Consider the following 67,694-nt stretch of genomic DNA (forward strand, 5'->3'; position numbering starts at 1 on the left):
GATTGAAGGGACTTTGTTTGTCGTTGCTTTTCAAAATGGTTTTGGGGTCAAATGTAGAAGCAATTTGCTTTACTTTTGGAAGAATATTTTTTACCTTAAATGAAAATTTTAACCCATATATTTTATGTAATATATATTTAGTATATTTAAATTTGTATATATTCAAATTAAACACAACAATTAAAATTTATATTTAATGTATCAAAATATTAATAATGAATTACAATAACTTATTTTTTACATTCTTACTAAAGTATCATAAAATTAACGAATTTGAATATTATTTAAATACATATTTTTACTTCACAAGATTTGATTCAGAATAATGGTTGGAGTTCTTGTCCAGCATTTAAAGAAGTTTATTACATCATGCATTGAAATTTTGAAAAAAGCATAAACAATAATCATAATGCAGAATGCATAGTGCAAAATAAGAGAGTAGTTGAGAATAATAGCACAAATGTATTAACATGGGGAAATGGCAAGCCATTAGGCATGGTGGTGGGAAACAATGACAACATTTCCAATTAGTAGAGAAATGAATGCTACTACCAATTCTCCTTAGCAATCTTTGCCTTCTCAAGTATAAATTTACCTTCCTTGTACTTCTGCGACGCCTTGTAAGCTCGCTCGTATTTCCAACCTAACAACTCACCGCAATCACCACAGTAAATATCCGCAACTGTGTGGAGACCCGTTATTAGATGCCTGTCTGCTTTTGCTCCTACTCTTATATTCATTGCATGCGAAAACAAAAATGCTCGCCCACTTCTTCCCTAACAACAAAACCAATGTGACCAAATTTTCCAATATTAATGAAGAAAACTCTTAAAAAACCTGAATTTAATTTCTCTATGTTTATTTCAAGCAATTTAGTTCCTCTATTTTTAGATTTAAAAATGTATGTCCAATTATTGACAAGTTTAAAATTCTTCCATGTTATTTACCCTCATTACAATATCATTTTTAGTTACATATTTCTTTCATTTTAAATGTCACATCAAAAATTTATTAAATTTTTTAATATTATTAACAGTTGAATTTAAATTTTGAAACTTAAAAAAATATTTTAAATAAAAATACAAGATTAAATTTCAAATATACTAACACTATTCCAGCCTATTTCCGATGACATAATTTCTGCTGAGTTTTTAGGATTCAATATTCATATCCCACACTCAATTCAACCAAAACCAAATCCAAATAACATAGTCTCTCAGTTATGCAGAAAATGTACAAGGGAAACAACCAGTCTGCTAAAATTTCGAAAGACACATTCAGAACCTTGTAGTGCTGTACCTGAAAAGACTTGGAAATGATATCGTCGTGGAGAGAAACATGATTTCCACAATTATAGCAGCTGTACAATCGTGGACCCAAGGATTCAGCCATTGATCAACAATTTGGAGGCTTCAACACCCAGGAATTTAGACCTAAACAAGCTAACAAAAACAAATCCCGGTTTACTTGATCAAAATTTGAAAAGATAGGAACTCTTCACCTAAAAGTCTAAAACAGTGCAATTAAAGTATTTTTAAGAAATTAATTTAGGCATTTGCGTGCAATGTTAAACCAAAGTGGACTGCAAGGAGAGAGAAGATACTATTAATTCCGATTAAAGAAATGGATCTGACAAAGACAGGATGGGTATTAATAACTATTTCAAGAAAAATAAATAAAAATGGATGAGGATCTGAGGTGTAAAATGAAAAGATGGTCCTTCTTTATTTATTCCTTCTTGAGTTTAAAATCTGAGAAATGTTCAAATTCTTTTCTTCAGGGTGTGAAAGAAAACTAGAATTTTCAATAGTTACTCAAGATTCTTGAGAAATTATTTCTTATAATTAATTGCATTTGATCTGGATAACAAAATTTCATTCGTAATTAACACTAACCTGACCTTTACGAGCGAGAGTGGGGCTTCATGGAAGAAAATGAGAACGGAGGATTTTGATTTTCCTGAAAATATTCTCGAGTCAAAGATAATTACACTCTGGAGTCTGTAGTGTCTTGTTGAAGAAAAGCGTCGCCGTAGGTGACACGCGCGCCCAACGTAAAGCGTGATGTGCGCAACTAACGTTAGTTCCGGTTCGGTTTGATTTGGATTTTTAATTTGTTTGAATCCTTTATCCTAATTTGCTTAGGTTTGATTTGGTTGTTGATTTTTCATATTTATTTATTTTTAAAATTTTAGATTTATTTTGATAGAATAAATTTTGTTTTAAATTTTTTTAATATTATATAGTAAATATTCGAAAATATTTTTCATAAATATTTTTAAAAATAAATCTTTAAGAAATTTTAAATTATTTTTGCTATTTTAAATGTAAAATATTTATTTTATATAATAAAAAATAACATTAATTACATATTAAATACAAAATAGAATTCAATTTGGTTTTGGGTAACTACAGTTTTTAAATTTGGATTCCATAAATTGTCCAAACACTTTGGTTTGAGTAGATTTTTGGTATTTTTTATTTCTCAGCCGTAACTAAAGGAAATGTTTTACTATGTTTTTTTTAATAATCTCATTATAGATTCTGATCATGTTTACTTTTTTTGACATGATGCCTAGAACTACCCATAGCCCCTCCCCTATAAATAGGAGGATTATACGTTTCGACACACTTAAACTCACATATCATATATTGGCAACAACGCCCATGCCTATCAAGCTAAGACTATTGTAGAGGTCCAATTTCGTCCGGCCCAACAAAACTGAACAAACCAAAAGACCAAAAAAACAAATAAACAAAAATAAAAACAAGCCCATTTATTAAAAGTCCAGTCCATTTACAAACCCAAATACTACCCAAATACAAAACCTAAATACCCAATTACCTAAGCCTAAGCCCAAGCCCAAATCCCCTAAACCTAAAACAGAAAACCCTAATTCCTCTAAGCTTCTAGCCGTCGCCGCTCCTCTGCCTTTGCCATGCCAACAGGCACGTCGCTCAAGGTCTACCTTCCTTTCACCTAAATGGCAAGGCGTGGCTCCCCAGTGCCTTTGACCTTGCCACGAATACCTACAAAAAAGAAAAAAAAAAGCAGAGAACAGAGGACAGAACAGAGAAGTAGCGAAAGGAAAAAAACAAAGAAAGGAAAAACAATATTTTGTAATAGATTTGGTTATAAAAGCTAAATAAAAACTCTTTGTAATTTTTACAGAAGAAATCAAATACAAAAAAAAAAAAACAACAGTGCCTCTTTTTTTTTTTTTAAAGGTAGTATATTTATTTTGCCTTTTTTATTTTTGGAAAAAACATAAAATAAAATAAAAAAGTTTAGATTTTTACCTGCGACATTTAATCTCACCGTCGACGTGGGTGACCTCCCCTGATTCGAAAGGTCTCCGAACACCTTAGGGTTCGTCGAAGGCCTCATCGAATGAGAAAGAAATCAAAACGTTTCACCGTTTCTTTTCTATGTTTGTTTTTTTCGGGGGCTTTGATCCCGAATTCGGGTTCTACACAAAAATGGGTGTTAAAAAGGGACTTTTTTGGTGATCTCTGGCCACTGGAGGCGGTGGTCTCTGTCGTCAATGATCGGTGGCCATGACGGAGACCCACTGTCCTCGGGTCGGATGGATAAGAAGGTTTTAAAGGAAAAAAAAGGAAAGAACAAATTTTTTTAAAGTGAAACCAAGTGATTTTTTTTAGGATTTTTTAATTTATATAGGCCCTAAAATGACGTCATTTTGGGCTTGGCTTCATACATCCAAAACAACGTCGTTGTGGCATAACCCGAAGATCCAACCCAAATAGCCCCAGGATCCACGTGTGTTTTGAAGGGTTGGGAAAATTACTTCCTAGACCCTTCTGCTTTTTTCTTTTTAATTTCATCTTACACTCCTTTTTCTATTTATTTTATTTTTACCCTTTTAGTTTATTTTCTTACGTTTTGGTCCCCACCTATTGTTGACCCACTGAGGGTAACACGTGTATTGGGGTTGGGGAAAATAGCACCCTAGGTCCCTATACTTTTTTTATTTGGTTTTAATTTAATCCTTTATTTGTTTTTTTTTGTTTTCTTGCAATTTGAACTTCAAAAATTTTTTAGGGTTTCAATTTAGTCCTTTATTTTTGGATTCGGTCCCTTTGCTTTTTGTTATTTAAATTCTAGCATGTTTAAATTTTTTTATTTTTTACCCTTTAAATTATGAAATTTATATTTTACCCTCAAATTTCCGATTATTTCTGTTAGTATTTTATTTTAAAATGTTGATACTATTAATCTTGTTAAGTGCTTATTGTTGCTAATTAATGTTATTTTTGCTAAAATTTTCTCAAAATTAATAATATATGAACATAATCACGTCATTAAAATGCCTTTTCGTATTATTTCATCACCATTATTCTTAGTGAATAGTATTATTAATTGGATAAAATTTTCTTATGTTTTTTATTATCATAATGTGGTTGGCTTATCCTACTATTTATGTTATTATTTTATCATAATTTTGCATTTGTCATCATATTCTAAATGTTGCTACATACATCCGTTTGATATAATATGTTCGAATAGACTCACACATCACTTTAGTGTAATATTGGTTTTCGCACAACACGTAAAACTTACGGTGTATGATTTATTCTTTAAACCAAAATAATTGAACGTCATTATCTAAATAAAAAAATATGGTTTAAATTTAAGCAATGAGTATTTTTCTTTTCAATGATTCGAAATATCGTGCCCCCAACTTATGAGATGTGACTTCTCGATCGACTCGAAATAAGAAACCTTCCTCTATAAAGTTCAATATAGATATGACACTTTCAATGCCATCAAATCACATAATGTGAAAAAGGGATCGTGTTTTAAATTCTCTTTTAATTCTTAATTTTGGATGCTAAGACATCAAGTAATCAACTAGGTACAAATTTTGGGCGTTATAAGGGTGCTAATCCTTCCTCATATGTAACCGACTCCCAAACCGATTTCTTGGATTTTGTAGGCCGAAAATTATCTTTTTAGTAAATCTGACCTTTATTGAATGATTAAGTTTCGAGGTGATCCAATCACACTCAATAAAAATGATTGGTGGCGACTCTATTTTTATTTTAAAATAAAAGTCGAGCTATAAAAAAGGGGTTTCGATAGTTTGGCGACTCCACTTGGGAATGATAAGAGAGTCAAGCCGCGAGTTGATTACTTTTCGATCCTTTTGTTGGAAATTGAGAATTCAGTTTAATTTAATTTGCAGTCCTTTCTTGCACTTCATCATTCATTCATGTTCTTGCTTCGGTTGTAAAAAATGTTTACGAATATTCTTGTTAGTAATCTCGTGTCATAGGGATCTAAACATATGATCCTATTTTTTGTTAAGTCGAGGTTTAAGAATTAGTCTTTGTATGTTTTCACACATATTGCATAATAATTGTTCTATTCCGGCCTTCTTAAGTGGGAGTGGGAAGCTATTTCCTTCGAGAGGTCTTCACCTCCGTATAGGATAGTGGATCGCTTTCGGGATACATCTGTACTTATGTTTTCGTGAGGTCTTCACCTCTATAGTAGATATAGTAAAATGTATTCCCCTGAGCTGAACTCGGTCCGTATGAGCCTTTAATGGGTGAATATTAAGGAATCTGTTGGTTCGGGTACCCTTACATTAGAACCAAACTGCATTTAAGAGTCTGTCTGATAGTTACTAAACTAACTATAATTACGACAAAGACAATCGTACCTATCGAACAATAGTATAGCTATGGTGAGTAGGGAATATCATATCCACGAGGACTAAAAGTACTAGTAATTGCTGTTTTTCTATTATTTAGCCAACAAATTGATGAGATTGTTTTTAATTTAAAATAAACTAAACTAATTTACTAAGAACGCAATAGAGAATGAACTAGGAAAATAATTGAAGATAACCAATGAAATAGACAATACCTAGGAAATAATCCACCTAGACTTCACCTATTATTCTGAATTTGAATTAAACGATTTATTCACTTGTGTCTTGATCCGTAGAAATCCCTAAATTATGTTAATATCTCTTTCGAGAGTAAGAACAACTGACTTTAGGTTGATTAATTGAAATATCTTTCTAATTAAAACCTCTATCATCACATTAACTCGATATATGGATTCCTCTATTAGATTTGACTCTAATTCGGTAGATTTATGTTGTCCTATTTCTAGGATTGCATGCATCTCCACTCAATTATGCTAGGTCTACTTTAAATAGGGACTTTTGCTCCACTGAAATAAGCACATTAAACATGAATTAATATCCTGAAAATATTAAAACACGAAATAAGCATACATAATTGAGAACAAGAATCAAGTATTTATCATGTAAATCAGAAATCAAATCATAAGATTCATTATAGGTTTCATCTTCCCTAGGTATCTATGGAATTTAGATTATAATCTGGAATGAAAACATCTCAAAATTAGGATAACAACAAGAGATAAAGAAACTCAATAAAACTTTGACGAAAATTAAATGGAGATCTTCAATCGTAAAGGAGATGCGCTTCCGAGTTGATTTCGATGGCGTTCTTCGAGTCTTTGCTTAAATCTTCTATGCACGCCCCTTTATATCTTCTTCTAATTGATATTTATAGACTTTTAGAATGCCCAGAAAACCTAAAAATTGGGTTTTTCCACGTATTTAGGAAGCAAGGTACAATATCGACATAAGTTGGCACATGGGCGTGTGGCCAGCCTATGTGGATCATAGAAACAACTTTATTTTCCCGATTTTGGCTCGTTTTTTGCTCTTTTCGCTTCCAAATGCTCTTTTAAGTATAGAAACATGAATTTAAAGGATTAGGAGGATCAATTTCACTAATTTACATAATAAATAATCCAAAAATGCATCAAGAATATGTTACTTTTATGGCTTATCAAATATCCCCAGACTTATAGATCCATCAAGCAAAATCCTTAACTCACAATTAAAATTAATCTTTCTCAACTTATAATCCTTATCAATAATTTTTCGACATAATTCACAAATAATCATACATTGATAATTCAACTAAAAGAGCACTAAAGATTCAAATAATCCAAGTCGAACATTTTTAAAGCATGAAAACATAGGTATTTCCCCTTATCTAAGTAATTACCTTTAATTCAAAATCAACAAGAATCGACATCCTCACTAAAGGTTCACTTAAATCACTCGAAGTGTTTAAGGTTCAAGAATAAGCACTCAATAGTCAAACATGAAAAATCATTACCATAGGCTTGCATGAAAATCAAATCTCCACCACTATAAAATGTCTTTAAGAGGTTGTAATGGGGCTTAGGTTAAGGGTGTGGAGAAAGGTTGAAACGGTTGGTTAAAATTGAGATCAAATTGATAAATTACCAATTTATAAAATTAAACAAATGCTGAATTAAAAGCAAGTGAATAAATTAAGAACTATTCAAGAATAAGAAAATGAGTTTCTTCTCAAAATATTAATTTAACTGTTCAAGCTCAATCATAGAACTAAATAATAATCAATATTTTTTCAATATTTTTTTTGATTTTTTTTACAATAATAGATAATTCAGCAAAGCAAACAAAAGAGCACAGTTAGGCAACTAACCGAATTAAATCTTGATAAAACGGGAAAAATCCTCAATGAACAATAAAAAAAGAGTTATGGGTTAAAATTAATGGGTAAATTAAGAAACGATGTGTTAGGCTCAACAATGTTCACTAAGGGTTAATTAACAAGGTAGGTTTTTTATGGGATAAATGAGTTAAAACCTAAGTGCCTTTATCATCTGAGTATATCAAACCAAATGTGTGGTCTCGACATGCATAATCGAAGCAAGTTCTAGAATAACAAATCAAATTGACACACTCACAACCAATAATAAAATGAGCAAGAAAAATGTATGCTCTAAAGGCTCAAAATCTCACAACAAATTATGGTTTTTGATGTCAAACTTGTAAATTTAAAACTTCAAGGTAATACCTTAATTCAGGGAAACAACCTAAAATTTTTAATTCTGAAAATAAATTTATCATGCTTGATTCTCTCATGTCTTAAAGTTTAAAACAACCAATGCACAAATATCTATGAATTTAATCTAAAACACATCAATAAAAATCACAAATCGATAAATATTCATTCTAATAGAAGTATGAGAAAATTACTTAAACACAAGACATAATTCGTGGATTTTCTAAAATTATATAAATAACCTCCCTACACTTAAGATATACATTGTCCTCAATGTACAAACATATATAATTACAGTATAAACAGAATATTATAAGAGAGGGAAAAAACTAAAACTGCCCTGAATATTGGATGAAATCCCCAGAATACTGAAAAGCGGAATTGTAGTCAAATCTAAATGTAACGCATGATTCTAAGAAAACTAATAAGAAAATAAACACAAATAATAAAGAAGACTAAGGAATTATAACTCGATTAGAAGCAACCATAAAAAATATTTCAAAAGATAATAATTAAAAAAGTTTAAGAAAATAAAAAAATAAAGCAACTAAAACAAAATTAAAAAGAAAGATAAATAAAATAAAAATTAAAAATAAAAGGATAAAAATAATAAACTCAATGGTAATAAAAAATACTAAAAATAATAGAAATCTAAGAAAATTAAAAGAAATTTAAAATCTAAGTATAAGAATAATAAATAAATAAATTTTTAAAAAAATTAGTAAAATAATAATAAATAATATAATAAAGAATAAATAAATAAAATAAAAGAGGTAGCTTGGTTGGGGAAGAAGAAAAAGACAAATTGAGAAAGGAATTATAGGGTTTGGGCCACACGGCCGTATGGAGTATTTTTCCCATGTGCAATTAAAAATTAACCCAATTTTCACACAGCCATGGACACGCCCGTGTGTCCAGGTTGTGTGTGATCTCCTTTACTTCTCCTACGTCCGTGTGGACTCTCACCTGCCCGTATGGCCCGGTCGTGTCTCTCACACGACCGTGTGCCTTACCCGTGTAACTCTCTGACGTGATTTAAAATTGAAAAAAATTAGCTCACGGTTTCACACGGCCTAAGACACACCCATATCCCAAGCCGTGTGTGTTTTCCTTCGCTTTTCCCACGCCCATGTGAGATCCTATACGCTCGTGTGGCCAGGCCGTGTCTCTCACACGGCTGTGTGCCTTGCTCGTGTAACTCTCTGACTTGATTTAAAATTGAAAAAAATTAGCTCCAGGTTTCACACTGCCTAGGACACGCCCGTGTGTGTTTTCCTTCGCTTCTCTCACGCCCATGTGAGATCTCATACGCTGGTGTGGCCAGGCCGTGTGGGTCACACGGCCATGTCGCCAGGCCATGTAACTCATTGTCGATTACCCCATTTCACACAAGGCCTACGACATGCCCATGTGTCCAGGCCGTGTGTTCCACATGCCCGTATGTCCAGGCCGCATGGGTCAAGAACACACTTTTTTTTAGATTTTAAATTAGCATGTAATGGAATTAAAAACATTAGCAAAAGTTAAACATTTGGCTTGCCTCCCGAGAAGCGCTTATTTAGAGTCTAAGTTTGACTTACCTTGTATTCGCACGGCACGGTGGTTCGCAGAGCCGAAGCTCCTCTTTATCATTTCTAAAATCGTCACCACTATAAAATTTGAGTCGATGTCTATTTGCCTTAAATGTGCGATATGCCAGATGTGTTACCTCTATCATACTGTACAGGAAAACGGTTTGTACCACGAATAGACCTGACCATCTTGATTTCAGTTTCCCGGGAAATAGTTTGAGCTTTGAATTGTATAAAAGGACACAATCCCCAACTACAAATTGTTTGGGCTGCTTCAAACGAGCATCATGGCGTCGCTTTGTCGCTTTTTTATATAATATTGAATTCTCGTAAGCATTAGCTCGCCACTCGTCTAACTCGTTTAGCTGCATCAATCTTTTCTCACCTGCAAGTTTAAGGTCGTAATTTAGAAATTTTACTGCCCAAAATGCTTTATGTTCGAGTTCAAGTGGTAAATGACAACTCTTTCCATATACTAGTATGTAAGGAGATGTTCCTATAGGTGTCTTATACGTAATCCTATAAGCCCATAAAGCGTCATCTGCTTTTATCGCCCAATCCTTTTTATTTGACTCCACAGTTTTTCCTAGACTGTGTTTGAGTTCTCGATTCGCAACTTCAACTTGGTCACTAGTTTGAGGGTGATAAGTGGTAGCTGTTCTATGATGCACCCCATACTTTTTAAGGACCTTATCAAATTGAGCATTACAAAAATGTGTACCCCTATCACTAATAATCGCTCTAGGTGTTCCAAATCGAGAAAAGAGCTTCTTAAGAAATCGAACTACCACTCTAGCATCATTAGTTGGTAAAGCTTGAGCTTCTACCCATTTTGACATATAATCAACTGCTACTAGAATGTATTTATTACCGAAAGAGCTAGGGAATGGACCCATGAAATCAATGCCTCAGACGTCAAAAATTTCACATAAAAGCATATAAGTTTGAGGCATTTCATCATGTTTAGAGATATTACCTATTCTTTGGCATCTATCACAAGAAGCAACATACCTGTTAGCGTTCTTGAACAGTGTGGGCCAATAAAAACTCGATTCAAGCATTTTATGTGCTGTCCTAATTCCACTATAATGTCCTCTTGACAGTCCTAAGTGGCAGTGTTTCAATATATTATTCGCTTCTGATTTTGTAACACACCTTCGAATTACTTGATTTGCACATACACGAAAAAGAAAAGGGTCCTCCCAAAAATAATTTTTCACATCGGCAAAGAATTGCTTCTTTTGGTGATGTGTCAACCCTTTTGGTAAGATGTTAACGTCCAGGTAATTTGCGATATCCGCAAACCAAGGAACTTCAGAATCGATTATAACCATGAGTTGTTCCTTAGGAAATGAGTCATTTATCTCATTCTCATTAAGCTCATTAAGATAAGGATTCTCTAGTCATGAAAGATGATCTACTGTAAGATTTTCAGCTCCTTTCTTATCTTGGATTTTGAAATTGAATTCCTGCAATAATAAAATTCACCTTATAAGTCAAGGTTTTGCATCCGATTTAGTTAAAAGATAGCACAAAGTAGAATGGTCAATGTAAACAACAACTTTAGACAACATTAAATATAGTCTAAATTTATTGAATTCAAAAACCACAGCTAACAATTCTTTTTCTATAGTAGTGTAATTTTCTTGTGCATCTTTCAAAGTCTTGCTTGCATAATAGATTGGCTGGAAATGCTTGTCTCTTCGCTGTCTAAGAATTGCACCAACTGTAAAATCACTCGCATCACACATCAGTTCAAAGGGTAAATTCCAATCAGGTGCAACCACAATCGGGGCATTAATTAAGTTTTCCTTAAGAGTATTAAATGCTTCTAAGCATTCCTGATTAAAATTGAATGTCACATCATTTTCTAGCAAATTAGTTAAAAGCTTAGCTATTTTAGAGAAATCTTTGATAAACCTTCTATAAAATCCAACATGTCTTAAAAAGCTTCGAATAGCCTTAACTGAACTGGGGGTAATTTTTTGATAGTTTCAATTTTCGCTCTATCAACCTCAATCCATTAACTAGAAATTTTATGGCCCAACAAAATCCCTTCCCGAACCATGAAGTGACTTTTTTCCCAATTAAGCACAATGTTCGTTTCTTTACATCTCATTAAAACTTGTTTTAAATTTTTAAGACAAAGGTGGAAAGAATTACCGAATACTGAGAAGTCATCCGTAAATACCACCATAATGTTTTCTACAAGTTCATCAAAGATTGCTAGCATGCAACACTGGAAAGTAGCAGAAGCATTACACAATTCAAATGGCATTCTTCGATAAGAAAACGTACCATATAGACATGTAAATGTCATTTTTTTCTTGGTCCTCGGGAGCTATCGGGATTTGGAAGTAGCCAAAAAGTCCATCTAGGAAGCAATAATACATGTGACTAGATAATCTCTCCAACATTTTATCTATGAATGGTAGAGGAAAATGATCTTTCCTTATGGCATCATTCAACTTCCTATAGTCAATACAAACTCTCCATCCCGTGACTGTTCTCGTTGGAATCAACTCGTTTTTCTAGTTGGCTACAACAGTCATGCATCCTTTTTTAGGAACAACTTGCACATGGCTCACCCAAGTATTATCAAAATTAGGATAAATAACTCCAGCATCTAGAAGTTTAATTACCTCAGCTTTAACAACTTCCTTCATGTTAGGATTTAACCTTCTTTGAGCTTGCACACATGGTTTATACTCATCTTCCATTAAAATTTTATGGGTGCAAAAAGAATGACTGATCCTTTGATGTTGGAAATCTTCCAAGCTATGGCTATTTTGTGTTCCTTTAATACTTGCAATAGCTCATCTTTCTCATTTGGCTTCAAATCTGAAGCAATAATCATTAGCAAAGTAGAATTGTCTTCAAGAAATGCATACTCTAAGTGATTTGGTAATTGCTTCAGTTCCAATTTGGGAGTTTCTTCAATAGAGGGTTTTAATTTTAATTCATTGTTTACCTTAAAGCCCTAATAATTCTTTTGTCTCAGTGAAGACTCATTAGAATTTAAATCAAATGTTGTCTCACTTATCATAGCAGTATCGTCATCTACCTCCTCTCCATGAACAAGACATAGTTCTGACGTGTCCTTATGAATAATTTCCTGTAATGAGTCTTGAATAACATGGTCAATAGAGTCAATAAAATAATAGGAATCATCTTGTTTTCTAGAGAATCGCATGGCATCATAGATTTTAAAAGTAATCTCTTCATCACCTATTTTAAGCACAAGTTTACCATCACCAACATCAATGACAGCCTTAATAGTGGCTAAAAAGGGGAGACCTAAAATTAAAGGTACCTTACTACCTTCATCCACGTCAAGCACAACAAAATCAATGGGGAATATGAATTTATATACATTTACAAGTACATCTTCAATAATACTTCTAGGATATTTAACAGATCTATCAGTTAATTGAATACTCATCCTAGTGGGTTTAGGTTCCCTAAGATCAAGTTGCTTGAACATTTTATAAGGCATCAAATTAATACTAACACTCAAATCAACTAATGCTTTCTCAATATTTAAACTACTAATAAAATAGGGAATAATAAAACTTCATAGATCTTTCAGCTTAGTTAGCAATTTATTTTGGAAGATAGCTGAACATTCCTCGTTGAGTTCCACAGTGGATAGTTCTTCAAACTTTCTTTTATTTGTTAATACCTCTTTTAAGAATTTTGCAAATGTGGGCATCTACGAAAAAGCTTCAACTAAAGGTAAATTGATATGTAATTGTTTAAAAAGTTCAAGAAATTTACTAAATTGTTCATCCATGCGGTCTTTCTTCAACTTGGCTAGATACAGGATCGGTGGTTTATATTATTTAACCACTGGTGTCTGAATTTCTTCGGGTTTTACCCCTCATCATTTGCCTTATCAGTTTCCTATTGTAGATTCTTTTTGGGTTCAGCTAACACTTTCCTATTCCTCAATGTAACTACTTTCACGTACTCTATTGGGTTAGGTTTGGTGTTACTGGGTGAACTACCTTGTTGCTTTTTTGAAACCAATTTAGCAAGCTGTTCAACCTGATTTCGAGCCTAAGAATTGATGCTTTCTGATTTTTCAAAGTTGTCTCGATGTTTTGAAAATGAGTCTCCGATGCCGAAATAAATTTTGCTAACATCTCTACAAGGTTTGGCTTCTTCTCTGGCTGATAAGGTTGTTGTAAGCTCGGAAGGGGTTGTGATATTTGGTTTCCTTGATCACCCCATGTGAAGTTTGGGTGGTTTCTCCAACCTGCATTATAGTTTTTACTATAAGGGTTATTTTGAGTTCTAGAATTATTACCTGTATAATTGATATGCTCATTCTCCGTGCTAGGACCGAAATGTAAATATTCTGGATTATTTATTTCACCTCCATTTGCATCGCATTGCGCTACCTGATTTACCTGCATAGAAAGATATAAATCATCAAATTTTCTATTTAATATTTCTACCTAGTTTGATAATATAGTGATCGCATCTAAATTAAAAACACCGGCTGTTTTCATCAGCTCCGTCCTCATGACTTGCCACTAATGATTATTCAGTGATATTTCTTCAATAAATTCATAAGTCGCTTCAGGTGTTTTATTGTTCAGAGTTCCACTGACTGCTGCGTTGATTAGTTGCCTAGTTGAGGGATTCAAACCACTGTAAAAGGTTTGAACTTGTAGCCATAAAGGTATCCCATGGTGAGAGAACCTTCTAAATAAATCCTTAAACCTCTCCCATGCATCATATAATGTCTCTAAATTGACCTACACAAAGGAAGAGATATAGTTCCTCAACTTTGTTGTCTTAGCCAGAGTGAAGTACTTCAGTAGGAAGTTCTCGGTCATTTTATCTTATGTAGTGATGGAACCTCGTGGTAAAGAGTACAACCACTGCTCAGCTTTATTCTTCAATGAGAAAGGGAATAATAGTAGGCGAATGGCATCTTCAGTGACGCCAACAATTTTGAAAGTATCGCAAATTTCCAAAAAGCTGGCCAAATGAGTATATGAGTCTTTGTCTTGCAAACTATCGAACAGAACAAACGTTGAATCATCTGAATAATGTTTGGTATTAGTTCGAAATTATTTGCAGTAATAATAGGTCTTAAAATACTCGATTCAGCCCTAGTTACAGTGGGTTTGGCATAATCGTACATAGTACGAGGAACAAGAGCAGGATCTACGGGATTCGCTGCCACTATAGGAGGAAGCTGATTATTCTGATTATCACCCATCTCCTTAGTAATAAAGGAACCTACCAGAAGAAAAATTAAAGAAAAATTAGAATGTAAAAATTAAACTAAAAGCAAAAATAAAATGCAATAAAATAAATGGCTAAACTAAAAAAAATTGAGTGTTCATAATATTTTAGTCCCCGGCAACGGCACCAAAAACTTTATTGTCACTAAACTAACTATAATTATGAAAAAGGCAAGCGCACCTATCGAACAATAATATAACTATGGTGAGTAGGGAATATCGTATCCATGAGGACTAAAAGTACTAGTAATTACTATTTTTCTATTATTTAGCCGACAAATTGATGAGATTGTTTTTAATCTAAAATTAACTAAACTGATTTACTAAGAACGCAACAGAGAATGAATTAGGAAAATAATTGAAGATAACCAATAAGATAGACAATACCCAGGAAAGAATCCACCTAGACTTCACCTATTATTTTGAATCTGAATTAAACGATTTATTCACTTGTGTCTTGATCTGTAGAAATCCCTAAATTATGTTAATATCTCTTTCGAGAGTAAGAACAACTGACTCTAGGTTGATTAATTGAAATCTCTTTCTAATTAAAACCCCTATTGTCGCATTAACTCTATATATGGATTCCCCTATTAGATTTAACTTTAATTCGATAGATTTATATCGTCCTATTTCTAGGATTGCATGCAACTCCACTCAATTATGTTAGATCTACTCTTGAACAGAGACTTTTGCTCCACTAAAATAACTACAATAAACATGAATTAATATTCTAAAAATATTAAAACATGAAATAAGCATACATAATTGAGAACAAGAATCAAGTATTTATCATGTAAATCAGAAATCAAATAATAGATTCATCATAGGTTTCATCTTCCCTAATTATTTACGGAATTTAGTTCATAATCTGGAATGAAAACATCTCAAAATTATGATAACAACAAGATATAAAGAAACTCAATAAAACTTCGATGGAAATTAAATGGAGATCTTCAATCTTGAATAAGATGTGCTTCCGAGTTGATTCCGATGGTGTTCTTCGAGTCTTTTCTTCGATCTTCTATGCGTGCCCCCTTAGATCTTTTTCTAATTGATATTTATAGACTTTAGAATGATCAGAAAGCCTAAAAATTGGGTTTTTTCGCGTATTTGGGAAGCAATGTGCGATATTGACACGAGCTGGCACATGGGCGTGTGGGTCACACAGACGTGTGGCCAGCCCGTGTGGAAATGCCTAGGCTGTGTGGATCTTGGAAACAACTTTATTATCTCGAGTTTCACTCGTTTTTCGCTCATTTCGCTCCCAAATGCTCTCCTAAGTATAGAAACGTGAATTTAAAGGATACATTGTTTCACTCCCAAATACTGATACCACACAGATAATTATTCTTAAATTTATTTGTTATTTGGGTATTCTTTTATTCTTATAACAGGTATCTAGATGTCAATGATACAAACGATGCTACTACTGACTCAGAGTCTCTTTTTGTCCAAGATATGTGTCTAGAAGAACCTTAGGATTTTGAAAATGATCGAGATTGTAACTTGTCTCTTGATTTGTTAAGGATGGTAGAGCAATACGAGAAACAAATCTTACCTCACAAAAAGTCAGTGGGAATTGTGAGCTTAGGCGATGAACAAGAAAAGAAAGAGGTGAAAATCAGAACTTGCATCACTGTAGAGACAATGCGAGACCTTATTGAATTGCTCCAATTATTTAAAGATGCCCTTACATAGTCGTATCAAGAAATGTCTGGTCTAAGTATTGATATCGTGGTAGACAGGCTTCCCATAAAGGAAGAATTCAAGCTGGTTCAGCAGAAACTTCGAAGCATGAGGCCCGATGTACTATTGAAAATAAAAGAAGAGGTCAATAAACAATTTGACGCTAGTTTCCTACAAGTGGTCAAATATTCGGAGTGGGTAGCCAACATAGTCCCTATCCCTAAGAAAGATGGGACAGTACAAATGTGTGTAGACTATAGGGATTTAAACAAAGTTAGCCCGAAGAATAATTTCCCATTACCTCAAATCGATACCCTAGTGGGCAACACGGCAAGTCATTTACTGTTCGATACCCTAGTGGGCAACACGGCAAGTCATTCACTGTTCTCCTTCATGGATGGTTTCTCCGGATACAACCAGATAAAGATGCATTCTGAAGATATAGAGAATACCACTTTTGTAACAATGTAGGGAACATTTTGTTATAAAGTGATGTCATTCGGACTGAAAAATGTGGGAGCAACGTATCAAAGAGCCATGGTAACTTTGATTCATGGTATGATGCACAAAGAAATTAAGGTTTTTTTCCGATGATATGATCGCTAAATCCCGAACAGAGAGCGAGCATGTGAAAATCTTGAAGAAACTGTTCTTGAGGTTGAGAAAATTCCAGCTGAAGTTGAATCCAGCAAAATGCAGTTTCGAGGCCACATCTGGTAAATTGCTGGGATCTGTAGTCGGCGAGAAAGCGGTTGAGATTGACCTAGATAAAGTCAAGTCCATGCAGAAGTTACCACCATCGCGTACCCAAAAAGAAGTTTGGGGTTTCTTAGGGAGATTAAATCACGTTTCCTGATTTATTTCACAACTAACCGAGAAATGTGACCTCATATTCCGTCTCCTTAAGAAACATGACCCAGGTGTATGGGATGAGGAATGCCAGAAGACTTTCGACAAGGTCAAACGTTACTTATCCAACGCCCCAATGTTGATGCCGCTTAGCCTAGATAAACCACTATTATTGTACTTGGAATTATTTAGAAATTCTATGGGATGAATACTTCGTCAACATGATGAGTCAAGGAGAAAAGAAAGAGAGATCTATTAACTTAGCAATAAGTTCACTGAATGTGAGGATATTTGTCAATTGAGAAGTTGTGTTGTGCCTTAATCTGGACAACTAGAAGGCTGAGACAATACATGTTGTACCATATGACTTGGATAATCTCGAAAATGGACCCTCTAAAGTACATGATGGAATCAACCGCGTTGAATGGAAGAATGGTTGTATGGCAAATATTGTTCTCCGAATTTGATATACTCTATGTAAACTAGAAGGCACTAAAAGGAAGTGTAATAGCGAATTTCCTAGCTAGCAGAGCTCTAGACGATTTCGAGCCTTTAAATTTCAATTTCCCGAATGAAGGTCTAATGTATGTTGCGACCACTAAAAAAGGTACTCTAAGAGAATATCCCTGGAAATTGAATTTTGATACCGTCTCAAATGCTATGGGTAACGGAATTGTGGTAGTCTTGGTATCCCCAGACAAAGATCATTACCTTTTCACCAATAAACTTGATTTTGATTACACAAATAATATGGCGGAATACGAAGTGTGCATCATGAGATTGAAAAAGTAAAGTAACCAAGGAATTGAAAAAGTGGGTTACTTAAAAAAGAAAAGAACCAGAGAAGTCGAGATTCAGAGGGACCAGACAGAATTGGTCTACTTTTAAGGTTTTTGCTCTATTACCTTTACATGACAATGAGCAAAGAAGGGCAACTGTAGAGTCCCAATTTCGTCCAGCCCAACAAAAACAAACAAACACAAAGACAAAAAAAAAACAAGTCCATTTATTAAAAGTCAAGTCCATTTACAAGCTCAAATACAAAACCTAAATACCCAATTACCTAAGCCCAAGCCCAAATTCCCTAAACCTAAAACAGAAAACCCTAATTCCTCTAAGCCTCCAGCCGCCACTGCCGCTCCTCTGCCTTTTCACGTCAGCAAGCGCACCGCCCGAGGCCTGCCCTCCTTTCACTGAAATGGCAAGGCGTGGCTCCCCAGCGCCTTTGACCTTGTCACAAATACAACAAAAAAGAAAAAAAAACAAAAGTAGAGAATAGAGGATAATGGGCAAAACAAAGAAACAGGGAAAAGAAAAAAACAAAGAAAGAAAAAACAATATTTTGTAATTGATTTGGCTATAAAAGCCAAACAAAAACTCTTTGTAATTTTTACAAAAGAAATAAAATACAAAAAAAGAAGAAGAAAAATACAGAGCTTTTTAAAGAAAAACAAAGGTAGTATATTTATTTTTCCTTTTTATTTTTTGAAAAAAACATAAAATAAAACAAAAAGTTTAGATTTTTACCTACGACGTTTCATCTCATTGCCGAACCCCTTAGGGTTCGTCGAGGGCCTCATTGAACGAAAAAGAAATTGAAAGGTTTCATTATTTTTTTAAGTTTGTTTTTTAGGGGGTTTTGACCCTAGATTCGGGTTCTACACAAAAAGGGGTGTTAAAAGGGGACTTTGTGATCTCTGAGCACTAGAGGTGGTGGTATCCATCGCCGATGATCGATGGCCACGGCGGAGACCCACTATCCTTAGGGCAAGATAAAAAAGAGGGTTGCAGAGAAAAAAGAGAAATATTTTTTTAAAACTGAAACCAAATGATTTTTTTAGGATTTTTTAATTTATATAGGCCCCTAAAACGACATCGTTTTAGGCTTGGCTTCATACATCCAAAACAACGTTGTTTTGGCACGACCCGAAGATCCAACCCAAATAACCCTATGATCCGCGTGTTTTTTGAAGGGTTGGGAAAATTGTTTCCTAGACCTTTCCGCTTTTTTCCTTTTTCTTAATTTTATCCTATACTCATTTTTTATTTATTTTATTTTTACCTTTTTATTTTATTTTCTTAAATTTTGGTCCCCTGACCTACTGTTGACTCACTAAGGGTGACACGTGTATTGGGGTTGGGGAAAATAGCACCCTAGGTCCCTTTACTTTTCTATTTTGTTTTAATTTAATCTTTTATTTGTTTTTTTTTGTTTCCTTGCAATTCAAACTTCACCACTTTTTAGGGTTCCAATTTAGTCCTTTATTTTTGGATACGGTCCCTTTGCTTTCTGTTATTTAAATTCCAGCATGTTTAATTTTTTTATTTTTCCCTTTAAATTATGGAATTTACATTTTACCCTCAAATTTCTTGATTATTTCATTTTAGTCTTTTATTTTAAAATGTTGATACCATTAAAATTATTAATTGCTTATTGTTGTTAATTAATATTATTTTTGCTAAAATTTGCTCAAAACTTAATAATGAACATAATCACGTCATTAACATGCCTTTTCGTATTATTTCATCACCATTATTCTTAGTGAATAGTATTATTAATTGGATAAAAGTTTCTTATGCTTTTTTTTATCATAATGTGGTTATCTTATCCTACTATTTATGTTATTATTTTATCATAATTGTGCATTTGTCATCATATTGTAAATGTTGCTACATACATCCGTTTGATATAATATGTTTGAATAGATTCACACATCACTTTAGTGTAATATTGGTTTTCACACAACACATAAATAATTAAAATCGAGGTGATGTTCTTAATTTATGGATTTGGGAAGTTGTGCCCCTAACTTACAGGGTATGATTTATTCTTTAAACTAAAATAATCGAGAAGTTGTGCCCCTAACTTACAGGGTATGATTTATTCTTTGAACTGAAATAATCGAACCTCCTTATCTAACGTAAAAAATAGGGTTTAAATTTAAGCAATGAGTAATCTTCTTTTCAATGATTCGAAATATCGTGCCCCCAACTTATGAGACATGACTTCTCGATCAACCCGAAATAAGAAAGCTTCATCCATAAAGTTCAATATAGATATGACACTTTCAATGCCATCAAATTGCATCATGTAAAAAGGGATTGTGTTTTAAATTCTCTTCAAATTCTCAATTTTGGATGCTAAGACATCAAGTAATCAACTAGGTACCAATTTTGGGCACCATGAGGGTGCTAACCCTTCCTTATACGTAACCAACTCCCAAACCTATTTCCTGGATTTTGTAGGCCGAAAATTATCGTTTTAGTAAATCTAACATTTTATTGAAATGATTAAGTTTCGAGGTGATCCAATCACACCTAACAAAAAGGATTGGTGGTGACTCCATTTTCATTTTAAAACAAAAGTTGAGCTATAAAAAAAAGGGGTTTCGACAACTATATCGACATTGCTATGGGTTTTTTTTTAAGTTTTCTATTTAGTATAATACACGAGTTGTTCATGTGTTTTATAAAATCATTATTATTTAAATAACAATATATTAATTAAAATTATTGATGAGACTATTTAGAATATATAAACAACTTAAAAAATAGGCTTAACCCATAAATTGATATCTAAATTGTCATTTTTCCCATATTGGAACCTAAACTATTTTTTTTCACGAAATTGGTACCTCCATTAGTCTAACCATCAAGTTTATTAAAAAAAAGGTTTTGCCCATAAATTAGCACCTAGAGGTGATCATGGGCTAGGCCGGCCGGGCTCAGACAAAATTTTAAGCCTGTTTTCTAGGCCCGGGCCTGGCCCAACCTAAAATATGGGCCTAAAATTTGTCCAAGCCCGGCCTGAAAGAAAATTGCTAAGCCCGAGCCCAGCCCGACCCGACCCATATTAAATTTTACAGCACCAAAATAGCATCAAAAACCTACAAAATATAATCAACTAACTAAAATATCTATACATTAACCAATCAACATATTTAATTTTGTAACAAACTATAAATTGTAAGCTAAATTGAATTTTCAACAATTAGAAAGGAAGGTAACCTAAAAAGCAATCAAAGAAACATCATCTTCATTGTCATCATCATTCTTGCAACCAATTTTTAACATGAAATAAGAATAAACAATTAGATAATCAAATTGATAAAAAAATAATATAAAATTACAACAATAAAACAAAAATAATAATTACCTGTTGAAAATCCCTTAGCTCGCATCCAATAACCCAAGCAACAACGGCTTGAACCATTTTTGGCTTAAGTGAACCCCTCAAAGGTGTGATAACTTTCTTACCTATGCTAAAAGCCGATTCAGAAGCTACAGTCAATATTGGAATTGCCCAAAGATCACAAGCCAATAATGAAAGCTCATTGTATCGAATTGAACTTTTGCTCCAATAATCTAAAATTTCTATTTGACTATTCGACTCAAGCTCCGGTTCTTCCAAATAATTGTCCAACATTGACTTTTCACTCCTAGTGCTAGATTCATTTAAATACCGTTTATAATCATCACTCTCATCAAAATCCCCCCAAAATCAGCACTATTAACATTGTGTCCATCCAAACTAGAATCAACAGGATTTTTATCCGAAACATTAGAACTCCCAGCCAAAGAGGAAGACGTGGATTTGGATTTCTTAACATACTCGTCAAACAAGAGTCTAAGATTGCTAAGAATGATTTCAACAAAATCTAAAGCATGAATACCATAGATTGTAGTAAAGCAATACTGCACATAATTCAACTTGTAACGAGGATCTAAAATTGCAGCACATGACAATATCAATGAATACTCAACCCAATATTTATTAAATTTCTCTTGCATTTGCTTAACCATTGGAGTTAAAAATGAATAAAGACCTTTAACTGTATCAAGCAAGACCTTGTGAACCTTCCAAACCCCTCTAAAATAAAGATTAGCCGTTGGATAATTAGAACTAGAAAAAACATAGGTCACATCATAAAAGACTTTCAAAAATTTACAAAGAATAGCAACATTTCTCCACTCTTCGTTAGAAAGTGCAAACATTTGATAATCTTTATCCCGTTGTCCCTAATAATCTAGCACATCTTTATAGTAAAGAGAAGATTCAAGCATCAAATAAGTAGAATTCCATCACACACACACATCTTGACGCAACTTTTTGGTCACATTAAAATGAAAACTTTTGTCGGCCACATCATAAAATCTTTTCCTACGAATTCTCGACTTTTTTATGTACTTAATTCCATTTCGAATCTTACCAACAACATCATCAGCAAATTCCAAACCAGCTTTAACTATAAGATTCAATATATGTGCACAACATCTAACTTGAAAAAAAGCACCATCACACAAAATAGCTCAGTTTGCACGAAAATTATTTTTAAGACAAGAAACCATAACATCATTATAAGAAGCATTATCAAAGTGATGCTAAAAATTTCTTATCTATACCCCATTGAGATAAACATAAAACAAGTTCATCCGTTATGTTCAAACCATCATACAGAGGAAATAAAGCTCTAAACATTATGATTCTCTTTTGTAGCTTCCAATCTTTGTCAACCCAATGAGCATTAATGCAAATATATTCATCATTAGTATGCTCCGAGTTTCAATTATCAGAAGTTCGATAAATTAAACAAGTGCTTTAGCCAACTCTTCTTTAACACGATCTCTCTTTTGCATAATACATTAGGACATCCCTAGCAGTTGTATGTCTACTTATATTCTTAAAATTAGGACTAGCAATTCTCATCATGTATCTAAATCCCCGTTCTTCAACTATCCTAAATGAATGCTTGCCACACACAAGAAAAGTAGAAATAGCTTGATGACACTCATCAGCATCAAACTTGTAGTTTTTTATAGATGTAACACCTCCTAATGATGGTTGAGTGTCTATAGTGTATTGAGTGATGTCCTTATTAACTTTTTTCAAACAACTATTTAGATGACGTCTTAAATGAGAGGTTCCACTAAAAGATTTAGCAGAGAAGATAGTCTTACAGTGATTACATTGTGCCTTCAATTCATTTTTGTTCTGGCATTCAACCTTTGTCATTTCATCCCACACCTTTGAAGTGGTAGACTTTTGACGTTTGAGAGCACTTTCATACTCATTAAACCCATTGTCCATAGGTATAGGAGTGTTCGAACTAGCCATAGTCATAAAAACTCAAGTCCTGAAATCCAAATAAACCAAAAGATTATATAATTGTTCAACAATTGTATATAATATATGAATTATTCCATATTATTATTTACTATTATAAAATGTTAGCCCAACTTAAAATCAATTGTATATAATGTGTGATTGGTATAACACAAGAAAGACAGAGAAAAAGGGAGAAAATGTGTGTCAGAATCTGACACATTTACATATATATAGAGAAGACTAACATATAAATATCGAGTATGCGGTCGGTCAGATTGTTGTTTTGTAAGAACCTAGAAGACACGAAGAGCCGGGTCAGGTATGGAGAATCAAAACAAGTTCACATGGACTAACTAATGATAACAGTATAGGATGGAGCATGCGTAAAAGTAGTATACATATCTGCTATTAATGTTATCCAAACTCAGAGTGAGTAGTAACACAGATGCTTTACAACAAGTTACAGCTTTAGCACTATAATTTTATGGCTTCATAAAACTACATATTATAGTATCAAAATTTTAAATAAAAATATAAAATTAAATAGACTGAAATATTTTACATCTTATCTAGTTACAGATAATTATCAATGCATTAGTCACACTGAAATGGACAAGTGGTTTCAACTTTCAATTAATTAAACTTGACCAAAATAAAATAATTAAGAAAATTATTGTATAGATATGAATCATCAATAATAAATTATTAAACTGGTACAGTTGGTATACTGAGTTTATTACAACTTGATGTGGATCATCAAAATAATTTAATTTGAGCACAACAAACCTAGCTACCTAACGCAATATATATACTCTGCATTGAAACTTTCACTTTACAAAGGAGGCCGCATTTATCAGCCTAAAAGGAACACCCTACTTCGAGATGTATTAATTGGGTATAAAACAGGGTACAAAATAAAAGCTCTTAGACCCCTACCCAGAAGAACTTGTAGTAATGTGTAAAACAGCTAGAACCTACTTTAAACTGATGCAACTACATGTATATATATGGAAAATAGCATAAACATGCATATACAACAGTAAGAGTAATGAGACAAGTGGCTATGTATATGCAGACAAAACATATATAGACATAATTGTGGAACAGGGAAAATAAATAAATTAACTTGGGTTTATAGATCTTTCCTGCTAAAAATAAACTTATTTCAGTGGAGATTGGATTTAGTGAAATTAGTTTAGCCCTTTTAGCTACTTCAATAAACTATATTATTGCATTAAAACCAAAAAACAACTATATTATCATTTTCTATAAATAAAAGAATAGTACTTAAATCAAGTAAAAGAAAAAATATAAATAAAAACAAAAATATTATTGAAGAGACACTAAAAAATCCGATCCAATCCCTCCAGAAGCTTACATTTCTTTTTTATCTACAATCCAAACAAATAATAATTACAAAAATGAACTAAAAAAAAAGAAGAACAAGAAAAAAGAAAGAAATACCAGAATCTTCACACATGAATTAATATTTACCTAAACTTGATTAGCGGCCATTTTGATCTACAGACAATAGGAATTTATTGTTTTGGGGGGGGGGAATGACTAGAGTTTACGCCAAGTGGCCATATTACAACAAAAAGCTTAACCCATGAAACAAGAAGAAAAGAACTTGTAAAAATAGAAACAACTTAAGCTATGATGATAAGAGAGCAAAAAATGTAGCAATGATCTGATTTGATATATAGATAAAATAAGAATTTGAGTGGTGGGTCTATGACCAAAACGGATTCACACAATATAAATTTAAAGCTAATATTATTTTTTGCTTAATTACATTAATATGCAATTCAAACTAATTTACTAATCTATGTATGTTTTCTGCAAATATTCAATAATATAATAGACACAGTCAATACAAAAATCATCTAAAACATCATTCTTGTCTACTAACAAGTACCATACCCGTATCAGCCCTATCTGCAACTCTATGTTATTATAGCAAAGCAGAAGAATATTATGGAGTGTTATCATAATACATATATACATACATGCATGCACTTATGCAATAGAACGGAAGAAAAGGGTTGGCTAGCTACTGATCCTTTTCGCTGTTAGGCAAGATGAACTAAAAAAAAGAAGAAGAAAAAGAAAGAAATACCAGACTTACGCAAATTCCTATTGACGAAATACCAGGGCTAGCTACTGGATTCTGAAATTTGGGATTTTGAATCTTGATTCTAGAATTGGATGGAGGTGGATCGGTGGAGGTGGTGAGTTAGGGCTTAGGGATTTTGAAGCTTGATTTTGGAATTGGGAAAAAATGGAGGGCACGATATGATGACGAAAGTGAAACATGAAAGTTAAAAAGTATGTTTGATTAAAAATAAAAAAATATATATTTAATATATAATTTGGGTCGGCCCGGGCCAAAAAAGTTTTACCTGAGGCCCGACCCGTTTTCTAAACGGGCCTCATTTTTTTACCCAAATCCATATTTTGGGCCTATATTTTTACCCGAACCCTCCTATTTTTTGGGCTGGCAGTCGGGCTAGGCCGGGTAGCCCAACCCATGATCACCTCTATTAGCAACTAAACGATACTCATTTTCTCAAGTTGGTACCTAAATTTTTTTTGTCTTAAGTGGTACCTAATTATTCAAGGTAAATTAGCAATATATGCCATTTTTAGAAAATAATTAGAGTTTTAGGCCGATTTTTTGATATTTGGAGAAATAAGTCAATTTTGGAGAGAGAATTAGAAAACACGTCTTGCAGAATGTGTTTTAAGCTAAGGTGGCAGAAAACACGTTCTACAGGGTGTGCTTTTAGCATCCTTGCTACCATCTCAGTTAAATACTTGTTCCCAACAGTAAAAAAGTCCAATGGCAAAATTTTTCCAACAACTAAGAGCATCTAGTTTTTTTTGTATATAAACTCAAACCATTTTCTTCCTTTTGTATTCCAATCTCATTCTCCTGATTCTCTCAATTCTCTCAACATTTTAGTTCTCAATTTTTCATTCAATTTCTCTCAAAATATTGTTATTTGAATTTTGTAATTTCTTTGTTTTTACTTGATTTTTCTAATGGCAATTTCATTTATTCGTTTAGATGACAAACACATTTCCGGCATCCAATTGCAAATGGTAACAAAATATTATTAAAATTTTTAATCTTAATTAAGTTCATTATTAAGTTGTTAGCATTATTAATTTTATAATTTTTTACGTTTATATAATCCGGCCAAAGATCGGATTTTATAGACGCACATACACAATTTAACTAGGAGGGAATCGTGTGTTATTGAACAACACTTACAAGAGGTGGGATTCTTCCACGTGTCTCGTATGCTCGGAGGGACTAAATTGGATCCTGCAATTATCAATATTTTGGTGGAAAGATGAAGATTCAAGACACACGCATTTCATCTTTTGTGCATTGAGTGTGTAATAAGGCCCAATCGGCCTGGGTCCAAACACAAAAAGAAGGCAGTGCAAGCCCAATTAATTGACCCAAATAATAAAAACAGTCCAGCTACAAGCCCAATGGCGTTACAGACCCAAAACTAAACCAAAACTAAAAACCCTAATGACAACATGGGAGCGCCAGCTCCCCGCCTTTTATGCCTCAAGACATCCGGACGCCGCAAGTCTCGGCCTCACGCATGCCGGACTCTCCGCACTGCAAACGCGGACTTAAAGAGTCCGAAGGGGAAAAAACAAGCAAATAATTTTATTTTTGTTTTTTCTTTCGGCCTATAAAAGGCTATATTTTAATCTGTAAAGGGGACGGATCTTTTGATAGGGAATCAAGAATAAAAAAGCAGTAAACTTGTTTTTAAAGGTGATTACTTTTTTTTGTTAAAAGGGTCTATTGTTTTATATTTTTTTATTTTCTTTTATTTTTCATTTTGTTTTCATTTAAAATAGCAGAGAAAAAGAAAAAGAAAACTTACCTCAGTCGTCGGAATCGGTGTCGGACTTCGGATCGTCCGAATCACCGGAGGGGCGACGCGAGGACGCTAGGAGTGAAACCCTAGCAGAGCACCAGAAGCATAGTTTTTTTTTCCTCTTTTCATTCAGTTTCAAATGATTTTGAAAGGGAAAATTTGTTTTAATTAACAATCAAAACGACGCCGTTTTCATTAAGGTAGACCCGCGCGGTGACCCGACCCGAAGGGGAGGATCCGCGTGCTCTGACGTCACATGGTCTATTTGCGCAATTGGCCCTTCCTTTTGCAGCGTGTTTCGATTGAATCCTCTTTACTTTTTTTAAAAATTGGGCCGCGCATTTGGTTTTCATTGCAATTTAGTCCATTGTTGCGCTGCGTTTTGAGGAATGCGGGATAATTGCATTTTTGGCCCTCCCTTGTTTCGCGCGCATTCGAATGGGTCCCTTTCTTCTTTTTGTTTTTATTTTTATTAAAATTGGCCCCATTTATTTTAGTTTTTATTCAATTTGGTCCGTTTTTTCTCTTTTCTTTTTTAAATACCATTGTTATTGTATTATTTATTATTGCTTATTACTATTATTATTTCTATACTCATTCGCATGGTTCTTATATAATATATATATACTTTTATATATAGAATACATGCATAGTTTTTAATATATATATATATATGTAGGTACGTTTTATAGTATACATATATTATATTTTATTCACATGTTTCATTTCTACTTTCTTTCATAACTTCTATATACATATATAAACATTTTATACTTTAGTTTTTTTCCTGCTTTTGTAAATATACCTACATACATACCTCTTTTTATGTACATATTTTCATTTGTTTTTCCATATATTTAATAATTCATATATATCTATATGGCTCTAAATACATCTTTATTTTTCTATATATATATACATACTTATATACACCTTTATATTTTAGATTCAATTTTGTTTTTACCATTGTAAATATGTATATACGTATTTTATATATTATTCTTCATAAATTTTTACAAACATATATATATGTATGCATATACATTTTAGAATACTTGCACATTTTTGTTTTATGCATAAGTATATATCCAAACTTTCCATTCTCATAATATTCAAATACATGCATACATTTTATTAGGTTTTTGGATTGATGTGTTTTATGTATGCTAAGCCCATGCACATGTGTACTTTTAAATTTATTTGTATGTGCCTATATCCGTATATTTTGTAAATGTATATATATGTGTATAATTTAATTTTAAATTTCGGTTCCATGTTATACATTAACTTTTTAACATACCTGTTTTTTTGAAAATATATATTTTGATTTTTACCATTCATCAAAATTATTTTCTTGATTTAAAGGTTTTTTGAATAAAAGTATTTTTGGAAGTTTGAGATTTTCGAGGGAAATTGAGCCCTAACGTATTGGGTTCCGATTTTCTTCGTCAATCCTAAATGACCGAGAATAGTTTTTATTCAAAATGCATAAAAATCATTTTTGGAAACTTAATTTGTTGTGTCCTAACGTATTGGGTGTGGCATGTTACTTTCTCGAAATGAAGATTTTCATAAAATAAGAGAGATATCCAAAGTTCAGGGATTATGAGGAATTGTACCCTAACGTATTGGGACTCGATTTCTTTACATGACTTGAACAATTGGTTATCCTTTTGCAAATTTCATCATCCAAACTTATTTTAAAATCTTTTTTAACTTTCGACACTAAGACATTAAATAGTCAATTTGGTACCGATTTTTGGGCGTTACGAGGGTGCTAACCCTTCCTCGTGCGTAACTGACTCCCGAACCTGTTTTCAAAATTCGCAGACCAAAATAATTTTTAAGGTGGGCCGGTCACACCTTAATAAAGGATCGGTGGCGACTCCAGTTTTATTTTTTTTAAAGTCGACAACTAAATTTTTGTTTTCAAAAAACGGTTTCGACAGAGTGTACAATTACACTTGAGAACTTAACTTTACAACTCAGTTTATCGGTGGATAGGACAATCATTACAGGGGCAATGGGCATAATTGGAACGTGTAAGTGACCTCATTATCCTTGGATTAAACTACTGTGATCAAGACTTACTTTTCTCGATTTTCTCAGAGGAGGAGGCAAAAATGATTGTGAGGATTCCTTTGCCTTTGACCCTTCAAATTGATAAGTTAATTTGGTCTAGATAGCATTCTGGAGTTTATTATGTGAGAAGTGGCTATAAAGCTCTGGTTGAGCTATTAAATTTGGATATAATTGAGCGCAACACGTACAAACAGATTTGGAATTTAAATTTCCCACCAAAAGTTCGTATTTTACTGTGGAAATTTGCTTGCAATTTTATTCCTACACTACATAATCTACATTTTAGATGAATTTCATTTGAGAATCGATGCCTTCGTTGTCAAAATTATAGCGAATCTAATTTGCATGTTAGTCGTGACTGTTATTTTGCGAAAAAGGTTTGGTTAAAATTAGAGGTTCAATGGCTTGATGATGTTGCGGATGCAATTTTTTTTTGAGCGGTTAAGCTGGCTTTTTGAACACACAAACAAGAAAAGAAAAGAAGACATAACTATTACAATTTGGGCTTTTTGGTTTTCACGAAATAAACTCATTTATGAAAGGGAATCGCAAAGTGTTGATGAGGTTGTTACCTTCATTCATGGATACGGGCAAGAGTATTAGGATCTGACCTCAAATTTAAAGCACCCAGACCCCTCAGCAATGGTTCGATGGGCCCTTCCATCCCCATATTGGGTCAAGGTGAATGTTGGTGTAGGTTACTCGATTTCAAACCAAAAAGCAGTATCAGATATCATTATCCCAGTTGAAATGGGTCAAATAATAGGTTCTTCTTTTAGAATTCATAACCTGTTTAACTTGATGTTTATGGCTGAAGCGGTAGCGGTTCTTCGTGGTCTCCAATTTGCTCAAGAAATAGGCTTTTTGCATGTTTTCTTGGAAATCGATTCAAGGGCTGTTATACTGAAATTACAGTCAAAAGAGGACTATTCTTAAATTCGGTCGGTTACCTAAAATGCGAAAGCATTATCTCGAAGCTTCTCAGCATGTCGTTTTAACTTCATCGCCAGAGGAGGAAACATTATTGCACATGCAATGGTGGCAGAGGGTCTGAAAAACACAAAGGACTGGTTCTGGGTTGAAGTCGCGCGTTTTAACTTCATCGTCAAAGGAGGAAACACTACTGCACATGCAATGGCGGCAGAGGGTTTGAAAAGCAGAAAGGACCAGTTCTGGGTTGAAGACGCGCCTTTAGGGGTCATCGATCTTGCAGCATCGGATCGCCGTTTCATAGAACCACCGCGAGCTTCTGTCTATCTGGGTTTTGTTCTTTGGATTGAGGATTTGATTTATTTATCGAAGGATAATCTCAAACTCCCCTCCTGACTCGCTCTCTATTGATGGATTTTAATTCTCAGGATGGGTTTGGCCGTTTGGTTTCTTTCCTAGCTTGAAAGGGTTTTCTCGAAGAGTTTTAGTTTTCCTTTTAGTTCCTTTTGAGAATGATTTTCTTTCTTCATTATCGTTCTTTTATTAGTTGTTTCATATGTCCCAACTAAATCCCTTAATTTGATCTTTTACTTTTATTTTTACACATCTCATTGTTTTATTAATTACAAATATTTATCTACTCAACACAAATATATGGGATTAGAACTCTTTTAATCTACTAAATTACAGCAAATAAATTCATATTTTTCAAAAAAAAAATCGAATTCCCACATTTATTTTTTGAACAAAATATTTTAAAATTTTCAGAGACATTTTCATCCGATAATCATATAGGAACAAAATAAGTTTAAATATTGTTGGTTAATGACATATAAAGAGAGCACACCTTTGTTGTTTTAAGCTTAGGGAAACGAGGTTGAATGGAATGTTAAAACTTCTTTAGCATGCAATTATTATAAAAATAAAATTAAATAGTGGATTAATTAAAATAAATTCATCATAAAATCTTAAAAATGGAACTTCGATGGGGGTATAATACAAAATTGTAACATGGTTGGTTTATGAGATCCGTCCAGGCTGGTCTTAAGTATCACTCTTTCTAACACTACAATTACATCAGATCTGCTCCACCTCAACTCCCACATGACAGGATTCCTTTAGGACTCCATAAATCCTGGCACCCACTACACTCCAACTTAACCTAGAATTACAACAATTTTATGATCATTTACCTTAATCAGAGGGGTTTTTTTTTTCATTTCCTTAAAATAGAAAATACTATAAATTTTTTTTAATTATAACAAGGGGTGGATTGTATTTGAACTCATCTACTAAAAAATAAACAAATTAGCTCTTATATATTTTCGAACGTACAAATTAATCCTTTCGATAAATTTTATTTGTTAAACGATGACATAGCACGTTAATTTAAATAGTTAATCTTTATTTGGTCTCTGAACTATAGTTAAAATATAATTTTGGTTTATTTAAAAAAAATTTCTTACCAGTAATTCTAAAAAAATTAAATTTGATCTTTTTACAAATTTGGGCAATCATGAAATATTGAAAAAAAATACAAATCTGGAAATATTAACAAACCCCCTCCCCCCATCTATTATTAGTATTCTTTCACCTTCTCCTATAGCTAGGGGTGTGCAAAATTCGGGTAAAACCGAAAAATTTCGGTTAATCGGTCGGTTAACCGAATTTTTTCGGTCGGGAGTCGGTTAAGAATTTTTTAAATTTTCAGTTAACGGTTAAATCGGTTCGAAACCGGTCGGTTAACCGAATTTTTTCGGGTTAACCGAATTTTGCAGGATAATGGGCCTTAAATTAAACCCAGCCGGCCAACCCAATTTATTTTTTCTCCTCCAGGCTCCAAGCCCAATAACCAAATATTTTCTCAAGAGCACTCAGGCTCCAAGCCCAATAACCAAACATTTTGCAGGTAGGGTACTTGTAACACTAACAGCAAACAAAATCACAAATCGGCCATTTCTCATTTCTCAGTCTCAATCTCAGATTTTCAGTCAAATCGGGAAAATTCACCATTTTTGCTATCCGTTTCTCTTCCAGCACACCAAAACCCAGAGGCTAGGTTTGCTTTCTTCTAATTTCCCTTTGTTTTTTTTCCAATTTCTTCAATGGCAGATATATTTTTAATTTTAGGGTTTTGTTTTTTTTCCAATTTCTTCACTGGTAACATGCCGTAATGGACGTCCAGTGATTCCACTTTGAAGTTGCTACAAAAAGTCTCTTTTTGTTAAAAATGAATAAAATCTCAGTCGAACATGCACACGTTTCCTTCGTTTCTTTTTAAGTTTTCTACATTTTTCTTCAGTTCTTTCTTCTTTAGTTTTTCTTTTTTCTTTCTAAGTTTCAAATCACTGCAAGATTTTTTTACATATTAAATTAATCTATTTAAAGTCTCCAGTGCTTTTCTTCTTCCATCCTTTATTGCGTGGGTGACTGAGATCCTTTGCTGGAATTTGCTAATTTATCAAAGATTTAATTATGACCTCGTTTTATTTAGTTTCTCTATTATTTTAATTTAATGATTGTAATCTAATATGACCTTTGCTGGAATTTGCTGATATTTTTTATTTGCTTTACTTTAGACATAGATTCTAAGTGATATTTTAAAAATATTACATAAATTGATTTAACAAAATTAAAAGTAGAGATGATATAAATAGTAAAAGCATAATTAGCTTTATCAAAATACATTGGATCCAGTGCAAGTATAAATGAAAATTTTTCATTAAGATTGATGAGATTTTGTTGTTTAAGATATTAAATTTGGGAATGAAGCAATATTTGAGGAAATAAATTTTAAATTGACCACCACTATTTAGTATTCATTATACTTGGACTTTTGTCAACAACCCAAATTAAATTAAACAAAACGTTGTTCACGCTGTAAAACATGGATCGAGAAATGGTCTATTCCTTGTTAAACTTGGATGGTTTTTGGATAGTGTCAAGAGGAATGGTAAGATTAGGATATGCCTCTCATTTCATACTTCCCTGTTGTGTTATGTTTTGTTGCAATATGAAGGATTTGCTGCAATGCTTGTTTAATACGAAAATTCGAACTCAGTTATTCTACTACTTGTTAAGATTAGGATACCTTATGTTACCTGTTGTTGCTTGCCTTGTTAATGGAAGCAGAAATGTTAGTTTATAATTTTTGTGGGGTAATTTGATTTCTGTTAGTTTATAATTTTTGTTTTCTCCATTCATGCAGTAAGGTTAAGTGAATCACTCTACACTGTGAAGGGTGCAGAAGACAATGCCGCATGTGTAGATGAGTTGAATCGGCTTGCTGGGTCTACTGCTTCCGAAAACTCATGTCTTGTTGCCGATTTTCATGAAGCAAAGAAACTAGACATGATAGGAAAGCCAAATGTATGGTATTCTGGAAGAGTCCTCAATAGAAGTATGGACTCAGTGTTATCTGGTCATACAATATACATCGATTCTGATATTTCAGTTGAACTAAATCGGTTAAGTCGGTTAAGTCGGTTAAATCGGTTAAATTGGTTAAGTCGGTTAAATCAGTTAAATCGGTTAAGTCGGTTAAATCGGTTAATTTTTAACCAAAAATAAAAATTATATGATTTTTGGTTAATTCGGTTAACCGACCGGTTTAACCGAAAAAAATTCGGTTCAGTTAACGGTTAAAAAATTTTGAAGGTCGGTTAATTCGGTTATTACTAATTCGGGTCGGTTAACCGAATGCACACCCCTACCTATAGCTAGTCTTTATAATCTACCACAGAAAAAAGTTGAAAGCTTCTCTTCTTTAGGTATTTTACTTTACGAATTTCTATTGGAAATCCAACTACGCAGTTTGAAGCATCAAATATTGAAAATATTTACTGGGTCTTTTAGATTGTTGTTGAAATCATTTCATTTATTTTAATTAAAAAACATTTTCTAAATCTTAAAAAAGAAATCCCCTCAATCCCATATCTTTCGTTTTACAGCTTAGTTGGTAACAATTTTTGACACTAACAACTGCAAATTACAAAGCATCCATTCTAATTTGTTTATCTTTGGTTGTCTTTCCCATTCAGCAATAAAATTGAAATCAAAAGCCAATGTCTTAGATTTGTGGAAAACACTCCAAACATTAAAAAACCGAAATTCTTACACACAAACAACCATTCAATCTCTGTCTCAACATGCCATTAAGCTATGGTTTTATAATAAATAAATTTTAATAATTTGACATTTTTTTTAACTATTTAACAAATAAAATTAATTTATCTATTTGTAGATAAAAAGATATAGATGATTCCCAAGTGGTGGCGAAGATCAATTCACGTTTGACACCTAGGAAAAAACAATTTCTCGGTTTCACTTTTCGCGGTAAAACAACAACATTCGGCTTACTTCTAACCGCAACTTGTCCAACTCAATATCCACTTTTAACAATCTCCTCACCCACCCTAATAGTTCACACTCGCTATCTTACACAGTACGTTGTCCCAATCCTTTACGTGGCCTATCCTTCGGAGCGAGTACCTTTTACTTTTTAAGGTCCAGAGAGTTGAGAATAGTAGCTTCATAATTTCCACATAATAAAAAAAAAGGCACCTTCTCTCTCTCTTGTCCCTTCAATCTACAAAAAAGAATTGCCTGTCTTTGGATCCTTCAAAATTAGAGTTGTATTTGACAAAAACAAAAACAAAAACAAAAAAGAAAGCATGGAGAGATTGCCTTCTGATATTTGTCTTAAGATTTTCTGTTTCTTGGATCATCAGAACCTTGCTTCTGCTCTACAAGGTTAGCCTCCTAATTCAACCCACGATTTTATTTTTCTTTTGGGGTTTAGATTGATTTTTATCTCAAATTCAAGATGAGAGGTTTGCTTGATTTCCTGAATTGTGGATCAAGCGCCTAAATTTGTGGGTTTTTTTCTTTCTTTTTTTGGGTTACGAAATTCAAATTAAAGCATTGGGAATTGGGGTTGTAAAGTTTGCAGGAAATGGAAAGTGTTGGGTTCGGATAACACGCTATGGTGTAACCTATTCAGAGAAAGATGGGGAGTGGATGAAGCTGCATTTTTTGCCCCTCAGCCCTTAGAATCCACATCATGGAAACATGTTTACGAGACACAAGACCGATGTGATCGGGTTGGATTGTAAGTTGTAGTATATCCTTTAATCTAATCCATTTATGGGCATTCGTAATTAAAAATAAATGATGATATGTATGTGTGTTGGGGGTAGGGGGCTGAAGATAATCAAAGAAGGGGGAGATTACTTTCTTGTACATCAAGGTAAAATCCAACGCTACCTGGGTTCAAGGCTTAAAAGGAAAGGGGTGAAAGAGTGCGAGTCCAGCACAACATCGAATCATGTGGAGGAACCCTGTCGAGGGATTCTGGATAAAATCCTCTTCTTCTTGGGCGATCTTGAAGCTGCTTCTGCTGATGCCAAACGTGGTAGGCTGCTCTGACTCTCTCCCAACCTCACCCACACTTGTACTAGATTTTCTCCTCTATGTACGTAATGTTATTATTACTCTTTCTTTTAGTTAATCTACTGATGTTTAAACTCAAATTTAGCTATCTTAAATTAGTTTAAACTTGAGCACTTCAATCCTAAACCTGAACCAACCTATGGCGCCAGGTTTACATAGGATCCATACATATTCAACTTATTTGCTGTTACCGTATTCAAACTCAATGTGCAGATGGGATTTCGAGTGTAAATTAAATATTATTGATGAGATCATTACTGGAAAAGTGAACAGTACAATGTTGAATGCTCAGTAACCATAAAATTTTAGGTTAAATTCAAATTTAGTCACTTATGGATTGTTTCAAGTTATGTCTTAGCCGATATAATTACTAACATTGTCGAAACTTAATATAATCACTATTAACTAAGTAACAATGTGGCAAATTATATCATTATTTCAGATATAAAAAAAGTTAGGGAAAATTTCACAATTTCTTTTTTCTTTTTGAGCAGTCTAATCTTTTTTTTTTCTTTGACTTGGATACATATTTGGTCTCTAAATTTGACACATTTTCCTAAATGGGTACTTATGGTCGTACTGTGATATTGTTGAAAACCTTTTGAAGGCATTGTCTCTTGATTTGATGATAACAGAAAATATAGGCAAGAAATCGGTGTTAGCATTTGTGAGAGATTAAGGGCAGGCAAGGGTTAGGAGGCCTTATTCCACAACACAAAAGGGATGACAAAGTAGCTTAGCCTTGTGATTTTGGATCTTCAAATGCCAAAAAGCAGTGCAAATACATTTATAATAATCTTGTTTTTCCAAATAAAGGGATAGAATTATGGAGGCATAACCGCTAAGTTTTAACAATTAATATGAAATAAGAGCAAGTTGAAAATTCTCTTTACCTGAAAATCCAGATTTTCAAGACTCACTTACATATATACCATAAAATCTACATTAGAATGGTTGAAACATACCGAAATGGGGTACTGGGGTATGATCGATATCAGTACATACCAACTACCAAACTATTCTCATTTGCTTCATCTCTCCACTGCATTTGTCCCTACCGCCCGCCGCTGCCATCGCGGAATGTAACCAAACTACCTGGAATTAGTAATAATTATTAAAGAACGATTATTATTTGCTGGCTTCGTAAAAAATATTAACTAATCATAAATTTATGTCTTGTAATAAGAAGACATAAGTGTTATCCGGTGGTTTTGTAGAAATCTTTTCATAACTCCATTCATTTTATATTAAAATATGATTTAATATTTGTTACAAAAGTTGTAATATTGTTTTTTAATTCTTTAATGGAATTTCTATAGAAATGTTTTGAAGTGATTTAACTCAAATAATTTTATATGTATTATAATATTTCTGAAAAATATGTTTTTTAAACTTAAAACTAATTGAAATCTAATTTTAAATTTGAATTAATCCAAAATCTTGAATTTTAAATAATTTAATTTTCAAGATTTAGAAATCATAAATTTGTAAATGAAATTTAAAATTTTGCAACCCAAATCTAAATCTAAACTTTAATTCTCAAGTGTTACTTAAATTTTTGAGGTATGGACGTGGATATTTTACTGGGTTAATAACAACTTTATCCTTTTAATGTTTACACATTTGATCAATTTGGTCTTAAATTTAAAAATTCAACAAATTTAACCTTCAATATTTTCAAAATTTGTTATTTAATTTTAATTCTAAAACATTCAATAAATTTAGTCTTGAACATTTATAAAATTTATCAATTTAATTATAATTCTAAAAGTTAAAAAAGGAAAAAATGTTTTTTTAAAAATGCTTTGAAATTTCTCTTCTTCTAAGGTTTATGTTCTCATCATATATCCCATCTTCATTCCTCTGCTTTGAAATCCGTTTAATTTTGTCCCTTTTCTTTTGAAAATCTATGATTTTGATATGTGCTCTTCTTCTAGGGTTTATGTTCTCATCATATATCCTACACCCATCTCCCCTGCTTTGAAATTCCGACTCCCTTTTCTTTCCTTTATTGTTTTCTTTTCCAAATTGTATAAAGTTTCTTAATATAAATTCATTTTTGGATAAAAATTATTTAAAAGTGAATTAAATTTTATCCAAAATGATATTTTCAAATATTTTTCCTCTTTTAATTTTTAGAATTAGAATTAAATTGATCAATTTTGTAAATGTTTCAGGTTAAATTTCTTGATTTTTTTTTAAATTAGAGCTAAATGATAAATTTTGTAAACATTGAGGGCTAAATTTGTTAAATTTTTAGATTTAAGATCAAATTGATAAAATTTATAAATATTAGGCCAATCTAAAAAACTCACACCAGCTTCCCATCCAGTATTTAACAGTGTAGACTAAAATTTGAAGTTATAAAAATATTGGTGATGAAATTGAAATCTTTTTAAATTGAGTGACCAAAATAGAACCTACCCGAAAGCTGGGTGACCACCCAGGGAATTTATCCATATTTTTAACAATACCATAGTGCAGTCCAGGATTAGCCCATACAAAACAAGTAAAAATCACCCGTCCCGAGTTCTCTGCCCCAACTCAAAATTAGCCGCGTCTCTTTTTTCTTTTTCTCGCTACTCGAGTCTGTTTTTTTTATTTACAAGTTTTCTTTTTTAATTTTAATTATTAATTGTAGGAATTAAAAATTAATACATTTTACCGATTAAATCTTAATTCAGTGGGTATTAATATTATTAGTAGTATAAAAAGTGTTGAAATGTATTATTCTTTTATTTAAAGCTTAAAAATAAGCTATAAATATTATATAAAAATTAAAAATAGGAATACATTTCAATTATTTAGGTCCCTCTTAAATGTTGAACCCTATTCATTAAATTCGTCCACCAAATGTGGCTCACGCATTCAACAACAATCTATTTGACCAAGTCTTCAATTTTCTTCCCTTGAAGCGGGGGGTTCAATGGAAATCTAGAGGTGACACAGAATAGAAACTTGTTCAAACTTTTTAACTTCATTGCACAACCTTCAAAGTCAAATAATATGATAAATACCTTCCCACCGCCAATATTTTCTTCACTTTGCCCATTCCCACCTAACTACTTAACAATAATCCACTACTCAATCACATTAATTAATAACAATTATTATAATAGATAAATACCCAAGTTTCACTTTTCGTTTTCATAATTTAATTAAAAAAATTATGATTTGAAAGAATTGGAATATTAAAATCGACGTTATACAATTTTCTTTGTTCACACTATCTACACTAATCGAAAACTCTCTTCCTCCTTCTTCTCTTTAATCAATTCTTTTTTTTTTCATAAAACATTTTTGGGCATCACAAATTAACAAATCAAAATTCAAACAATTTTTTTTTCTGATCTTTGACACCAATTGCAAATTAATTTAGATCTAAGGTACGTTTGTGGATACTGATCCGCTATATAAATTGTCGAATCGTCGCTTGAAGCTCGCTGGACAAAAACTTAACAATTTAATGATTTAAATAAAATCATTCCAACAGACTAAAAAGAAAAAAGTGCAATTCAACCTATTCAAACTGAAGAATTCTTTGGGTTCTAGAAAAATGCATACAAAATTATTGAAACGGAGAAAGATGAGCTCTGCCTAACAAATGAATTCAGCAAAGGGGAAAAAAAAAAGAAACAGAGAAGTGCGCTTACCAAGGAAAAACAAAAAAAGAAGCTTAATTTACTTATCCCTGGAAAGGGTATTTTACAAAAACCCAAATGAAAAAATAAAAAAAATGTTTGATTGATTCAAGAAATTCTTGTAATTTGGTTACAATACAAGCTCTTAATTTGAGCCATCTTTATCAGCTGAACCAAGATCCAAGGGCTCATCTTTTCTTCTACTTCCCATCTTTAACAATCCATATAGTTTTCGAAAATCTCTAACTGAATGTTCCCTGCTAAACAATCCCCCTTGTTCACCACCCCCGATTTCCTCTGCCCCGTCGCCGCTCACTCTTCTGCTTTTAGCACCCGCATTTGTTTGCATTGCGCTGATCACTGATTTCAACGCTCGAGTTGGCGAGCTCCTGTTAGAAATCATGATCTCCCCAATCTCAGCAGGGCTTAAACTAGCCCCTCCCTGGAAAATCTCTTCAAGCTGAGGGAACAGTTTGTGTTCCTTCACACCCAAGTAATTGTTTGCCAAATGCTTGAAACAAGGGAAATCACATAATGGAAACTGTATATGAACATCAATCCTCCCTGGCCTCAACAACGCTTCATCAACCTCATCTTTGCTGTTCATTGTGAATACCATCACCCTTTCTTCCCCACAGCAAGATATGATTCCATCCATGAAGTTCGATATCCCTCTCAAGCTCACATTCTTGGATTTATCCATTAAGAAATGATCAAGATCTTCAACCACGATCATGGACTTACTCGTACTTTGTAGCAACAGCATCTTCAAATCAGAATCGTCTGAAACTTTTGACAAATCGATGTCGTACACATCGAAGTTGAGGAATCTAGCCATGGCCGCTACAAAGCTGGATTTTCCGGTTCCGGATGGGCCATATAGAAGATAACTCCGTTTCCAAACACGGCCTAGCCTCTGATAAAACTGCTTGGACTTGAGGAACATTTCGAGATCAGCTTTGACCTTGTTCTTCAAATCAACGTCCATTACAAGAGTATCAAACGACGCCGGATGGTTAAACGGAACCGATCTCCACCGCCCATTCTCACCTGATGATGGGCTGTCAACGTTCATCCGCAACTTAATCTCTTTCTTCCTTTGACTAATATCACCAGCAACAGACAGTATGTGCTGCAGATAAGGACGTAGAATTCTACGCTTATCATTTTTCCTAAGCCTCAATACCAACACCCTTGCTCCACCATTTTCAGATTTCTCGAGGGTCCAGGAGACTCTGGCGCCGAGGAACACGTCCCGAATGGTCTGGTCGGTGTCGAGGTGAAGAAGGATATCGTTGGACTTGGAACCAGTGAAAAGGTTGGTGAAATCAGAGTCTTCTAAGGAAGGGAGAGAATTGAGATAGGTTGAAACCTTGACATACAGCTGGTTTTCCTGGAAAAGATGGTTGAACTGCGGGACTCTATACAATTGGTGAACATGAAGCCAATCTTCCAAACACTGGAATTTTTGGAGGAGGATGAGTAACAAGGATGTTTTGAACAAAAACCGGAGAATCAGAAACAAACCCACAAGTAGAAAGGGTATGAGGATCATCATGTTTACCATCTGGGATGAAAGATGGTATTGGAAGGAGAAGAAGCAAACATGGAGATTATTTAAAAGGGGAGAAATGGAGATGCCATTTATCGGGGCTGCTTGGTAAGTCGGCTTGAGCCGGCAAAGGGAAACTTCAATGTTAGGGGTCAAAGGCACGAGGGAGCACAGAGTTTTGGACTGATGACTCTGTAAGGGGAATAATATAAATGAAATTCAATGTGATTGACTGCTAGAAATGGGCTTTGATGTTTCCGTGAAGGTTGGTTGCAATTTAATTTTATATTCCCTAAATTCTGCATTGTTTGGTTTGTTGTTTAAGGTGACACAATATCTGACTTCTTAAATCCACAGAAGACAAGAAATCAGATACCATTTTCGGTCAACTGTTTTACGCAAGGCCTAAATTCCCAAACTAATTAAATACAAATCAAACCACATTATATTGCTTCAAAACTCTATACTTTCAAACCATTTTAAAAATGCATAAAACATTATAATTTGAAACCCTAGATGTTCATCGTTTAAAATTTTACAAATATTTTTAAAAACATTCTTTTAATAATTATCATTATACCTTTAAAAATACTCCTATTTAAACACATTCAAAAAGGTTTTATCGATTACTTCAAAAGAGTCTACCTTCATTTGGGAGCATCCGAAAATTTTAACATTTATATGACCATTTAAAAAATTTATCCAAGCAATCCCTAAAAAACATTAATTAACCACAATTTAAACATTTAATCTTTTTATTTTTAATAAAATTTTCCTCAATTTAAACATTTACGATTTTTTTTTTTGGCCTATTGCTTTAGATTTACATGCTTAATGCCAACATTTTGGCATGTAAAGTTTTTAAATTTAATAAATGAAATTGATAAAATGATAGCATTTTTATAATATGTTAAAATAAATAATAAAAGAGTTACAGGAGTTAGGTGAGATAGTAAGGGTCTCTCCTACCTTAACTAGTGGTCGAGGATTTAATCTGCCCTAAGTATAAAGCAGCTTTAAAACTCGTGGTCAGCATCTACCTCATTAATAAGTCTGCAAAATGCAGAAAATTAGTTACTAGACTCGTTTTAGTAATATATCTTAAGAAATAATAATAATAATATTAATAATAATGGAAGAGAGATTTTGAAGTTTTCAAAGAGGGAATTAAAAAAGAGAGGCGGGAAGTACGGGGAATGTGCGGGTTCAAAGCCAAGCCACAAAGTCAATTGGCTTTTCCTCTAAGTAGTTTTGAACAAGTAACCTTCTTTCTTTTCTTTTATCACTTATAGTAAAAAGCCCAAAATTTTCAATGTTCATTCTTTGTTTGTTTAAGTTAGCCATATCCAATACAAACAGATGAATAATAATAATAATAATAAACAAATTTCAGTAATATTTATATTGAATATTTCTCAAAGGAGCTATCCCCTAGATACCAAATTGCATTTGCCCCAAAACTCATCTTACTCAATGCCAAATGATTTACCAATTACTTATGTATTTATGGTGGTTCAAAGAAACAACAAATTATTGTGCTTCACAAACCTGCATTTATATAAAGCTTACATGGCAATCATTCCTGGCTGTTGGAACCTAACAGAGATGAGTGAAACATGCATTGCAACCTGCAAACATCATATCAACAAAGTAAGAATCTGAAAAGAACCTAATAATGATGAGTTAAACATGCATTCAACTTATATTATTGCTTTCACATTAAAACATGGGAGCTTGAATCCCCGCTACCTAACCCCAGAATCATTACACCCATCTTCTTCTTTCAGATCAAGCCACAAAAAGTATAGTGCAAAAAAAACCAAACCCATGTTAAATGTGGTCCACCCCTATAACATCCCAAATATCAACTAGAATTTAACATACTACAAGTTACAACTACAAGATTTCTCTGCTAACTTTGGCAAAAGCTTCATTGTAATTGCAGCATCTGAAATTATGGGGTGAGGAATGGGGGCCAGGCACCAAAAAGGTAAATGGAAAGATACTTTTGATATTTGGGATGCTATATGGTGGACCACATTTCAGGTGGTTGTAACTTTTACTATAAATCTTGTGATAAATCCTTTCCAAAGCTGCCATCACATGCTTTATATAAGATGTCACCTCAAATGTTTTTTCCCCTCACAATCACCTCAAATGTTAACAAGTAGACATGCCAGGAAAAAAAAAAATCTAATTTTGTGGGCAGGGTATTACAGAACACAAGATTGTGTTGGTGTAGCAGAATTTGAGTATATAGATGAGAATTTCAGGCATCCTGGGAATCTGATTGAAGGCTAAAAGAAACTACAAGCTTGGAGAGTTCATTACTTGCAGCTTGGACCTGATACTCATCTGATTCCCTCTGCCTTGACTGTCCAGATCACCGTGAACTTAACCGACTATATTCATTTGCAGCAACCCCAGTCTTCCTTGAAGTAGTAGGGGCTTTCTCCAAATCAGTATGTGATAAGCCTTACTCCAGATTATTAAGGTTTAATATTCCTGAGTAGGATTATTCAAAAAACTATTAAAACTATACTTACTCCAGATGGTTTTCCTTTCTTCTCCTCAACTACTAAGTCTCCTGCTTTCTTGCAGGGTTCAAGAAGGTCTGAACCTGTGTACCCTTCACACAAACTGGCTATGTAGTCAATGTTTTTATTTTAAGTAGTTAACTTTTAAAGTTTTTAGTTAATAATATATATTTATCAAATTAAATATTAAAAATGTGAAATTTTATTCTTGTTAATAGAACATTAGAAAGATGGAAATAAGAAGAATATGGCGAATTTCGATATTTGAAATCTCAATGTTGCAATAATGTTGCAATATCGAGTCTAATGGAAACAGATTGGAAAACTCACACTTAGAAGGCCACATTAGCTTTTGGGCTTAACCCATTTCTTAATTAGGTCTTGATAATGATCAAGAATTAGAAAAAATAGACTATGAGAAAATGTAAAGGCCCAGACAAAAATAGAATAGGGAAGCGAGTTGACCTAGCTTACAATCTTTTGAGGGATGTAAATACCACATTTTCAAAACATAGATTGGCGGGTTGTTGGGTGCAAAAAGAACAGAACATCAATTTTTAGAAGGAACACGTTGGAGAAGAAAAAGATCCGAAGAAGGAAGAAAGAGAGAAGAAACAACTAGAGGAAAACCACCTCATTTAGCTCATCATCTCTTCACCTTTCTCTTTGTCTTTTATTTCTTTTCCTTTGCTATTTTGAACCATGACTGAGTTTTGCTTGATTGTTTTTAATTTGATAATTATGGGTTAAACGTTTGTTAGCTAGAATAATTATGGAAGACTAATATGAGACTATTGATACTTTGATAAGGATACTTGTTGCAGTATGAGGTTTATTCATTCAATTATTATTAAAATTAATGCTTGCTTTTGCTTGATCAACATTAGTGGGTAAATTGAATTAATTTCTAATTCTGAAAAGGTTGTGATTAATGGACATAAAATTTGAATGGTGCATGTTTAATTTCTTTAATTTTAAATGTGTAATGATATAGACATATATTGTTACCGTGCATAATCTTATAGGAATGGTGCTTACAATTGTATTCTTGACATTGATTTGGCATAGACATATGTTAAATTAGTTATAGGATTAAACATAATGACTTCAAGAGAAGCCTATTATAACACATTATATTCGGTTCAGTCGCCCGACCCGAGCTATAAGACATTACGACCTATGAACATTTATCATAAATTTCAATCAAATTCAACCAAATAATTCATATTAAATCATTTCCATGCTTTTCAATAAATTCAGGATCTAATTCGAGCTTACGGAACATTTAAAACAAACCGATATCAATTATGGATTAAATTGAAACTTCCACAAAATTTTGAATAAAATGTATAAACATGGGTCATACGGCCATATGGCCAGGATGTGTGAAAGAGTCTAGGTTGTGTGGCCAATTTGTTTATAGTTTGAAAATAGTGTTACACGGCCGTGTCGCCAGACCGTGTGCAATTCGAAACATGATCACATGGCCATGTCACAGATCGTGTGCCAAACTGTGTGTGATTCGAAATAGGGTCACATGGCCGTGTAACAGCCTGTGACCGTGTGGAACATACCTGCACCAAAATTGAATGGGCCACATGGCTGTGTAGAGCGACTGAGTGTGCACACGACCGTGTGCACCTAAAATGACTTCTAAAACAAGCCAAAAAATTATCCATTTCTTAGGTCCCAAGCCAAACCAATATCAACCATTTTTATACCTTTAAAGCACAATCAAACAAGCTCAAAACATACCAAAATAATTCAACTTATGTGCCTAACCAATATGCCCTCATTGGCACTACAAATCAAATATCAACTAAGTTCATATTCAACAATCACAAGTTCAACTACTTGATAATCTTATCAAATATACCATTCCATCCATCAAGCTAATTCATAGCAATTTCAACCACTTTATTCCATGAACAAGTCTATACAACCTTGATATCTCAAACACCTTTATAGACACATAACTCCTACTACATGATAAGTTCCACACCATAATTGGATTTTCATGCCAACCATAAACAAGCATATTATCAACTAAAGGCATACATACATTACACAAGTACATAACATACCACTTTGTAGTAAGTACTGAAAACATATACAAGATTCTTCTATTACATGCCACATATCCCAAGATAAACAGTTTCAAAATCTACCGAAAAATAGTTGGATAGTGTGATATTCAAGTTGGTCTAATTGCCCGATTCTACAAAACAATATCTACAAGGAAATAAGAAAAAAGACACGAGAAAACTTTAATAGAACTTAGTAACTTTACAAATTGAAATGATAAAACTTATTGTATAATCATAACATAACATTTAACAACAATGTTTCTAAACACTAACCCTGTCAACCACAATCATTCAATAGGTGAGTTTTAAATACACAAGTTACATAACATATTCAACTATACAAGGTCATTCAATACCAAGTCACTTTATAATGTCGAAAATCATGTAGATGTTTATAATTCATTATTCAAAACAATTAACTATTTAAAAAACTAAACAATGAACAATATAAATAGATACAGATATGCGATTTATCCACCTAAGACAGGTCAGAATGCTCAATCGAGCCAATCCAACCAAGAACATGCTTGGGCACCAAGTGTTTATCCCATAGGCTAACATCTTTCCTAAAACACACTTGGGTACCAAGTGCCAAGCCCATAGGCTTTACATCCGCCCCTCAAAAATACGCCAGAATCATTGTAAAATATAACTTGATAGCCCCCAACAAATGCTGGAGTCCGATATATTCAGTGTATAACATCAAGTTAGGAATCATCATCTCATCACAGGTCAATTACGTACAACACGCAAAATAACATATTGGCATGCCAATTGTATCCTATCCTATGTTCATCTGGACTTGATATATAAGATCACATAACATTTACAGTTTAAATCACTTTCTCACCTTGACCAATTTGTAAGAATTCAAATACATATTTACATACATTTTAACATAGCATAATTTAGAAATCAACATAATAATAATTATACCAAATTAAATCGAATGAATTTACCAGGGCTAAACTGCAGAGATGGTAAAATTCAAGGACTAATCAACAACTTTCTCTTTTCCACATTATCTACTGGTTCTTGATCTATAAAGTAGTTTATTTCAATTTATTAGCTTCAGTTTTATGTAATATTCAATTTAATGCATATGTCTTCCTATTTAAAAAAATTCACAATTGCCCAAACTTTTACACTTTATTCAATTTTGACCCTTAAGACCAAAACAATATTATTTTCACAATTAAACTTAATACCCATTGAACCAAATTCATAACTACCCCCAAATCAATTGTCACATGCTGAAATTTCACAAATTTTTTTATATTTACTTTATTTTCAATTAAATCCCTAAACTTAAAAATTATACGAAATTACCTTGTAAACTAGCTCAAAATCATCATCGAGCTTCCAACCAAAACATTTACAATTAAAGAGCTTCAAAAACAACAATGATATTTTTTCTAAACTTTGACAACTTCACAAATATAGTCCTTAAACTAGCTAGATATCATTACAACAATCATAAAGATATAAAATTTACGAGAAACGAGTTCAAAATGGACTTACACGTAAGAGAGATAAGTGACCAAACCTTCAAGCTATCAACAATAGGGTTTTCGATGATGAATAAACAAAAATGAAGAAGATGCCATAATGTTTTTATATTTTTTTTGCTTTTAATATTATTATAATAACATTTAAAATATAATAACATATAATATTATTTAATTATTATGCATAAACCGTTCATCATGCAAAATTATGGTTAATTTACCTCATAAACCCTTGCATGTTTATTAATTAAATCATTTAAGTAATAAAATTCAATAGTGATTACGTTTTATGACTTTTTATGATTTAGTCATTTTCTTTAAATAAATAAATAAATAAATAATAAAATTATTGGACCAAATTGTAATATAACACTCAAATAACCTTGTAAATATTAAATAAATAATATTTACTGATAGTAATTGCATGTTAGGGGAATAATTATCTTGACTCTTCAATTCATTGCTATTAATTTGTGTCACTATTTTTAAATTGCTTTGCATGTTAATTTGAATTCAATTAGATTTTTATTTACTTTTTAAATTGTCATTTGTTAATTTTGCAATTTATGTTTTAAAATCAGTCACTGTGGAGACAACAACTCTAGTATTTACTACTATATTACTACTATAAGAAAATCTGTGACAAGTTTTTGACGCTGTTGTCGCCTATCGGGGACTGATTTAGTCATTATTTGTGAAATTAATTATCTTGCAATTTGGTTTAATTTTCTTTTGTTCTTACTTGAGTAATATTTGTGATTATTCACGTTATAGTTGTTTACGAACGATGACCATGACCCTGACTTGTTTCTTTTTGATCTTGAGATTGAGTCTACTTTTCAAAGAAGAAGAGAACAAGTAACTCAGAGACAAGCAGTAGCAACAAATCCTCCACAACAAGTAACTTAGAGACAAGTAGTAGCAATGCTTAAAATGCGATTGTTGTTGTTGATGATAGAGGTCACGCCATTCAACAATATGTCGTTCCTCTCTTCAACGAACTTAATTCGAGTATTGTGAGACCCAAAATTGAGGCTCTACCATTTGAACTAAAGCCAACCATGTTCGACATGCTGCAAACTGTGGATCGGTTTAATGGGAAGCCTACTGAAAATTCGCACCTTAATCTTCGCCTATTCATGAAAGTGAGTGACTCTTTTAAATTAGCCGGAGTTACAAAGGATGCCTTGAGAATGAAATTGTTTCCATACTCCTTGAGAGATAGAGAACAAGCATGGTTGAACTCTTTACCTTCAGATTCCACGACTACATGGCAAGAGTTGGCTGAATGTTACTTAATGAAGTAATTCTCTCCCTCTTTGAATGCTAAGCTCCAGAATGAAATCTCTTCATTTCAACAATTTGATGTAGAATCTTTATATGAGGCATGAGAGCGATTCAAAGAGTTATTGTGTGTAACACCCCTATCCCGTAACCGTCGCCGGAATAGGTAAGGGGCATTACAAGACCTTTAATTCAATTCGAAGCAGTAAAACATTGAACATTTACTAAATACCATCTTAAACATACCAAATTCAATGCCAATTTCATATATCAATTTCATATCCAAACATATGTTCCTATCTCATTCCAATACATTATAAAACATACCAAAACCTTGTTAAGCCATATCAAAATCTTACCAAATTCACAAGTAAACACATACTAAAATGACCATTTTGGTTGGTCATACATATGCTTCAAAATATCCCTTTACGATTTAATCACATATCACCGTTCATACCAACATATCCCTAATCATACCTCATTTATGCTAAAATACCATTTATCAAATTTACCACAAAATGAGCATAACACATAATGCTTCCATACCAAACCAAACATTTCCAACTCAAGCCATATCACATAGCTTGATCAAACCCCAAAATTCATACCACATTCACCAACATAAGTGACCATATAATTCAATCCATAAATTAGCTTATAGATGCCATATTTACATTATTTACATAAGGTCCAAAAGTACCAAATATCGTCTCGATAGTGTGATAACAAATCTCTGACCTCATTAAAAATCGAGCTAGCTTCTAAAATCTATAGGACATAAGAAATGAACGAAGTAAGCATTAAGCTTAGTAAGCCCATAAAATATAGAATTAAACTTACCAATTTAACATTAAGCATTAAAGCAATTAAAACCAACTCATTTGTCCACAAAGCCTATTCACATCACCATTCACAAGTTAGTCATTTCACATCCATATATTCATTCATTCATTCATAAAGATGAAACCAAACATATAACATTCTTTTAACATCCAAATTCATTACTCAATTCATATAAATCATATATCATAAAATCAATCCAAGTCATACACTAAATGTATCATATCATCCCTATAATTCATAAATTCATATAACAAATAATCCATGTAAATCATGTATTTCATGTAACTTATAAACCATGTAAATCATGTATTTCATGTAACTTATAAACCATGTAAATTATATAACTTTTATATTATATAATCTTTAAAACACATATTGGTATAATGGCCATTGAACCTACGAAAATATCGAGGGATACTCGGGTAATACACACTAAGTGTATAGATCGAAAATCCATCAATTCATCATCTATTACACCCTTTCGAGCCATGATCGGTATGCTCCTCTTGAGTTGGTAAACGGTAAGTTCTATCGAGCTCAACGGTAAGCTCCGTAGAGTTGAAACGGTAAGCTCATACGAGTTGTGGTGAGTCCACAACAAATGTTGGAGCTCGACCAAACGGTAACCCTAGTGGCAGGTCACTCGTATCCGACAATTTTCTAAAGTTCGAACGGGGCTCGGTATAATCCAACTTTATCATTTAAGCATTCAATAATCAATAACTCAATTTCTCAAATTATATATATATATATATATTCAATTTAACTAAATACATACATTTAAATACTCAAATTGCATATTCAATGCATATTATCATACCAAATCCATGTAGCGTATATAACATTTGTAACATTCCATTTTCATTCATGTAAACAGTAATATAATCGTATATCGGTAATTTGAATTTCAAGTGGATTATTCATTCAACTTATATAAATTCATTTTTTTTTGGACAATTACAAATATTTAATAATTCGATTCTAGCTATATGAACTTACCTCGTATTTGCTCGGATACTTTCATCTACCCGTCTAACTTTTGTTTCCCCCGATCAAGTTCCGGCATTTGTTTATCTTGATCTTTATAAATTCAAATTTAACTCATTCACCAAATCATTCAATTCAATTCAATCCATATACATATATTTTTGCCTTTTTACGAAATAGCCCTCATATTTCCACATTTTGGCACTTTAGTCCCTAATTCACAAATACACAAAATATACAAATTTTCTTTATACATATACTTAGCCGAATACTATATAGCTTCTAATCAGCCCATAATTTCATTTATTTCACATTTCTAACCACAATATTTCTATCTTTTTTTAATTAAATCCCTAATGCTCATTTTTGTCAAAATTCACTTTATAAAACTTGTATATATTTCAATATCCATCAATAATCTAGCATAATACTTCAAAATATACTAGTATTCAACAATGGCACATTTCAAAATCATCAAAATTTTAAGAAATTGAGGTACGGGCTAGCTAGATTGAGTTGCAACGAGCTCAAAAACGTAGAAATAATTAAAAACGGATCAAAAACCATACCTTAATTGAGAATTATAGCTTGGCCGAACGAACCCTAAAGAAATGGCTATTCTTTCTCTTTAATGTCGGCTATATATGATGAATAAAAACATAATTTGGCTTTGTCTTTTAATTAATTATAACTTATTAACTATTTTACATATTTAACCTTTATAAAACCATATAAAAATCATGTAAAATATGGACATAAATGTCCACTAGCATTAACAAAGGTATATTATCCACTTAAGGACTTCCACCATTAATTCTATAGCCATTTGAGTCATTTATATACTAGAACTGATATTTTATTTTTATTTTTTTCGCGTTACGTAATTTAGTCCCTTTTACCGAATTAACCATTTAATCGGTAAAATTTCTTTACGAAATTTTCACAAGATAATTTTTTCATACTGTAAAACTCATTAAAATAGTAAAATAAATATTTTGACTCGGTTAAGTGGTCCCAAAACCACTATTCTGATCAAACGTAGAAACGGGCTGTTATAACTCTCCCCTTTAGGGATTTTCGTCCCCGAAAATCTTACTGGTAAAAAGATTAGGGTACTGTTTCCGCATAGCTTCCTCAGGTTCCCACGTAGCTTCCTTTATTCCATGTTTATACCAAAGAACCTTCACAAGTGTTATACATTTATTTCTCAATTCTTTGATATCTCGGGCCAAAATTCTGATCCGTTCTTTGTTACACGATAAATCTGACTGTATTTCCACATCAATGGGAGAGATCACATGTGACAGATTGGATCGGTATCGATGTAGCAGCGAAACATGAAAAACATTATGTATCTTATCAAGCTCAGACGGTAATGATAGTCGATATGCTATAGGCCCTATTCTTTCAACAATTTTATACGGCTCGATGAATCGCGGACTTAACTTTCCTTTACGGCCGAAACGGAAAATTTTCTTTCACGGTGATGCTTTCAAGAATACTCGATCTCTGACCTGAAACTCTATTTCTTTACGTTTCAAATCCGCGTATGATTTCTGTCTATCTGAAGCTGCTTTTAAATTGTCTCAAATCACTTTCACTTTTTCTTTAGTTTCTCTGATCAATTCAACCCCGTGAATCTTTTTCTCACTCAATTCTGTCCAGTATAACGGTGTCCGACATAAAGCTTCATACGGAGCCATTTTCAAACTCGTCTAGAAGCTGTTGTTATATGCAAATTTAATCAGAGGTAAGTGTTTCTCCCAGCTACCTTCAAATTCAAGTATGCAACAACGCAACATATCCTCAAATATCTGTATAACTCTGACTTGAAACTTTATTTCTTTACGTTTCAAATCCGCATATGATTTCTGTCTATTTGAAGCTGCTTTTAAATTGTCTCAAATCACTTTCATTTTTTCTTCGGTTTCTATGATCAATTCAACCCTGTGAATCTTTTTCTAACTCAATTCTGTCCAGCATAACGGTGTCTGACATAAAGCTTCGTACGGAGCCATTTTCAAACTCGTCTGGAAGTTGTTGTTATATGCAAATTTAATCAGAGGTAAGTGTTTCTCCCAGCTACCTTCAAATTTAAGTATGCAACGACGCAACATATCCTCAAGTATCTGTATAACTCTTTCGGACTGACCGTCAGTCTGAGGATGAAAAGCCGTACTAAAATTCAATTTCGTTCCCAGAACTTCTTGTAATTTCTTCCAGAATCTCAATGTGAATCTAGGATCTCTATCAGAGATAATAGACAACGGTACACCGTGTAATCGTACAATCTCAGATAAGTACAATTCAACTAATCTATCCAAGGAGTAACCCGTACGCACCGGTATGAAATGAGTAGATTTCGTCAATTGATCAATGATAACACAGATTGCAGCTTTCTTTTTCAGAGTCAGGGGCAATCTCGATATAAAATCCATTGTAACGATGTCCCATTTCCATTCCGAAATCACCACCGGCTGCAATAAACCTAACGGTACTTGATGTTCAGCTTTTACTTGTTGACAGATCAAGAATTTCGATACAAAATCTAATATATCTCGTTTCATTCCCGACCACCAGTACAACTGTTTCAAGTCATTACACATTTTAGTGCTACTCGGATGAACAGAAAAGCAACTACTATGTGCTTTGCTCAAAACTTTCTGAATTAGTTCGGTATCTTTAGGTATGCAAATTCTATTTCGGAATATTAAACAATCATCAGTTCCAATACTAAATTCAGAATCAGAATTAGACTCACATTGGATTCGTCTAGTTTGTAACTTTCTGTCATTTTTCTAAGTCTCCCAGATTTGTTGCAGAAATATCGGTCTAGCTTTTAATTCAGCTAGAATAGATCCGCCATCACATAACATCATCTGAGTGTTCATTGCCCGCAAAGAAAACAGGGACTTTCGGCTCAAAGCGTCAGCTACAACATTAGCTTTTCCCGGATGATAATCAATTACAAACTCGAAATCTTTCAGTAACTCGAGTCATCTCCGTCGTCACAGATTCAAATCTCTTTGTGACATCAAATACTTAAGGCATTTATGATATGTAAATATTCGGTATTTCTCACTGTACAGATAGTGTCGCCAAATCTTTAATGTGAATACTATTGTGGCTAATTCAAGATCATGTGTCGGGTAATTCTTCTCGTGTGGTTTCAACTGTCGGGAAGCATAAGCTATAACTTTTCCATCTTGCATCAATACACGACCCAGTCCATTTAACGATGCATCGTTGTAAATCACAAAATCTTTACCCGATTCAGGTTGAACTAAAACCGGTGCCTCTGTTTACAATGCTTTTAACTGTTCGAAACTCTGTTGACATTTATCAGTCAACTCGAATTTCACATCTTTTTGAAGTAATCGAGTTAACGGTACTGCAATCATCGAGAATCCTTTTACAAATCTCCAGTAGTATCCTGCTAATCCTAGGAAACTTCTGATCTCAGATACATTTTTCGGTGGTGTCCAATCTATAATTGTAGATATCTTGCTCGGATCAACTCTGATGCCTTCCGCTGAAACGATATGACCTAGAAATCTGACTTTCCGAAGCCAGAATTCACGTTTGCTGAATTGAGCAAATAACAATTTATCTCTCAAATTCTATAACACGATTCTCAAATGTTAAGTATGCTCCGCCTCATCACCAGAATAGATCAGAATGTCGTCAATGAACACAACAACAAATTAGTCTAAATACGGTCTGAATATTCGATTCATTAAATCCATAAATATCGCAGGAGTGTTAGTCAAACCAAAAGGCATAACTAAACCGAACCGTGTTCTGAAAGCAGTCTTCAGTATATCTGAATCTTTAACTCACAACTGATAGTAGCTTGATCTCAAATCAATCTTTGAAAACACGGTAGCCCCTTTCAACTGATCAAATAAGTCATCGATTCGCGGTAAATGATACTTATTCTTTATAGTTACTTTTTTAGTTACCTATAATCAATACACATTCTCATCGATCCATTTTTCTTTTTCACGAATAACACAGGAGCACCCCAAGGTGAGAAGCTCGATCTTGCAAATCCTCTGTCCGTTAACTCTTATAACTGTGCTTTTATCTCTTTCAATTCCGTAAGTGCCATTATGTATGGAGCTATCGATATTGGTGTTGTACCCGATAACAATTCAACGCCAAATTCAACTTCTCTGATTGACGGTAACCTGATAGTTCTTCTGGAAATACATCTAGAAACTCACTGATAACCGGTACAGATTCAATCTTCGATTCTAACATTTTAGTATCCAGTACATATGCTAAATACACATCACAACCCTTTTTCACGTATTTTTGAGCTCGCTTAGAAGATATCACAACCGGTAATTCATTCGAATCATTAGATTCAATCTGAAGAATTTCATCGTTCTGACATTTTAGTTCTATACTCTTTCGTCTGCAATTTACAACTGTATCATCCATATTCAGTCAATCCATGCCCAGTATCAAATCAAACTCGTCAAATGGTAGGAGCATCAAGTCAGCCTGAAAATAATATTCCCGAGTTATCAATGGACATTCATTACAAATTTTATCAACTAACACTGACTTACCTAACGAATTTGATACTTTAACTACAAATTTTGTAGAACCAACATGTAAACTTGTTTTAAACACAAGTTCCATACAAATATACGAATGGGTTGATCTTGGATCTATCAATGCAACTATATCAGTGTTAAAACGAGAAAAAATACTGGTAATAACATCAGGCGACGAGGCTTCTTTGCGTGCGCGTATGGCATAAGCTCAGGCAGGTGCTCGAGTCTCCGATATTATATTTGAATCTCTTGTAGCACTACGATTTCCACTCTGATTCCCTGCATTACGGGGTGGTCTACCCCTGGTAACAGTATTACTCACTTTAACTGATTACTCTCTATCAGCAGTAGAACTCTCCCGATAGTCTTGTAAGAAATGATCTAACGATCCGCATCTGAAACATGTCCTATTTTTCAATCAGCATTCACCATAGTATTTTCGGTTACAATTTTTGTAATCAGGTCCCATATTTCTCACGTTACCCACACTGGCAACGGATGTCATTTAGGGCTTCAGATTGAATGATCTAGCATCTCTTTCTCTGATTGATATACCCGCAGAAGCAGTGGAACGAGAGTGGAAGTCTTTAGATTTTTTTGATCTAGACTGATGCGATTTACTCGCGAATCTCTTTCTAGAATCTCTTACTTCAAAATCAACTTTTCGTTTCTCTTTGGCAAGTTCTTCGGCTTTACAAGCCGTATCAACCAGGACAACGAACTCTTTCAACTCAAGAATTCCAACTAACAATTGAATATCTTCATTTAGCCCATCCTCAAACCTTTTACACATGATAGCTTCAGTAGAAATGTATTCACGAGCATACTTACTGAGTCGTACGAATTCTCTTTTATATTTGGTTACCGTCATAATACCCTGTTTCAAATCAAGGAATTCTTTTCTTTTCTGATCGACGAACCGCTGACTAATATATTTCTTTCAAAATTCAGTCTGAAAAAAATCCCATGTAACTCTTTCTCACAGAACAATTGATATTAGAGTATTCCACCACTGGTATGCTACATCTCTCAACAATGAAATAGCATATTTTAAGCATTCTTCCGGTGTACAAGCTAATTCATCGAAAACCCTGATCGTATTTTGAAGCCAGAATTCAACCCTCTCAGCATCATCACTAGCTGAAGCTCTAAATTGTTCAACCTCGTATTTCCGTATCTTATAACAGGAGGTCTATTCAACCATAAAAGATCCGTACGTCGTATATTTTTAGGGTTTGGTTAGGGAACCAAAGGGGGTGGAGGTTGTTGAGCAACCGGGTTTGCTCGAACAAATTTAGAAAACCATTCAAACATTATTTGGAAGAAAGCTTATTTAGCTTCTCCTTGACCGCCCATAGCAGGGCTCGATTCAGAAGGCGCAGTTCTTTAAGTGGAAGCTGGCACGTTACTTTCTACATCGTCGGCTATTGCTCGATTTGGATCTATTTACCATATAAAACGTAATTCAGAAGCTGTCAGGAGATATCACACTATCGCAATTTAAATATGACATGTATAGCTAGACTCGTATACACTACGGTAATCCTAGAATCGACTGAATCGTAGCTCTGATACCAATTAAATGTAACACCCCTATCTCGTAACCGTCGCCGGAATTGGTAAGGGGCATTACAGGACCTTTGATTCAGTTTGGAACAGTAAAACATTAAACATTTACTAAATACCATCTCAAACATACCAAATTCAATGCCAATTTCATATATCAATTTCATATCCAAACATATGTTCATATAAAATTTCAATACATTATAAAACATACCAAAACCTTGTTAGACCATTTCAAAATCTTACCAAATTTACAAGTAAACACATACCAAAATGACCATTTTGGTTGGTCACACATATGCCTCAAAATATCCCTTTACAATTCAATCACCTATCACCGTTCATACCAACATATCCCTAATCATACCTCATTTATGCCAAAATACCATTTATCAAATTTACCGCAAAATGAGCATAACACATAATGCTTCCATACCAAACCAAATATTTCCAACTCAAGCCATATCACATAGCTTGATCAAACCCTAAAATTCATACCACATTCACCAACATAAGTGACCATATAATTCAATCGATAAACTAGCTTATACATGCCATATTTACATTATTTACATAAGATCCAAAAGTACCAAATATCGTCTCGGTAGTGTTATAGCAAATCTCCGGCCTCATCTGAAATCGAGCTAGCTTCCAAAATCTATAGGACATAAGAAAATGAACGAAGTAAGCATTAAGCTTAGTAAGCCCGTATAATATAGAATTAAACTTACCAATTTAACATTAAGCATTAAAGCAATTAAAACCAACTTATTTGTCCACAAAGCCTATTCACATCACCATTCACAAGTTAATAATTTCACATCCATATATCATCCATTCATAAAGATGAAACCAAACATATAACATTCTGTTAACATCCAAATTCATTCCTCACTTCATATAAATCATATATCATAAAATCAATCCAAGTCATATAGCTAAATGTATCACATCATCCCTATAATTCATAAATTCATATAACAAATAATCCATGTAAATCATGTATTTCATTTAGCTTATAAACCATGTAAATCATGTATTTCATGTAACTTATAAGCCATGTAAATCATGTATTTCATGTAACTTATAAACCATGTAAATCATATAACTTTTATATTATATAATCTTTAAAACACATATTGGTATAATACCCGTTGAACCTACGGAAATATCGAGGGATACTCGAGTGATACACACTAAGAGTATAGATCAAAAATCCATCAATTCATCATCATTTACACTCTTTCGAGCCATGATCGGTAAGCTCCTCTTGAGCCGATAAACGGTAAGCTCTATCGAGCTAAACGGTAAGCTCCGTAGAGCTGAAACGGTAAGCTCATACAAGCTGTGGTAAGTCTGCAACAAATGTTGGAGCTCGACCAAAAGATAACCCTAGTGACAGGTCACTCGTATCCGACAATTTTCTAAAGTTCAAACAGGGCTTGGTATAATCGAACTTCATCATTTAAGCATTCAATTATCAATAACTCAATCTCTCAAATCATATATATATATTCAATTTAAATAAATACATACATTTAAATACTCAAATTTCATATTCAATGCATATTATCATACCGAATCCATGTAACGTATATAGCATTTGTAACATTTCATTTTCATTCATGTAAACAGTAATGTAATCGTATACCGGTCATTTGAATTTCAAGTGGATTATTCATTCAACTTATATAAATTCATTTTGTTTTTGGACAATTAAAAATATTTAATAATTCGATTCTAGCTATACGAACTTACCTCTTATTTGTTCGGATACTTTCGTCTACCCGTCTAACTTTTGTTTCCCCCGATCAAGTTCCGATATTTGTTTATCTTGATCTATATAAATTTAAATTTAACTCATTCATTCACCAAGTCATTCAATTCAATCCATATACATATATTTTTCCTTTTTTACAAAATAGCCCTCATATTTCCACATTTTGACACTTTAGTCCCTAATTCACAAATACACAAAATATACAAAATTTCTTTATACATATACTTAGCGAATATTATATAGCATCTAATCAGCCCATATTTTCTTTTATTTCACATTTCTAACCATAATATTTCTATCTTTTTTAATTAAATCCCTAATGCTCATTTTGTCAAAATTCACTTTATAAAACTTGTATATATTTCTATATCCATCAATAATCTAGCATAATACTTCAAAATATACTAGTATTCAACAATGGCACATTTTGAAATCATCAATTTTTAGAAATTGAGGTACAGGCTAGCTAGATTGAGCTGCAACGAGCTCAAAAACGTAGAAATCATTAAAAACGGATCAAAAACCGTACCTTAATTGAGAATTATAGCTTGGCCGAACGAACCCTAAAGAAATGGCTATTCTTTCTCTTTAATGTCGGCTATAGATGATGAATAAAAATATAATTTGGCTTTGTCTTTTAATTAATTATAACTTATTAACTATTTTACATATTTAACCTTTATAAAACCATATAGAAATCATGTAAAATATGGACATAAATGTCCACTAGCATTAACAAAGGTATATTATCCACTTAAGGACTTCCACCATTAATTCTATAGCCGTTTGAGTCATTTATAGACTAGAACTGATATTTTATTTTTATTTTTTTTGCGTTAGATGATTTAGTCCATTTTACCAAATTAACCCTTTAATCGGTAAAATTTCTTTACAAAATTTTCACACGATAATTCTATTATACTATAAAACTCATTAAAATAGTAAAATAAATATTTTGACTCGGTTAAGTGGTCCTGAAATCACTGTTTCGATCAGACTCAGAAACAGGTTGTTACATTGTGAGTAAAATAGGGAATTTAAACGAGATATTGTGGGTCTTTTAAAGACGAGAGTTAGTGATGGGAAAGCTGATTCGATTATTGTTAGGCTCAGGCTCAATTTCTCTCATTATGTGAAGGCAATTGGATTTTTTGGAGGTATATGGATTAGATGGAAAGAGCTGATTTGTGTTGAGATACTCTGGAGCCATTCCCAATTTGTTTTTCTTTAGGTTTCTGATAGCTCCCTTCAGCGACTTGTTTTTGTTGCATTTGTTTAAGATAGTCCTGATAGTCAGAAACGAAGATATCTTTGGGGCAAATTGTAGATGGCCATTCAGGGTAATGGGTCTCCGTAGATGGCAATAGGGGATTTTAATGCGCTTTTATCTTCTTGTAAAAAAAAAGGTGGCCGAGTAAATGCTCCATTTTTGGGGTTCTTATGGAGTATGTTGAGTTGAATGATTTGGGATTTAGGGGTTCTCCTTTTACATAGAATCGAGGTGGAGTCTTTAAACATCTTGATAGAGCTATTGGTAACGATGAATGGGTTGTTGTTTTTCCGAATTGCTCGGTGTCTCACCTTCCAATGCTCAAATCTAACCATAGGCCACTTTTGTTGTCTCTTAGGCTTTTACTCCACTCCCAAAGGGGGCATCTTTTTTGTTTTTTAGTAGGATGGGTTAAGCACCCGAATTTCTCTTATTTTGTCAAGGAAAAGTGGAGTGTTAATGGTTGTATAGAAAATTCACTTTCTCATTTTACGGATCAAATCAAAAGTTGATATGAGAATGTTTATGGGCATATTGGGCATCGTAAGAAAAGGTTGATTTATAAACTCACCAAGATTCAAAAGGTTCTAGATTATTCACTCTAAATATCTACATGATTTAGAAATGGCGATGTCCACAGAGTTGGAAAATGTTCTTCATCATGAGGAATTACTTTGGAAACAAAAGGCGAGATGTGATTGGCTTTTTTTGGAGACAGAAATACTAGATTTTTCCATTGTCGAATGATTTAAAGGAGAAAATAGAATCCAATTACAACATTGAAGAATGATGTAGGGGAATGGATTTTTGATGAAGAGAAATTATAGAATGAAGCAGTTAAGTTTTTTCAGAACTTGTATGCAGAGAATCTAGGGCCGATGAGGAACTTACTGGAACGACGAAAATGTGCAAGTGTACACAATCGCAACAAGTAATAAAGTGACAAGTTAATATCGAGTTATCGTACCCATAAGGACTGTAAAAAATAATATTTATGAAATTAATGTTAAAAAACTTTGGTGATAGAAAATATTTTGGTTTAATGATGATTAAAAACTAATGGTTAAAAACTAAGTAAAGAAACAAAATAAAAATAAAAAGGTTCTAATGCACGATTTCAAATAAGGTTTAAGCAAGATGATATAATTGTGTTGGATTAATTACATTCCTTTAACTTAGAATTATTAAACTTATGTTTATATTGTTACGAACAAATTCACGGTAACTCGGTAATTTGCTAACTACTGCTCATACATACTTATTAAATTAATCAATCTCTTGAACATATCCCTATGTCAATTCAAACAATTAACTCGATTTAATAAGCACACAAAAGATTATGTGAGGTAACAGAGTATTTCTATCTTGAAACAATTTAATCACAATAATCTTGCAGGTTATGCAAGGCATCTGTATCGCCAAATACAATGCTAAATTAACTTCAGCTGCCTTAGAAGAATAAACATGCACTGATTAAGTATTGTGTCGATTAATTACAATTTCAATACGATTTAATAATTAATTCATTAGTTATCTAACAATTAATATTGCAAGAATAACTTAGGCATGATTTTACTTAATCAAGCATCTTACCAAGGCCTATAACAGCACAAATACAATTTCAATAATTCAAGCAGGAAAAATATAATCAACCCAACACGGATTAAATTCAAGCTAGATTGATTAAAATAACCATTTCAATAGCATAAATATTCATAAACATTTTTTTCAAAACAACAACAAAATTTAAAGACATAAGGAACAAGAAGCAAATCCGGTGTTTCTCCACGGCTTGACTGATTTCTCCGTTCTTCATTCTCCGTTGTCCTCGGCTATCAAGGTGGCTTATGAACACTTTAATTGTTGCTCAACAATGGCTGATGTGGACCTCTTTCCTAAGAGAAGAAATCGACACTTGAACAAAAGGGAAAATGGGAAGGAAAAGTTAAGAGAAAGTGAGAGAAAAGAAGAGAGAATAAGAGTGTGAGGGATGAGTTGAATGATCAGCAAGGGGTGGCTTTTATAGCTGATTGTGGCTGATAAAAATAGCAAATTCCATCAGCCAAAGAGACCCCCCCTTGGCTGGCCATACACATGGCAAAGTTGAGAGATTCAACTTTGCTAAAAATAGCCTGGGGCAAATCCATAAAGCCACATTTTTTGGAGGGGTTTGAATGCAAGGTTGAAAGTTCTTCAAGGGCTTCTTTGCAAGTTTATTTAGTCGGCTAAAATGCTGATTTGGGTCAGCATATGAACGGTTCTGGGCAGCCCAATTTGTGGCTGGTTCGGTTTACTAGATTCGGTTCCACCAATGCGGTTCAACTGGACCTTTTTTTTCCATAATTAATTAACAATAATTTATTTAGCCCAAATTAAATTGGGAATAAATTAAAATTAATTATATTATGAATTAAAACACATTTTTGGACTTCCTTAGGCTGGAAATAAATTTGCCTCGATGCTTAAAATTTCTTCTCAGTTTTATTCTTCGAGCATTGTTTGTCGAGCCAATTTTCGCCATTTGTGTGAATTTGTCGAAAATAGTCAAAATTAATCAAAATTAACTATAAAATTAATTAAAATTCATCATGTTCATATTTCTAACATAATTTAATTATTTTACAATATTTAATTATTTTTTGACAAGAATTTAACCGAAATAGCGTGATTTTAAGTGAAAAAGGGCATGTAAAAATACATAAATTTTCATGTTTCCACACCCCTAAACTTAATTTTTTGCTCGTCCCGAGTAATGCACAAATTTGAAAAGAATTTTCTCGGAAACACTTTTTGAAAACTCCTTCAGAACAACATTCTTCCCAAAATCATGAAATTAATATACTTATGCTCAAAAACAAGAAATTTGATAATTATGCTACTCAAGTATATATATCGTTCAAATTAATCTCAACAATTACTACAATAGCAAAATTAGACTAAATGTTTCTTAATAAAGACATGTTAATCCCTACAAATTTGATTTTAATCCCTTATTCAAAATTAAATTGCAATCATTAAGCTTAACTGATGTCTTCATATGTTGAACAGAGCAATTTCTCTCCACTAATGTAGGTAACATTGGAACTTTGAATCAATAGGTCTTTAACAAGGTTGCAACGTGGCTGGGCTTAGGCGTAGGTAAAAGATAGATAATTTTAGGTTAAAAAAAACCCTAGACTCAGCTTGTATCAGACCTTTCAAAATATTTACCTTCAATATATCAACTTTTCTTTCCTTCTCACGTGCTCTTTAATGCAATTCACTTCAAGTACATATGCTTTTTTTTTTTGGAGTATTTTACTGCATGTACTACAATTTTTCGAGCTTTTCATACTTCTTTGCAACTTCCCCAAACTTATTTTCAAAGAATACTCTGAATAGTACTGAGTCTAATGTTTGGGACATTTTTAAGATAATTAAGAAAAGTGATGGCTAACTTTGTAAGGGTTAAAATAAAATTAGGCCACAAAGTCTCAAACTTGGGTTTCAAAGGATAAAAATTTCATCATGGTTGGCTTGAAAGGCTCAAACGGTCCAAACAACAGTTGCCTAAATCATTTTCAACGTTCCATGCTTCCTAGGATTTCGCCTCAAGAAACTACTAAGTCAATTCTAAAGACTTAAACTTTCATGCATGCCTAACTTTCCTAAAGAACTAAAATTTTATGGTATGATTTGCATGCTTTATTAGAAATACATTTCATGTCATTATTAATCTAACATAACAATTTATTGAAATAATCAAACTTTATTCATACTTAAATTTAGCATACTTAACAAAATTCAAATTTATTGAACAAAAATATATCATATTCATAATTAAAAGAAAAATTTTATTCTGAGTGGAAATAATTTCAATTTTCGGTCCCCCCAACTTAAAATGAACAATGTTCTCATTGTTTAAAGTGAACAGATACTATACACCAGGTAGAATTCCAGAAAAGAGGAGGTGAGTCAATTTAACTGCTTAAGTACCAAGCTCTTCCTAGATCCAATCCTAGACATGTATATACCTATTGCCACACTTTAGACTTTACTACTTGTCCATATTTACTTTTGATTCCCATCTCTTATTTTATTGTGCAGAAATAAAAAATTCCTAATTAATCCTAATTTTAAGCTAAGTTGATAAAAATTAATATATAAATTATAAATAATATAATTATATATTAAATTTTATCAAATTATTAATAGTATTAAAGATATTTATTCTAGATGCTTTTGAAAATATTCACAAAGAAAGGCACCTAGTTTTTTATTATTTATTTAAAAGAGCGACTAAATTTTAAAATAATTCAATTAAGTCTCTAGACATAATGAAAATTTAAAATTGAGTTGCAAATTAAAACTTGGATCAAAATTGACCCTTTTATTTGAAATTAAAAATTTATTTTTACATTTGGCAGATAATTTCTTGGAAAATTATGTCAAAATAAATTCCCAGGAAAGATTGGAGGGGTCACAAACGGTCTTGCTTAAGTTCCAATCTTCTAGACAAAATTTATTTAAACATAATTTTCCCTAAAATATACCCTAAATCATTTATTCAAAAAGAAAAACAAAAAATTAAGTATCCGATAAAATGAATGAGGTTTTATCCTGTTCAATTTTATCTTCACAATAATGTTTCAGGCACTGAGCATTAACTCAGAAATCACCTCTCTTACCTTGGAGTTCAACAACTCTGTATGGATAGACTTGGTGAACCGTAAATGGACTGGACCAACGTGATTTTAGCTTACCTGGAAAGAACTTCAATTTGGAATTGAACAGCAAGACTTGCTGACCTGCTTCAAATTCTCAAACTCGAATGTGGTTGTCATGCCATTTCTTGAGCCTTTCTTTAAGTAATTTTTCATTTTCATATGAGAACATTCGGAACTCTTCTAACTCATTGAGTTGGAACATTCGTTTCTCTTTCATGATCTTAGTATCCAAATTAAGCTGTTAAAGAGCCTAGTAAGCTTTGTGCTCTAACTCCAATGGTAGATGGCAGGCTTTCCCAAAGATGAACCTATAGGGTGACATCCCTAACGGTGTCTTGTATGCTGTTCTATAAACCCATAAAGCATAATCTAATCTTGTGGACCAATCTCGTCGGTTCAGGTAGACTACCTTCTCAAGTATGCCTTTGATCTCCTTATTTTCCAGTTCAGCTTGCCCATTTGTCTGCGGATGGTAAGCTGTTGCAACCTTGTGTTTCACTCCGTGCTTATCTGATAACCATTTTAACCACTTGTTTACAAAGTGGGATCCTTCATCACTGATGATAGTTCTTGGGGTTCCAAACCTTGTGAACACATGCTTCTGCAGAAACTTCATCACAACCTTAACATCGTTTGTCGGATATGCCTCAGCCTCGACCCACTTAGACACATAGTCTACTGCTACTAGTATGTACTTGTGACCGCAAGACGGAGGAAAAGGACCAAGAAAGTCAATACCCCATACATCGAACAACTCTACCTTAATGATGTTTATTCGAGGCATCTCATTTCTATTGGTAACATTTCCAACCCTTTGACATCGATCACAGCTCTTCACGTAAGTATATGCATCCTTGAATAGTGTTGGCCAAAAGAATCCGACTTGCAATACTTTGGCCGCTGTACGTGTACCTCCGAAGTGTCCCCCACTTGGAGCTGAGTGACAGTGGTATAAAATCTTCGATATTTCATCTTCTGCCACGCATCTCCTGATCATCTGATCTGTACACTTTTTAAACACATATGACTCTTCCCAGAAATAGTACTTCACATCGTGAAGAAACTTTTTTCTTTTGTTGATACGTCTTATCAATTGGCATCAAACCACAAGCTAAATGGTTAGCAATATCAGCAAACCAAGGGGTATTATGGACATGATTTACCTTCAGGATATGTTCATCTGGAAACGTCTCCTGAATTGGTATAAGAGGAGAATTCTTTTCTTGTGGCTCCAATTTGGACAAGTGATCTGCTACTTGATTTTCTACTCCCTTTCGATCTTGAGTTTCTAGATCGAACTCTTGAAGTAGAAGTACCCATCGGATCAGCCTCGGCTTAGTGTCTTTCTTCGCAAGTAAATACTTAATTGCCGAGTGTTCCGTATAGACAGTCACTTTGGTACGTACCAGATAAGATCAAAACAAACACAATAGCAAGTAACTCTTTTTTTGTTACCGTATAATTTAGTTGAGCTCCTGTTAGGGTTCGACTTGCGTAGTATATGGGATGAAAAACCTTGTTTCTTCATTGTCCCAAGACAGCTCCAATTGCGAAGTCACTTACTTCACACATTAATTCGAATGGCAAATCCCAGTTTGGTATAACGATTATGAGTGCCGTGACCAAGCGACTCTTCAAATAGTTGAAGGCTTTTAAGCATTCCCCATCAAACTTGAATATAGAGTCATTCTCCAATAATTTACATAAGGGTTTAGCAACTTTGGAGAAGTCCTTGATAAATCTTTGATAAAAATCTGCGTGGCCCAAAAAGCTCCTAACACCCTTTACAGATGTTGGTGGTAGGAGTTTCTCAATAACATCTACCTTTTCTTTGTTTACCTCGATCCTATGTCTCGTTATCCGATGCCCTAGAACAACTCCTTCTTGTACCATAAAATGACACTTTTCCCAATTGAGTACAAGATTCGTTTCTTTTCATCGCCTTAGTGTCTTAGTTAGATTGGCTAAGCAATCATTGTAAGTATCTCCGAATACTGAAAAATCATCCACAAAAACTTCCAAATATTTTTCAACCATGTCAGTAAAAATATACATTATACATCTTTGAAATGTAGTAGGTGCATTACATAAACCAAATGGCATGCGTTTAAATGCAAACGTACTGTACGGACAGGTGAATGTCATTTTGTGTTGATCTTTCGGTGTTACTGTAATCTGATTATACCCTGAGTATCCATTGAGAAAATAATATTAATCTCGTCCTGCGAGTCTGTCCAGCATCTGGTCCAAGAACGACAAAGGAAAGTGATCTTTCCTAGTCGCCTTGTTTAGCTTCCGGTAATCGATGCAGATTCTCTATTCCATAACTGTTCTAGTCAGTATCAACCTGTTGTTCTCATTTTCTACGACCGTGATACCTCTTTTTTTGGCACGCACTGGACTGGGCTTACCCATGAACTGTTTGAGATGGGATAGATGATACCCGCATCTAACCACTTGATGATATCTTTTTTTACTACATCCTTCATGATGGGGTTCAGTCTCCGTTGTCCATCGATCGTCCCTTTTTTGCCATCTTCCAGGATAATCTTGTACATGCATATAGATGGACTAATGCCGCGAATATCGGCTATGGTCCATCCGGTGGCCTTCTTGAATTGTTTCAGAACTAAGATAAGTTTCTCTTCTTGCTTAGTGGTCAATTCTGCTGAAACAATCATAGGCAGAGTAGAATCGTTACGTGAATAAACGTATTTTAAATGAGAATGTAATACCTTGAGTTCTAATTTAGGTGGCTCCTCGATTGACGCTTTTGGTTGATAATAGTCCCTCTTTTCTAACTCCAAAGATTCAAAATGGGATTACGGATTAAATCTCCTTTGATTAGCTTCTAGCAAAGCTAAGTATTTATCCTCTTTATCATTTGGAGGATCCGATGTGAAAATTCTTTCCAGTGGGTCCTCAACACAGTTGAGTTCCTTATTCACTATTAAATCCTCTAAATTGGACACTGTAGAGCAATCATCTATTGTGTTAAGAAATCGCATAGACTTAAAGACGTTAAATATTACTTGATCATCCTGAACACGCGTAGTGAGCTCGCCCTTATGCACATCAATAAGGGTCCTTCCAGTTGCTAGGAACGGCCTCCCTAGGATGATTGGTACTTCTTTGTCTGCTTCAAAATCTATAATTACAAAGTCAGCAAGAAAGATAAACTTATTTACACGTACCAATACGTTATCAATTTTTCCTTCTCGATATGTTAAGGATTAATTTGCTAGTTGAAGCGTAACTGTAGTAAGTCTAACTTCTCCTATCCTCAACTTCCTAAATATTGACATAGGCTTCAAGTTGATACTTGCACCTAAGTCACATAATGTCTTACCAGAATATGTTGCTCTAATGTTGCACGGTATGGTAAAACATCCAGAATCCTTCAATTTTGGGGGTAGTTTGTCTGGAAGATATGCACTACATTCCTTCGTCAGAGCTACTGTCTCAAATTCTCCAAGTCATCGTTTCTTAGATAAGATATCTTTCATGAACTTGACGTAGTTCGACATTTGCTTAAGTGCTTCAACCAACAGGATGTTGATGTGAAGTTGCTTGAGTACGTCAAGGAACTTCTTGAATTGAATCTTCTGCTTCTA

At 33.3% G+C, this 67,694-nt stretch overlaps 4 protein-coding genes and 2 non-coding genes across 10 annotated transcripts; 3 read left to right on the forward strand and 3 right to left on the reverse strand.

The window, feature by feature from the left end:
* Positions 1-349: 349 nt before the first annotated feature.
* Positions 350-2,076, reverse strand: LOC105788703 (protein yippee-like At4g27745). 5 transcript variants are annotated; one of them, XM_012615714.2, is made up of 3 exons: positions 1,901-2,076; positions 1,300-1,433; positions 350-776 (listed from the first exon to the last, which is right to left on the reverse strand). In XM_012615714.2, exons 2-3 carry the CDS (start codon positions 1,390-1,392, stop codon positions 549-551), a joined length of 321 nt encoding a protein of 106 aa, XP_012471168.1. In that variant the 5' UTR covers positions 1,393-1,433; positions 1,901-2,076; the 3' UTR covers positions 350-548. The 5 variants fall into 5 exon arrangements, with proteins under 5 accessions (XP_012471168.1, XP_012471166.1, XP_012471167.1 ...); XM_012615712.2 differs by having other exon boundaries at positions 1,896-2,076; XM_012615713.2 differs by having other exon boundaries at positions 1,300-1,442; positions 1,901-2,074.
* Positions 2,077-14,167: 12,091 nt separating this feature from the next.
* On the forward strand, positions 14,168-14,274 carry LOC128039443 (small nucleolar RNA R71). Its single transcript, XR_008193946.1, has one exon. It is a non-coding gene; the product is annotated as a small nucleolar RNA R71 (small nucleolar RNA).
* A 17,808-nt stretch (positions 14,275-32,082) lies between these two features.
* On the forward strand, positions 32,083-34,141 carry LOC105789865 (uncharacterized). The gene is made up of 2 exons (XM_012617186.2): positions 32,083-32,359; positions 33,509-34,141. The coding sequence occupies exons 1-2, from the start codon at positions 32,083-32,085 to the stop codon at positions 33,868-33,870; spliced, it is 639 nt and encodes a 212-aa protein (XP_012472640.1). The 3' UTR covers positions 33,871-34,141.
* A 736-nt stretch (positions 34,142-34,877) lies between these two features.
* LOC105788706 (hypothetical protein) lies at positions 34,878-36,016 on the forward strand. The gene is made up of 3 exons (XM_012615717.2): positions 34,878-35,052; positions 35,245-35,410; positions 35,499-36,016. The coding sequence occupies exons 1-3, from the start codon at positions 34,974-34,976 to the stop codon at positions 35,725-35,727; spliced, it is 474 nt and encodes a 157-aa protein (XP_012471171.1). The 5' UTR covers positions 34,878-34,973; the 3' UTR covers positions 35,728-36,016.
* A 3,384-nt stretch (positions 36,017-39,400) lies between these two features.
* Positions 39,401-41,133, reverse strand: LOC105788707 (AAA-ATPase At2g46620). Its single transcript, XM_012615718.2, has one exon. The coding sequence runs from the start codon at positions 40,957-40,959 to the stop codon at positions 39,538-39,540; it is 1,422 nt and encodes a 473-aa protein (XP_012471172.1). The 5' UTR covers positions 40,960-41,133; the 3' UTR covers positions 39,401-39,537.
* Positions 41,134-48,404: 7,271 nt separating this feature from the next.
* LOC128039476 (small nucleolar RNA R71) lies at positions 48,405-48,512 on the reverse strand. The gene has a single exon (XR_008193980.1). It is a non-coding gene; the product is annotated as a small nucleolar RNA R71 (small nucleolar RNA).
* Positions 48,513-67,694: the final 19,182 nt, after the last annotated feature.

This window comes from Gossypium raimondii, chromosome 2 (assembly GCF_025698545.1).
Source record: "Gossypium raimondii isolate GPD5lz chromosome 2, ASM2569854v1, whole genome shotgun sequence".
Lineage (NCBI taxonomy): Eukaryota > Viridiplantae > Streptophyta > Magnoliopsida > Malvales > Malvaceae > Gossypium > Gossypium raimondii.

What these genes read in the sequence shown, in the direction of transcription:
- LOC105788703 (XM_012615714.2), bottom strand. Translation starts at nt 1,392, where the DNA reads ATGGCTGAATCCTTGGGTCCACGATTGTACAGCTGCTATAATTGTGGA. An exon ending in TCATTTCCAAGTCTTTTCAG is followed by an intron (nt 777 to 1,299) that starts GTACAGCACTAC and finishes TTTTGTTGTTAG; the next exon opens with GGAAGAAGTGGGCGAGCATT.
- LOC105789865 (XM_012617186.2), top strand. Translation starts at nt 32,083, where the DNA reads ATGGGCCTTAAATTAAACCCAGCCGGCCAACCCAATTTATTTTTTCTC. An exon ending in CACCAAAACCCAGAGGCTAG is followed by an intron (nt 32,360 to 33,508) that starts GTTTGCTTTCTT and finishes CCATTCATGCAG; the next exon opens with TAAGGTTAAGTGAATCACTC.
- LOC105788706 (XM_012615717.2), top strand. Translation starts at nt 34,974, where the DNA reads ATGGAGAGATTGCCTTCTGATATTTGTCTTAAGATTTTCTGTTTCTTG. An exon ending in CCTTGCTTCTGCTCTACAAG is followed by an intron (nt 35,053 to 35,244) that starts GTTAGCCTCCTA and finishes GGGGTTGTAAAG; the next exon opens with TTTGCAGGAAATGGAAAGTG. An exon ending in CGATGTGATCGGGTTGGATT is followed by an intron (nt 35,411 to 35,498) that starts GTAAGTTGTAGT and finishes TGTTGGGGGTAG; the next exon opens with GGGGCTGAAGATAATCAAAG.
- LOC105788707 (XM_012615718.2), bottom strand. Translation starts at nt 40,959, where the DNA reads ATGGTAAACATGATGATCCTCATACCCTTTCTACTTGTGGGTTTGTTT.